The 72,089-nt window shown below is 32.2% G+C and overlaps 7 protein-coding genes across 15 annotated transcripts; 3 read left to right on the top strand and 4 right to left on the bottom strand.

The window, feature by feature from the left end:
- The first annotated feature begins 9,626 nt into the window (after window positions 1-9,626).
- Window positions 9,627-12,385, top strand: LOC140804713 (gibberellin 20 oxidase 2-like). Its single transcript, XM_073160806.1, has 3 exons — window positions 9,627-10,227; window positions 10,370-10,691; window positions 11,593-12,385. The coding sequence occupies exons 1-3, from the start codon at window positions 9,677-9,679 to the stop codon at window positions 11,872-11,874; spliced, it is 1,155 nt and encodes a 384-aa protein (XP_073016907.1). The 5' UTR covers window positions 9,627-9,676; the 3' UTR covers window positions 11,875-12,385.
- A 10,254-nt stretch (window positions 12,386-22,639) lies between these two features.
- On the bottom strand, window positions 22,640-24,802 carry LOC140804619 (pentatricopeptide repeat-containing protein At2g21090-like). The gene has a single exon (XM_073160688.1). It carries the CDS (start codon window positions 24,732-24,734, stop codon window positions 22,989-22,991), a length of 1,746 nt encoding a protein of 581 aa, XP_073016789.1. The 5' UTR covers window positions 24,735-24,802; the 3' UTR covers window positions 22,640-22,988.
- Window positions 24,803-26,231: 1,429 nt separating this feature from the next.
- On the top strand, window positions 26,232-31,565 carry LOC140805994 (histone deacetylase 14, chloroplastic). Of its 2 annotated transcripts, none has more exons than XM_073162398.1 (9): window positions 26,232-26,332; window positions 26,737-26,981; window positions 27,260-27,334; window positions 28,002-28,103; window positions 28,986-29,057; window positions 29,282-29,338; window positions 29,517-29,768; window positions 30,426-30,607; window positions 31,134-31,565. In XM_073162398.1, exons 1-9 carry the CDS (start codon window positions 26,293-26,295, stop codon window positions 31,432-31,434), a joined length of 1,326 nt encoding a protein of 441 aa, XP_073018499.1. In that variant the 5' UTR covers window positions 26,232-26,292; the 3' UTR covers window positions 31,435-31,565. The 2 variants fall into 2 exon arrangements, with proteins under 2 accessions (XP_073018499.1, XP_073018500.1); XM_073162399.1 differs by lacking the exon at window positions 26,232-26,332 and adding an exon at window positions 26,394-26,538.
- Window positions 31,566-33,747: 2,182 nt separating this feature from the next.
- LOC140805992 (2-oxoisovalerate dehydrogenase subunit alpha 2, mitochondrial-like) lies at window positions 33,748-37,248 on the top strand. Of its 2 annotated transcripts, none has more exons than XM_073162395.1 (9): window positions 33,748-34,115; window positions 35,243-35,401; window positions 35,504-35,686; window positions 35,756-35,913; window positions 35,995-36,094; window positions 36,254-36,365; window positions 36,452-36,591; window positions 36,678-36,863; window positions 36,976-37,248. In XM_073162395.1, exons 1-9 carry the CDS (start codon window positions 33,867-33,869, stop codon window positions 37,141-37,143), a joined length of 1,455 nt encoding a protein of 484 aa, XP_073018496.1. In that variant the 5' UTR covers window positions 33,748-33,866; the 3' UTR covers window positions 37,144-37,248. The 2 variants fall into 2 exon arrangements, with proteins under 2 accessions (XP_073018496.1, XP_073018497.1); XM_073162396.1 differs by having other exon boundaries at window positions 33,750-34,115; window positions 35,270-35,401.
- Window positions 37,249-37,298: 50 nt separating this feature from the next.
- LOC140805993 (sugar transport protein 8-like) lies at window positions 37,299-39,433 on the bottom strand. Its single transcript, XM_073162397.1, has 3 exons — window positions 39,021-39,433; window positions 38,219-38,845; window positions 37,299-38,133 (listed from the first exon to the last, which is right to left on the bottom strand). The coding sequence occupies exons 1-3, from the start codon at window positions 39,324-39,326 to the stop codon at window positions 37,657-37,659; spliced, it is 1,410 nt and encodes a 469-aa protein (XP_073018498.1). The 5' UTR covers window positions 39,327-39,433; the 3' UTR covers window positions 37,299-37,656.
- Window positions 39,434-46,560: 7,127 nt separating this feature from the next.
- Window positions 46,561-51,727, bottom strand: LOC140805996 (uncharacterized). Of its 7 annotated transcripts, XM_073162410.1 has the most exons (4): window positions 51,408-51,727; window positions 49,905-49,986; window positions 47,500-49,015; window positions 46,561-47,395 (listed from the first exon to the last, which is right to left on the bottom strand). In XM_073162410.1, exons 3-4 carry the CDS (start codon window positions 47,672-47,674, stop codon window positions 46,734-46,736), a joined length of 837 nt encoding a protein of 278 aa, XP_073018511.1. In that variant the 5' UTR covers window positions 47,675-49,015; window positions 49,905-49,986; window positions 51,408-51,727; the 3' UTR covers window positions 46,561-46,733. The 7 variants fall into 7 exon arrangements, with proteins under 7 accessions (XP_073018511.1, XP_073018512.1, XP_073018513.1 ...); XM_073162411.1 differs by having other exon boundaries at window positions 47,500-48,221; window positions 48,306-51,727; XM_073162412.1 differs by having other exon boundaries at window positions 47,500-48,221; window positions 48,350-51,727.
- Window positions 51,728-53,246: 1,519 nt separating this feature from the next.
- LOC140805991 (mitogen-activated protein kinase kinase kinase 3-like) lies at window positions 53,247-57,296 on the bottom strand. Its single transcript, XM_073162394.1, is given in 12 exon segments — window positions 53,247-53,758; window positions 53,912-54,006; window positions 54,105-54,341; window positions 54,437-54,544; window positions 54,658-54,717; window positions 55,033-55,108; window positions 55,243-55,298; window positions 55,300-55,404; window positions 55,493-55,555; window positions 55,646-55,733; window positions 55,869-56,195; window positions 56,636-57,296. Coding segments are annotated over 12 exon segments (1,896 nt in total). The 5' UTR covers window positions 57,055-57,296; the 3' UTR covers window positions 53,247-53,496.
- Window positions 57,297-72,089: the final 14,793 nt, after the last annotated feature.

Raw genomic sequence — 72,089 nt, 5'->3', positions numbered from 1 at the left:
CATTAATAGCCCCTAAAAAACAACCCACATCTGAGGAAGTACAATAAGAGAAACACAGAAATGAATCTCCAAAAACTTTGATTAAGGTTTATTGCGTGTGACAGAAGGTTCAATGATAGAATCTTATGTAAAAACCAGTTCCATTTCTAGACAAATTATTGTTGATATCACATTTTTGACAGGTTTGGCAACTTTTAGTATTGAGACGCAATGATTAACTCATTCCTTTTGCTTCACTTACTTCACCTCCTGTTTTTAATTCCTTCAAACTGAGAGTTGCCTTTGCATGTTCTTGTCCATTATGGGCTACTTCAGCACATGCATGTTTTGAAGCCCAATCCTGCTCGAGAGAAAGATCTTTGCAGGTTTCATGCTGATGATTTTGTCTCATTCTTGAAACGGGTCACCCCAGATGCACAACAAGACCTAGCTAGGCAGCTGAAGAGATTTAATGTTGGGGAAGATTGCCCTGTTTTTGATGGTCTTTATATCTTTTGTCAAACTTATGCTGGAGGATCCATCGGAGGAGCAAGAAATTAAATCTCGGACATTGTGACATTGCTGTGAATTGGGCTGGTGGCTTGCACCATGCAAAAAATGTGAGGCTTCTGGGTTCTGCTATGTGAATGATATTGTTCTAACAATTTTATAACTCCTCAAAGCTCATGAGGGGGACTGTTCACACGTAAAATTGCTAATATATTTGTATCACTTGCTGTTTTGTGGAATGTGAAGGCATGACCAAGCTGCTCATGTTTCCGTAACATAATTAAATTGACATTTTAAAATTCGTATTGTACCTACATTTGATGATAAAATTGAAAAAAAAAATGGAAATATTTAAGAAATTTGTGAATCAGGACATGATCTTGATCATAAATTATGCAACACATTTTAAGTTGCTACTTTCATTACGGTTCGATCTGTTAATGTAATTTAATTTCCCTTCATGATGGTTGACTAAAACATTTGACAAGAGATGTCGGCTTTGTTTTATTTCCATATTCTATTTAATTAATACCAATTGAACTTGACAGAATTCTTGACATATGTGAATTAGTTGTCATGAAATAAACCATTACTAAACTGAAATTTTTATCTAGGACAGTGATTTTCCTGTCTGAAAACTTTTGCAGCGTGGATCTCAGCGTGTCTTTCAATTATCTTATCCACTGTTTTGGTGATTTTTCAGCTTTTTTAATGTTTTCCTCACATAATTGTTTAATATATTCCATATTCATTAGTCATTTAATATCTTTGATTACTGCAGTGTGTTTTATACTTGGACATCGATATTCACCATGGTGATGGGGTTGAGGAGGATTTTTAACTCACTGACAGTGTCATCACTGTCTCATTTCATAAGTTCGGAGATTATCTCCCTGGTACCGGTGACATACGAGATATTGGATACTCATAGGGGAAATATTATGCTCTCAACATTCCTTTAGATGACGGAATTGATGATTATATATAGCTATCAATCCTTGTTTAAGCCGATAATGAGCAAGGTGATGGAAGTTTTTCGGCCAGGGGAAGTTGTCTACAATGTGGAGCTGACTCCCTATCTGGGGATAGGTTAGGCTGCTTCAATCTCACAGTTAAAGGTCATGCAGAGTGTGTCAGGTTTATGCGATCATTTAACCTGCCCCTTCTTTTGCTTGGGGGAGGTGGCTACACAATTCGTAACATTGCTCGTTGCTGGTGCTATGAGGTTCATTGTGTATTAAGCTTCGATGGTCTATAATTTCTATTAATGGATAAATTTTTTCAGGTTTTACCCCATGTGGACTTTGTAATTCTAAAACCATATTTCATCTTAGAGGATATACATTTCCACGCTTATGATAAGACCATTCTTTGTAAAAAATTGCCACAAATTTAGAAAAAAGATTGTTCATGTTTGTATTGTTTCTAGATTTATTCAACAAGTATTATTATTCTGAATTATACTTGTTTTCAATGTATGATGTTTTCTTTGGCTGAAAAGAAGAATATTAGAGTTAAAGAAGCTCCATTTGTGATTTTTGATGTGCTTCTTATACGTTTTTATTTCTTGGGCAGACAGGAGTGGCACTTGGAATTGAGATTGATGATAAGATGCCTCAGCATGAATATATTGAGTACTTTGGCCCCGACCATACTTTCACAGTTGCTCCTAGTAACATGGAAAACAGACATTCTCAGGATTTGTTGGAAGCAATAAGAGCGAAGCTTCTTGCAAATCTCTCAAAACTTCAACATGCACCAAGCACACAGTTCGAAGAAAGGCCACCTGAAACCGAACTTCCAGAGGTTGGTTTTTGTAACCGTGTACTTGTCCAGTTATAAGCTTCCTTGCCAAACACCTGACTTCTTGTAGAACTTATTTCCATATCTGCATTCGATTATATTATATTCTTTAGTTGGTATTTTACTTTCTGTTATTTCATTACCAAAGTAAGGTTCACATTACAACACCTGTCTTATGTTTTGTGCATCCACAATGAAAGATGATGTGATGGAAGTTCTTATAAATGCATTGTATACAGGAGGGCGATGATGGAGATGATAAAGATGAAAGGAAAGATCCCCAATCTGATATTAATGCTGTTTATGAACGTTATACTTCTATCTTCTCTGCTTCTTTTCTAATCAACTTCTATCTGTTAGTATACTTCATGTAACAATCATCATTATATCCATGCAGTAAGTTTTCACCTGACAGAGATTTGTTGAATATGAGCCAAAGATAAGGTATCTTTCCTTTTGAATATTCAACAAACCGAAATTTGTTGAATATTTTATTTGCTACCACCATCAAATTTATTCTTTTTTCTTGTCTCTTTTCGGGCTTTCTCTTTATTCATTGTTGTATGCACAAGATTATTGGATTATATCATGTCAATTCATTTTACTTACAGAACGTTACATCTATTTCTCTCAAAATTTTCACAATGATGTGGCTGTTGGTGAGCCTGCTAATGTAGTGGACTCAACCATCATTGAGGCTCCAAGCTTGAAGGTATACCATGCTCGTTCTAGAGATATCGTTTCTGCATTCACCAAAAACGACAACCTTGAAGGTATACCGTACTCCAACGTCCCTAATTCGATAATCGCTTCCTTGTTTAACAATTCAAATCATGTTCTAATCTCTACCAGGCTTGCACATTGGGTGAAGAAACAACCACCATTGCAATAGATGCAACACATGTGGAGCCGGAACAAGAGAACTCGAAAAAGCCGAATGATCAACCTGAGGAGATGGGTCAGAAATGTTCATCATTTCAATTGTTCATGAAAACTACATGATTTTCATTAACTTATGGAGTTGTGTAAATGCTTATTTTGGATGCAAATGGTACTTTTATGTGAGAAATTTCGGGATTTGTATGATATATTATGTACTCGTGGTTGATATAATAACTTTAGGTGCAAATACTGATTTTCAGTATGAAATTTTGGGCTCTTTGTGCGGTTGTACTTGTGCGCACTGTGCTTTTTATTAAGATTCTTTGTTCATTGGCAAACTTGTGTGAGCAAATAGATTATTTTTTTATTAAAATGAAAAATCTCTTTCTCGTGAGTGTGTGTTTTTTTTTTAAAAAAAAAAAACAAAAAACAAAAACCCGTCATGTCTGAAAATGAGAGTTTTCATTTGATAAATTATTAAAATAATTTTTTCCTTTTATATATATCGGTTTATCTCCATTCGATTTTTTTCTATAAATATTCTTATTAAAAAAATTTAAAATTTAAAATAAAATTTAAATTTTCGGATTTTTAATATTTTTTCATAGATTTAATTTTTCATACAAAAACGAAATAAGGTCTTAAAAAAAAGAAAAAGGAACATATATTTTAGAGATTATAAACGCTACCCAAAAACATTATTTTGTTTATATTATGGCTCAAATATTATGTATAATATAAAACAAAACCAAGTTTATTACAAAAATTAATTATTAAAAAGTATCTTTGTTTTCTTTCCTATTTTCATCATAGTACTAGTATTATAAATATATATAATATATATAATATATATATATATATATATATATATATATATATATATATATATATATATATATCCCGTCACTTCAGTGTTGTCTATTATATTGTTTTTACTTTCGAAAAAATATATTATAATTTATACTGTTTATTTAAATTTAAATTCTCTTTTATCCCATACATTTATTCTCAATTAATTATATTGCTATTCATTTGAATTTGTTAACATCAAGTACTTTCCGCTTAATAAAAACTATAACTAATGGTAACAGAACAATTATAATATTTTAAATCGTACAACAAACACATGCATCACATTTTGTTCATTCTTCTAATAGAAACAATTATTAGACATAACGGAACTTATTGTAAAATATATTGTCGTAAAAAAAACTCAATGTTAACATAATATGATGTTTACTATTAAGCGCGGAATTGAAATTAATTAAACTTGTAAGCTCATCAAAACAACTTATAAAACAACTCTCATTTCTACAGTAGATATTGATTATTATTGCAATTTGGCAACAATCGCGAAGCCGTAATTACCTACACTTATTACATATTATACTATGTGCTACGGGTTGGACGGTGTACGTATTTTTGGCACCGTTTGGTACGACTACGAGGTATTAGTTGATTGTATATCTTTGTTTCATCTAAATTTTGTCTTAATTTATTTTATATACACATTTGAATCAAATTTAAAGGATTAGAGTTATACTAATCATGTGTTTATATATATTAATTTATATATATATTTATATATATTAATTTATCATTCATATATCGTACATAATCACATCTCATGAGTTTAAGACCGAAGTTAAAATTCTAACCAACCCGATTGGATGCCACCATCAATAAAACGATTTCTGAAAAAATATGACTTTTTATACTAAGAGTATTACTTTTTATTGTGAATATCGGTAGAGTTGAACCGTCTCACAGATAAATATTCATAAGACCGTCTCACAAGACCTATTCTATAATTAATTGTATCATATATGATTTTATCACAATATCATTAGAATGAAATTGATTTTAAAACGGTTGGTGAATAAGATATGTATATATATTTAAATTATTATGTTAAAATTCGAATATTATTCGGCCTCGGATCGAATATTAAAATATCTAAAATCATGTTTTGAAAAAAGAAAAAAGAAAAAAAAAGATCTTACTTCTTAATGCATATTTGGTCCTTGGATCGTGATATCTTTGTGTTAGATTCATTGTACTTGTGGCTTCGTATGATGTACGTTCTCCCCACCCCCATTTTTTTTCCTCAATTGCCGACGACGAAAAGTCATATACTTTTGAATGTAAAAGAATTTTTTCTCTAAAATATTTTTAAATATTTAACTTCCTAAAAAAAGTTGTCCTTTTATGAAAATTAATATATATTTTAAATCGTAAATCAGTTCAAGCACCACGTATCTATAGTCTGCTCTCCTCATAGTGGCGATTATTACGACTCAACATCCACCACCTAATAATTACACTCTTTTCAATCAATTATAATCGAACAAGTGACTGATACTGATGGTTGAATCAAGCTATTTTCGTTTTTCCAAAAACTATAGCCAATGTCAACGGTATAACTCAAATATCTTAAATCATATATTAGTTTTAATTGTTTATCTAACAGGATAATTATTACACTTCAATAAAAAAAAAAAAGATTATTAATAACAAAGAAACAATTTATAAACTAAAAAATATATTTCACAAGGGACATATCAAATTAACCCCTCGAATTTGTGTGTATTGTATAATTGACAAACTTATTTGAAATTGTGAATAAATGGGGTAAGCAATGATGGAGACTTGTGCAAAAATATATTTGTTTTGCATGAAGAAAGTGACCAAAGGGGGATAATGAGGCCTCATTCGTCACGATTGTTCCCATTTTTAAAATTAATAGCACATAAAAAAAAAAAACCAAATTTTTAATGAAGTTACAATTTAGTCCTTGCAATTCCTTTACGATTAGTAGGAAATGTCCACAGTTGTTGAATAACGAAGTCTTTTTCTCTTGATTTCAGATATATTCAAACGTGTTTTTCTAGTTTTAGAAAAGCAAGATCATAAATTTCAAAATTACTATTACTTGTTTATATAGTGTTTCATGTTATTTAATATGAATTTCAAGTTCGTTCAATAATGTAAGTATTTGAAATCCATACTACTTTGTGTACATAAGTAAGATGTGAATTTAAGATTTCATCTACTGTTTCATCGTTAATAATAAAACTATAATCGAAATTCTCTCAATGCACCTTGAAAGAAAAAAAAAAGTATTTAATTAAAGTTCTTGTGGTGATTTGTAATTATGATTGGGAGATGGATTTGAAATTCATAGATTCGATATTTTTATTTTTTTATAGTGAAACAATAAAATAAATCTTGAATCAACTTCTTACTTATCTATACATTAGTAATACAAAAGTGAAATTAATTTCAAATGACATTCTTTCATCCTTATTAACATGAAATATTATGTAAACATGTAAGGGATGCATTTAAAATTTTAATCTCACTTCTCTAAAAATACAACTACATTTGAATAAATTTGAAATCTATATATTTGAAATTCATCAATCCAATCACAATATAAGTGACGGAGTTTTGGAAATTTTATGATTTTGTTCATTATTGGCTACGTAGTGAATTGAAGAAAGTGATTTAATATAATGTGGGGGTACAAATATTTTTATTTTTTAAAATTTCGAATATTTCATATAAATAAATATTGTTGCTGATGCTCATCATTCTATATCATCTTTTTATCTACTGTTTTAAGATTATAAGATTTAGTCTTCTTGCTGCACATGGCCAATTTTATTTTTTTAAATTTCGAATATTTTGTATGTTTATCAACACTGATGTTATTTAACAATCACATAATTGCTAAACAATATGTCTCATAGTACAGTATAAACCAAAATCAGTTTATATCATAAATACGATAAAAATGGAATCGTCTTTACAATAATAATTCTAAAAACGATAAAAATCTGCGAAAGCGTTTATAACTTTAATTAAAAGTCACAAGACCATATTCTTAATTAAAATTCTTCGTCCGTCCACTATCAGCCCCAAAACTGGTGTCCGACTCTTCTTTCTTTATTTCTTTTTCAGATTTGTCTAGGTAGGGTAGAGTAAGGAGTGAGTGATATGGTCGTCACTCAGCAAGTGGGGGCCGTTCGAGCACAACATAACAAAATGCATAATTTCAAAAATCACATGACTTGCACAACATCATTCATAACACATACATAACATTGACCAGACACTGGTATTTCCTCTACTTTATATGGTTTACTGATAGTAGTCCCTAATTTTTACTACTCTAAGGGGGCGAAGCCATATAGCGGTTATATCCTCACCGCGTAAGAGTCATGTCATGGTTGGGATTCCCTCTCATATCAAGTTGAATTATCACAGTGCCTAAAATCATATGACAACCAACACAAAAATGAAGTATATAAAGAATATGTACTCGACTGGATTTATGAAAAACGAAATAAATATGCATATGCGAAATTTTAACTTTAAAACAAGCCCACTTACCTTAGACTGGAAGAAAACGTGAAGAACTGAAAAATCATAGAAGAATCATGCAACCGACACCTCGAAAACGCAGCAGCACATCTAACGAGCCGCATTGTAAAATTTGTTGCGCCTTATTGCGCTGTTGGATCAGGCTCAAACTTAGATATTACGTTCACAAGTAAGTCAAATGAATTATGAAAGGTGGAGATCGGGTTTGAAAGTCGTTTTGTCCTGTTTATGGATGAAAAACTGTAGGTATGTTGTTACCACCTAAAATCTGAACACTTTCTTGCGAATGATATAAACAAAACACTACCGTTGGATTTTGCTTAAATTTGGATATGTTGTTCAACAAATATGAAAACATATTCTGAAGGTGGAGATCGAATTCTAAATACTCGAGCGAGAGAAACAAATTTCTGAATATGGACAGAATTTTGATGACTCGTGCAGAATTTTGGGAGAAAATTTTGAAAATTCTTGGGAGAGATTAGAGAGAATATTCGAAAATCTTGCATATTTCCATAATTTGATTGATATTGTTTTCAAAATTTGGAGATGCTCCTTCCATAAATTTCGAGATACTCTTTCCATAAATATTGATATGCTTCCTTGTTGAGAAAAGATTTCCTTCCAATTAGTTGGATATCCAGCCTTAATTTACTGTGTATCTTGCACTGGATTTCGATTTCTATGTATTTATTGGCTTGAAAGATTTACTGCACACCGTGTATTATTTATATTTTCGAATTTATTATAACTCGAAATAAATTCTTATATATGTGTATATTTAATTAATTATATGTCCACAAATTTGAGTTCTCACATACGTAACATAGGAAAATTGTTGTCCTATCTAGCGCCATGTCACTACTTCAACTAAATTGAACTAAAAACTACAAAAAATGATAATGGCTAAGATCCAACTTTAACTTTAGAAGACGAAAAGAGAAAAAATATATATATATAACTAAATTGACTATAAATTATTGCCTGCAAGTTAATTATGTTATGATTAAAATTTACTTAATCATGTTTTATATAAAGTATTTGTATATAATTTGTTAGTAAATATATAAAGCAGGCAAATATAGTATAGTTTGGTTGAATAACATATGAAATCTAGACAATTGAGGGAAATTCTTTGGATTAATTCAACTAATCAAGAAATGGAACAAGTTTAAATGGGAAATTATTGTATTAAATCCTTGCTATCTTTGGTGTGCCCAATATATTAACTATATTTTCTTCAATAATTAACTATATTTTCCTTCGAAATTAAACAACAATTAACTATTTTCCCATTTTCAATAATATCCTTTTCCTAAATAGAAATTTCTAGACTTGTCCCCACTCAACCTGATATGTATGCTTCAGTTTTGATATGCTCGATGTAGGGGTGTTCATCGATCGGTTCGTTTCGGTTCAATTCGATTTTTTATTTTGGTTTTTTATTTTTTCAATTTTACAAATATATAATCCGATATCCGAACCATTTTTCTTCGGTTCGGTTTTCTACCAAAATGATTTGGTTATTTCGGTCGATTATTTTGATTTTGATACAATTATTTAAATTAATAAGATAAATATATTGTAAAATATAATATGTTATCTTTCTTAAATGATTTCTTAATAAAATATTTAAATATAAAGTTTAAATGAATTACATAAACAACAATCAACTAAATATTGTTCAAAATTCATAATTCACAAAATATAATCTCAAAAAATATATAATAAAAATAAAATTATTAATTTAATGAAATTTCGGTTTTTTCGGTCGATTCGGTTTCGAAATGTATAATCCAAAACCGAATCAAATAAATTTCGGTTTAACATTTATATCCGAATTATAAAATTCGGTTTTCGTTCAATTTAATGTTCGGTTTTTTCGGTTTTATCCGAAATTTGAACATCTCTAGCTGGACGCCTCCAAAATGTTCGTGCGAACATCTCTGGGCGTCCACAGGTGTATAATGTAACTAATAGTTTTTCATGTAATGGTGAGTAAAAATTGGAAATATTACTACCTCTCAACCCACATATTATTATCTTTATTCCTCTATAAAAATTGTCTTTCTCACATTGTCAAATCCCTCATAATGCACACCAAATCCAAATCCAAATGGAATCAAGTGCTTCAACTCTCAATCTTCATCCCTCATCAAGCCACAAAGCCAACAGAGAGAAAAAAGGGGTTCTGATTTTTGACACATCCATTATAGAAAAACAAGAAAACTTCCCTGCACAATTCCTTTGGCCACACGAGGACTTAGCCTATGTTTCACAAGATGAGCTTAATGAGCACCCTATAGATTTGAAGGGCTTCTTCAATGGTGATTTGGAAGCAATTAGTCTTGCTGCAAAACAAGTAAGCGTTGCTTGTTTAAACCATGGCTTCTTTCAAGTTATCAATCACGGTGTAGGTGCAAGTGCAATCCGCTCTGCTTACGAGCATATGGATGCCTTCTTCAAGCTCCCTTTGAGCAAGAAGCTTGCTCAGAAAAAAAAACCAGGCGATCTTTGCGGGTATTCTGGTGCTCACGCCGATCGTTTTTCGTCCAAATTGCCCTGGAAGGAGACATTCTCCTTCACTTATGAACATGAACATGATCAAGGACTTGATGTGGTTGACTACATCAAATCTGTCATGGGGGAAGAATTCGAAGATGCCGGGTGAGATTCAATTTTCATCACACACATAAACATAAATATGTATGTATAACTTAAATCCAGTTACATATGCAATTTCTTCTGCATGGTCATTTCCAATATTGCTTAAATTCTTATAGTAGTTCTATTTTTTCCTCTTATTTAGGATTGTTTATCAAGAGTACTGTGAAGCGATGAAAAACTTGTCCCTCGTCATTTTCGAACTCTTGGCAATTAGCTTGGGAGTTGATCGGTTCCATTTTCGCCGGTTTTTCGAAGACGGTGTCTCGATCATGAGAGGAAATAACTATCCACCTTGCAAGAAAGCTGGCCTCACTTTTGGCACCGGACCGCATTTTGATCCCAATTCCTTAACCATACTTCACCAAGATCAAGTTGGAGGGCTCGAAATCTATTCGGACAACAAATGGCGAGCCATTCGCCCTCGTCCCGATGCCTTTGTTGTCAACATCGGTGACACATTTGTGGTAAGAATGTATACATTAATTACCTTAAGTCAGATGTCATGTTGCTGTATTTGGTGTTGTGTATGCTTGCATGTGCGCATGAGTACTCAAGAAATGATAGGCTCTCTTTCAACTCTTTTGGAGAAACATAATACTTTTGCATGCATTGAATGTGGTAACTTATATTAGTGTAATGAGTTCGATAGGAAAAACAAAGATACGACAAGTGGTTCGTCACATTTGTGAGTACAATGAGAAATGTTTAATCAATCAAGGACAACAGAAATTACATACAGATGAATATATTACATGTGTACTTTTTCATATTATAAATTTTATTACACAAAAATATATATATAAAGCTTTTAGTGACATCACTTATGATCAGTTCTTTCAATCTCCATTCCCAAGTGCTAAAACGGTGGCCAGTTTATCATAAATCAGTCAGTTTTTTTGTCTTTTTGCCTGTTTGAAAAGTCTTATGCAAATATATATATATATATATATATATATATATATATATATATATATCCCATTTAGCAGGAGAATTTATGTAAAAAAAAATTGAAGTCGTAGAAAAAATTTAAAAGATATAAAGGGTTCTTGAAAATTCTGTTAAATAATTGGTTTTATGATCAAAGATATAGAGTTGTCGAAAATTCAGCTAAACAATAGGTCAAGAAACAAAATGAAAAGATATAAAGTTATTCTTGAAATCCTGTGGAATAATTGGCTAATTTAGAATATAAACTGTGCAGCACATATACTGCAAATTTGGTCAGTACAATATCAATATACCACCCACAGGAGTATACCTATATCTGTAAGACAAAATACAAAGAATTTGCTAATATATAAAGTCAACAAAAATACAAATATCGACCAATTAAAATTAACATCCCATTTTTGTACATATATGCAGGCTTTATCGAATGGGAGATACAAGAGTTGCCTTCACAGGGCAGTGGTGAACAAGGATAAAACAAGAAGATCGCTTGTATTCTTTGTGAACCCTAAAGAGGACAAAAAGGTGAGGCCCCCTAAGGATCTTATGCGCAGAGAAGAGACAAGCAAGTACCCAGATTTCACATGGTCGGATTTGAGAGACTTCACTCAGAACCACTACCGGGCAGATACTGCTACGCTACAAAACTTTGTCCAATGGCTTCATATTCACAAACCTTCAAAAAAAACACAACCTTAAATATTATTGGTGCCGATATTTGGGTTTTCTTTATGGAAAAATAAGGGTTTTTTGGTTTTGTTTCTTGTATGTTTTTCGTTTTTGGTCATATTGTCGGTCATTTTACAGTCTTATTCCACTAAATTGTTTTTTTCGATTTTAAACCATTTTCATCTGAATACTGACGTGACATCAGAAGAAAATGTACAAGTAAGTGGATTAAAACTTTTGAATTGACGGATAATTTGATCATAAATTAAAAAACGTACACATCACATAGCCAAAAATATATACAATTTCCCATTTTTCTTTTTTCTTGTTTTTTTTTCCGGTTACCTTTGGATGCTTTGATTTTCATCATGGGGTTGGCTTGTCTTCTAGTTCGATAGAATATGGGCAAGTGTGGGGGAGTTCTTGAGGTGGTTTATCTTCTTTTTGTCTTTCTTTTGGATGGAATGGTGCATCGTTGTTTTCAAGCACGCAAGTATGTAAGTGTGTGACACCTTAATGTATTTGTATTTATTGTGAGGTTTGGCAATTGGATTTCGATGTTTGGTATTTTAGAGAGTTTTCATTATGATAATTAATGTTATTTGGCTATATTATTGAAAGGGTCTTAAATATTAGTGAGACCTCCCATTGAAAGTGCAATGGGAATAAAAAAATTAGGGTGATCAAGTCTAAATTATTATTTATATATATAATTTCTTATATTTGGTTATAGATAGGGAATTTGCCCTCAATAAAATTGACTTGTCTTTGTCTTCTCATGTGGCCATCTGTACATTTCTAACCAATGTTTTTATAACTGGATCGGTGATCAAACTGGTTTAGTTTGAAAAACGGTTCAACTGGTCGGATCGGAAAATTGTTATATTATATATAATAATAATATGATATCATAAATAATATATTTTAAATTATAAAGATTTTAAATTTGCATGTAAATAATAAAAAAGATATAATACAAAAAATATATATTTACTAAAGTTTAAGAGCAGGAGGTCTCTTGTGAGACGGTCTCACGAATCTTTATCTATGAGACGGACCAACCATACCGATATTCATAATAAAAAGTAATATTTTTTTATGGATTACCCCAATAAGATATATGTTTCACAAAATACGACCCGTGACATCGTCTCACACAAGTTTTTGCCAAAGTTTAAACATAAATAGTTATATGTTTTTTAAAAACAAAAACAATAAATTAAATAAATTATATTATTGATAGAATAATATTTTTAACGAAACCCAAATTCCAAATGATCATGTATATATATAACAAAATATTAAATTTAAAAAAAAATAAAAAATTCTAAAAACCAGTTGAACTTTTTTCCGTTTCATAGCCGGTTCGATCGGATTTTGACCAGTTTTGATCGCTAAAACAATTTTTTAGGGTTGTTGCGTACCAGAACCGTAACCAATTTTTAGTCGAACCGATCGGCCCGATCTGGTTTTGAAAGCACTTTTCGGACAAATTAAACTCTAATATTCCATATAAGCTCAATCAATTATTCTCACCACTTTTATTATTTGCTTGGTCTTTGAAGATAACTTTTGTAACATAAATGGAAAATTGTGATTTTAGTAATCTTTGTAATTTGACATGTTTTAGTCTTATAATTTATCAATATTTATTTTCCATCTCGTATTTTTTTTGTCATTATTTTTGCAAAAACCTACTAACTCTTTCGAAATTTGTTTATTTTATTTGACATCGATGTTCTTATATGTAGCTCATGTAACGAGTATAAACTCATATTACACACATCAAATAAATCTAAACAAAAAAGTGAAAAATAAATCAAAATGACATTCAATATTTCAAAATGATAGGAAAAAAGCTTGTCGTTCCCTATAATTTTACTTAGATAGATTTTAATATGAATGATCTTGTTATATGAGTTATGTAGGAGAGTATCAGTTCCAAATAAGCAATATTTGATAGATTCAGTTGTTTCGGGTGAAATGACCAAAATAGAAAATTCTAAGTTAGTAGATGAAAACCAAACATTAACAAATTGCATGACTAAAAGCAAACACAAATCAAATTACATTATTAAAATTGTAATTTTATTTAAGGAAAATTGTGTAAAACAAAATATAGAATAAATGAATTGTTTTCAAGGTAAGGCTATAATTTTAAAATATGATTATAAATGTATGAGAATTGAATTGACATTCCTAACACCATTCATTTCCTTATGCTTGTTACATCAATAGGAATGACTAATGAGAGAATCATTGTTTTTATAGAATCATATTCCATTACTGCGTGATTATTGTCAGTGCTCATATATTACAATTTTAACATAAAATACTCAAAAAAAAAAGTCGAACGAGCTATGTGAGTCGATTAAAAAAGTAATTTGGACCCCTCGCTAGCTCATGCGCGCCATGGGTTGGGTCCATAACAGTCTCGGGTACCAGTCGGGTAATCTAATATTCATCTTTTTAGGTAAATAAAATTTATTTAATTTCCATATATCTAACCAGGATGTACCAAGGTCTTGATTGTGTAATTAAGTCAGCCGCGTTATGTTGGCCTTAGGCGAGTTGTGTCCCTTCATTCGAAACGGTTCATAACTTTTCATTTTACATAAACAGGAATTTCCTGGGAAATCAAATTCATTGCTTCTCTTTTCATTCTGAATTATGATTCGAGGTTCGAAACAATTCCACATAGAGTTTCTACATGTAAAATAGGATACTTCTTTTAAGAATTTTATTGCTCGTCGAGTTTTGAAGTTCGTTGTATTTCTAATCCAAAGTCGTTATATCTTGGGATGTATCGACAAAAATCTGTAAACCACCATAGATAAATGTTTGAACTCTTGCATCGACTAAAATCTGTCGATGGACAAGCTGTAAGCTTTCGGTACAAAAAAACTTTATTCTCAACAATACAAAATAGATGATAACAAAAAGACTTTATCATTTATTTTGTCAAATTTCAATGTCCGTCTATTATTTTGCTGATTTTGCAATGTTACTCATTGTTTCAATGTGGTGCAGACATGGCACTAATGTGGCAGTCACACATTAGAGTTCTCAATGAAAAAAAGACTAAATTTTCAAGTAATGAAAAATAAAAGGTTAAGAGTGAAATATGACAACATGGAAGATCCAAACTGCAAATAGGTAAATATATACAACTAAAATGCAATTTGTTGGTCCATGATGATAATGATAACAATAAATAATAATAATTTCGCTACAACACTCTAGTGGAAAGACTCAAATTGAAAGGAAAAATAATAATAGGCTAAAATCGTGAATTTCCCGACAACATGATTAAAAATTAAAAATGTGCACATCATATTGATCATATTTTTTTTTATAGAAGCCCTGGCCCCTCAACCAGTCAATTATAGCATGTGCACGTCTCTTCCTCTCACGCGATCCCCCCTAGCCCTTGAACCGACCCTTGTGCAGCCACCCTAAGACCATCATGCAGCCGTCCTAAGTCTCCCGGTCAAGCCATAAATGGCAGCTAACCATCGTGGCCCTCAAAGTGTCCTAGCCGAAGAGTCCTTGTCCCACAAGAGTTCTATTTTCGAGCAACCCCTTCATGCTTCATGTCCAGCCCTTGTATCAGCTTGTCTAGGCCCTTAAACTCTCTTAAACTTGTCCTTTCCCATATCCCTATGATGGCATCCTTTTCATGCACCATTAACACAGGTTTTGGATCATGAAATCATGAGTTTTTGACAAAGCATGGCATAAAAACAAAAATAAATGCAAGGCAACATATTTTTATGTAAATATACATCAAATCCATAATATGGTGTGATAGATAAGAAAAATAAGACTAAGGCGTGTCTTTGTGTATATTACGCTCAAAAACAATTTTGCGATGCGAGGACTCGACGAGGAGAAGACCCTATGCTGATTTTCCTTCCAAAACTCACGAGTTTTTCCTTCAAATTTTCATGTTGTGTGTGTTTGGTGTGTTGCCGAAGAGTCCTTGTATTGTTGTGTGATATGTGTGTGTGTTTTGTGTGGATTGTGGGAGGGTTTTTTGACCTTTTATTTTAGTTAAAACATGTTGCAAGTTTGAGCCAATTAGTCAAGTATAATAGGCTCATTAAACCCATTAGTTATTGTTTAATATATTTTGTTTAGGAAAGTTTGTGAAAATAATAGTCGAGTTCTCAAAAAGTTCATATTTTCGTCGAAAATCGAATATCGTTTAAAAATACTTCTCGGCATATAAAATCACCTAATTTTTGAAAATACCACACAACATATACCATATATTAAACAATTAAAAATAATTAATAAAATTGTTTTGCCTCATATAGCCCCCAGTCTCCATTCTTCGATCGCGTCTCGAATAAGCTTTAAAACACACTTTTATACATTCATGTAGAAAAGTGCATTTTAAACATGTAAGCATGTACACTATATTTAATTTATGCAATTAAAACTATTTAATTAGTCATTTTCATTTTTTCTAAATTCGCATGCAGTTAGTATAGTTTATCACATTTTGGATCTTATGCATTTAGTTAGTTGTGTTAGTTGTGAGGTGTTGTTTTCTTTAATTAACAACTTAAAATAATATCGTACTTCATCAAATATTAGAAAATGTATATCTATTTGATAGTTTTTTTTAGTAATATAATAGTAAGATTTTAAATAATATATATACACACACATACATACATATTAATTGTTTTGTAGCCTAACTAAAAATTGTAAATATTATTATTATTTTGATGTGATGTCAATCGAGTAATACAATATTAGGTATAATGAAGTTCAGTTTTTTGCTACTCTAATGGTAGTGTGGTGACATAAACCTCATCAGTCATCCAACATAGAAGATGTATGAGTTCGATTCAAATTCTCAGGTAATAGTGAAAAACCCACCATCCATGTAATAATAATAAATAATAAAATTTGGAGCAATAATAAATAATAAAAAAATTAGTCAGAGCATCTAATAATTAGAAAATATTTTTTGCATAAATAATCCTTATTAATTTGATTTTTTTTTATCATATTGATTATCTAAATATTATTTACTCCAATAATTATATGAAAAATATAATTTTTACTTTTGACAAATTATTTTAATTTTAAATAATTATCTATCTTTAAAAAACTTGAAAAACAGAGAAGGGTAATTTTTGCATTTAGTTAGATAAAAAAAAAATAGGTTGAGTGTTGTTAACAAGTATTAGAGTTTAAATTACACGATTTTCGATCTCATGATCAAGAAATATAATCAAATATGATATATGAAATAGATTAAAACATGATGTCAATAACGATCACCGTTACGTCAGCGATATATATCCAATGCTATATTAGGACTTCAATTAGTTTTACTGAAAATGTTGCATAAAGTCTTATTATAATTAATAAACTATAACTTTAACTAATTAGATAACCAAAATTCAATTTAAACCAATTTTAAAAAAAAAAAAAACCGAATTTTCTTCTTCCTTTCTAATTAGATTTCTTTTCGATGCACTTCGAATGTGACAACAAAAATTGTAGCAAATCATGTCTAGTTCATTACAAAGATAACATAGAATACCATGTAACTTTTATATATATATATATATATATATATATATATATATATATATATCCAAGTTGATACAATCCATGAAGGATTCGTGGACGACATGGCTATAATGTAATCAGTTTAAAGTAGTATTCCGATCGGACTGTTCTTGGTTAAATAGATCAAAATGACTTTAGGTCCGTGTCGAGAATTCAACCAAAGTCTCACGTTGAAAATACACGAGAAAAGATCAATATGTCAATAAGATGAATGATATTTGTATTGGTATGCGGTCTTTTGGTAAAATCCAAAACAAATACACGAAGATTTATCTCCACAGTAGACAATATCCTATCATTGTGAAGATACGTGACTTTCACCGTTGAACGGTTCGAAAAACAAGACAATTAAGAAAATAATTTCAAATGGAAAATGTTAATCGCGCGACCTGGTTCGACACAATTTGAACTCATAAGAGTCCCATGTCTCACTCACTTATAAACCAACCAACCATACTTGGTATTACAGAGCATGCTACATGAAGTCTAGTACTAGACACAATGCAAGCTATAAATCCCTAAAGTGGTGGATCCATCCACAGGACTGAGGCCATAAATATCTTCCCATGTACAAAAAGACTATTAAATAACGAGCAGAGGAGACAAACAAATTTAGACTACAAAATCCTGACCCTGGTCTGCAGACAAAATATGACAATATCTCTTTTAAAAAAAACTAAAACCCAGTTTATATTTGATGCCAACAAGAGGAATACAAACATCTAGGAAACAAAGAAACCATATGCTTAGGTTGACAAATTTGCAGACATAATTTTAGGGACACTTATCATTCTTCATTTATCTTGCGACATTTCTATGGCCTTTGGTTCTGTAAAAGCCATACAAGATTTGTGTTCAAACCATATCTGAATCCATCTGTGATTTGATTGTTTCTCTCCAAGGCTCATGAATTCCTCACTTGCCTATGGTCCCATTGTTTTTTAGCTTCGAATTTTGACCATCTTTTCATATGCATAGTAGTATCTCTCTCTCTCTCTCTTGAAAATATCAGTGCTACCTATAGATATATAAATGATTGGAGGTCCACTCATTTATAGAAAATTAAACACACCATACATACATACATACATACATACATATATATATATATATATATATATACATATATATATATATATATGAGAGTTGTTACCCTGCACCCCAGGGGTGCAGGGTAACATGGGCGCCTGCACAGCTGGCACTGTGCTGACGCCCGCGCATAACGTAACAACGTTTAGCGACGGTTTCTGAGATTCCGTCGCTACTCGCGACGGTTTACCATAATCCGTCGTCACTAGCGACGGCTAATGTAAACCGTCGCTAAACACCAATTTTTTTTTAAAAAAAAAACTGACACAGAGGCGGCCTCACAATGGAAAGGGTGTTAAATAGGTGTTACACCCCATTCTGGATGCTCTTATGGACGTGATTTTGTATCCATACTGTAGATAAATTGAGATCAATCAACAGAATGCAAAATTTCCAAGATGTGCAGGGTATTTGAAGGTAAATTTTGTGTTTGAAAAATCAAACACTGAAGCTGTTGGATATAAAATCCGGTTTCGGTTGGTGTCCTATAAATCTTTAACAGCCGATAGAAAAAGTAGATTTACAAATTTTACCGAACAATGAAACACCTTGCACATCTTGGAAATTTTGAATTCTGTTGTTTGATCTCAATTTATCTACAGTATGGATACAAAATCACTTTCATAAGAGCACCCACAATGGGGTGTTAACACCCCTCTCTATTGTGAGTGAGCGTTTGTGCCAGTTTTTTTTTAAAAAAATTGGACAATTAGCGACGGTTTATTACAAACCGTTGCTAGTAGCGACGGATTTAAAAAACCGTCGCTCGTGGCGACGGAATCATAAAACCATCGCTAAACGTGGCGCCCAGCTGGCTCAGGCGCCCATGTTACCCTGCACCCCTGGGGTGCAGGGTAACAACCCTCTATATATATATATACATATATATATATATATATATAATTGTGATTTTTATACTTATGATTATTAGTAAACTTTGGAAAAAAATAGTTAGTACAGGAGTGTCAAATGTTGTAATATAGTGTATAATAACATAGATAGTAATGATTTTAACTGGAGATGATTTGCTGTATTATCATTGTTTTATTATAATTTATTAAGCTCTTCTATATAAAAATTATTTTTTATTTTGACTCTGAAGACATATTTATTTATTGTTGTCACAGATTTATTTGTTGGAAAATGGGTTAGTTCCAACGATTCTCGTCCGATAAAATTGAAAATTGGCTTGAAATTGAAATGTTCAATTTGAGCATATATTTTTAGGTATAGATTTTCTCAAAACCAATATCGGGTAAATGAATAGTGACGATCTGTGCGATCTTGATCATTATATCAAGATCTGACGGACTGGATTCAATAGTCGCCAAGAAATATGCCATGGCTCAACTAGTTGTTCTAACGAGTCCCATGACTTCGCCATGGATGGTCCATATGGGCTCAACACGGGCGTCATATCGACTACGTGTGGGAGCAAGCTCAATGTGTTGGCTATGCAAGGATTATTTCTTGTTTGCGAAAAGGTTTACCAAAGGATACATGAATAGGACTTCCCTATAACTTTCTTTTTCATAATAAAAATTAAATTTTTTTGTTCTCTCTATCTCTTTTATTTAATCCTAGTTTTGAATTTCAAAAAATTAGGTCCAAATTTCTAGGACTTCGAATCTTAAATTCGGTTTCTCAACAAAACATTAATGCTTAAATTTAAGTTTCTAAAATACTTTAAGAATTCGAAAACAGTTAAAATGGAGAAATTTTAAACATATCGCTACACCAACTTTGTAGTCATCTTCTGTTGGAAACCGATTTAATCATCTCCTGGTAACAGTAGTGCGGAACAATATCATTTTGAGTAGATCTCTTGTGAGACGGTCTCACGACTCTTTATCTATGAGATGGGTCAACTTTACCGATATTCACAATAAAAAGTAGTACTCTTAGCATAAAAAACAATATTTTTTCATGGATGACTCAAATAAGAAATTTGTCTCACAAAATACGACACGTGAAACCGTCTTACACAAGTTTTTGTCTATCATTTTTAAGAATATAGAATATAAGACTTCGTTTAGACAAGTATTTATAAAATGTTTTTCTTGATTTACGGTCATCGAAAGGATACTAAACAACCAAATCGCGCATCATATAGACAAGTTGAGCCAAGCACTGAAATATTCTTTTATAAGCATATTGACAAGAGTCAGTGTCAGTAATTAGACCAAAATAGTCGAAAATTAAAAATTTATTTTACCAAACTCAAACTTTAAAAAACTAATTATTGACCAAAACCCGAAATTAGACGAATTAATGTAAAAAAAAAATATCATTTTCCCAAATTTGACTGTAATTTAAAAGCCAGTGATGATGACTTGGACAATCAAAAAAAAAAATCAACAATTAGAAGGCAAACACATGAACTTTTTATATCTATAACAAAGGAGTACGTATATTGTTACACTCATATTTCATTGCGTAGCACGATGGCCTACCTTTCCCTAGAAGAGTCAAGTTTCTAATATATATATCTTTCACTATCTCAATATTAAAGACACGTAACATTTGACTTCCCATTTTCACTCGAATTCATGAAATATCCATTAAAGAGATTGATTTAGCACAAGGGTTGTCTTACATTGTAGATACAAATGTATGAATCAATATAAATGCGAGAGAGGGCCCAATTGCTAGAAAACAAAAACATTTTATCGGAACTTAACACAGATTTCGATGGGGTAATTAAAGATCTTGCTAAGATTAAGACCCTAAAAAACAAAACCCTATTGGCTATTGCCTCCTAATTGCTTTCCTCTTGGATTTATACAATTTGTTGGAGAAATTTGGAACAAAACCCTATTGTTAGCCGTGCGTGTGCACGTTTGGGGGAGATGGTTCTTGAATCTCGTCCATGCTAGGCACCATCAAGCTTCAATTCTAGCATAATATGGTGTCACTACTTTTATTCAAAAGAAATGAATTTAGTTTGTATGATGTATATAGGAAGGGTCCATGTCATTAAATGTTCATGCATGTCTATTCTTTTCTATATCGAAAATGAAAATATCTAGCTAGCTAGTTGATGAGGACTTCCAGTTTAAATAATTTTATTTCAATTAACCACGAAAAAATTATAATTTTGATCATGTAATTTGATTTTTTTAGTTATTCCCGACAGTAAGCTTAGTCTTAGTCCAATACATTGGTTCTTGTTTTCACTTTTAGTTATTTTTTGTCAGAATGTTGATATTGTTACATAGGACGAGGTCGACATTGGCCCTGTGAGCCAATCCCTCAGCTACCGCCACTAAACCCCAAAAAATTCTCATAATTAAAGTTGTACTACAATTAGCATCACGACTTTTTCGGGCAGACCTATTAGAATTCAAGTCACGGACTCTTAACATTTGGTTATGTCATAACGTTTATGGTCTAGGAATACAAAATAGATATAAAACATGATAGAGGTTAGACCAATAAAGGTGAGACAAAAAAATTCAAGAGGTTATGGGTAAATTTTTTGAATGTTCAATTATTGTTATTCCCCTATTTTTTTGATAATGCATTGAATTTTTATAACATTGCTATAGACCATCATTGTCATCCTTATCATAAGAACTCGGCATTGAAGATACTCTAAAATGGTTTATATATGTATCATTATCATCCATATCATTTGAACTCGGCATCGAACATACTCCAAAATGGTCATATGTGTGTGTATGTGTGTGTGTGTATTATCATTAGCATCCATATCGTTTGAACTCGACATTGAACATACTCTAAAATGAATTAGTCTATGCTACATCTGTAGTATTTCTCCATCTATGATACGGTCATAGCCCTTGAATTATCAATATATATGTCAATTTTCATAAAAAAGTGAGGAACCCATGTGATTTAATAGTATTAAAATAAGAGAGAAACACTCCCTGTGTAACATAGATTAATCCCTCTAAAATGTTTGTATATATGGATTTCATAAATTCAAGTGAGGTTTTATGAGGATGCAAGAGAAACACTCTAATGGAAGGCCCATCAATCCCATATAATGTCGGACCATATGATCATAGAATTTGGACTTACGTCATGGACTTAGAAACCAGGCTTTAATTATAAGTCCCAATATTGTATAGTTTTCTTGGGATTGGATCTATATGGCAACAACTTTTGGACTCAAATTTCATGAATTTTCAGCATACACTGAAGTTATAACTTTTAATTTCCAGATAATAAAGAGGTCCATATGAATGGTTACCCATAATAATCTAAAAACAAAATAAAATTATCAGTAATTCGCCAATATTGAGTGATCTCTTGTTCTAGGAGATCTTGCCATTTTTGGAACGAACTTCTTTTTGCTGTATTGTATTGTTATCGAGGGGCAGAGGGTCACCACACGGTTTGGGGTGATTATATTATATTTTGGGCCGTGAGGACTATTGCATATAACCTGATGTGAGTTCCCTCTTCAATGTATAACTGGATTTTGAAAAAAAGTCCTCCTAAGTTAAATAAGATCGAGGCACCCCATTAAGTTCGAGAGAAACCGGAATCTCAATATGCATATATCCAGAATTCTTCATCTGGTCTACAAGACTAAGAAGTAATTCTTGTATTTCTACCATGTCAGAGTTGAACCTGTCTTCAGCCACAAAGTTTTGTCTTGCATTCTTTATCTCTATCCAGCTAAACCCGGCTTCTTTCTTGAGATCCTTTTCGCCCATGAATTTTCTAATTCGACCAGAATCATTCCACTTCCCAGCTGTAGCATAAATATTGGAAAGCATCACATATCTTCCGGTATTCTCAGGCTCTAGATTGAATAAAGATTCTGCTGCCTTTGTGGCAAGTTCCATGTTTCCATGGACACGACAAGAACTTAGTAGAGAACCCCACATTCCAATATGATCAGCACCATTCGGAGCTTTCTCAATCACCTCTACTGCTTCTTTGAGCCTATTCTTTCTTCCGAGCAAATCAACCAAAATTGAATAATGTTCTAAGTGTGGAGTAAGGTTAAAATCTCTTTCCATCATTTCAAGAACTTGAACACCCATAGATTCTAGACCTGAGTGGCTACAAGCTGATAAAACTGCCATGAATGTCAGATGATTTGGTCTAACATTTGCTTTTATCATCATCTCAAAGATGGAAATAGACGCCTCCCCATGACCGTTTTGAGCGAGACCAGTTATTATCGTATTCCACGTAACAATGTCCTTATTAAATGGTCTGTCAAACAACCTCAGTGAAGATATCATATCACCACACTTACAATACATGTCAATTAGTGCATTGATCAAAAAAACGTTATCAAAGATCGTACTACTTCTGATTCTAACGATACGGCAATGTATTTGCTTCCCTCTTTCAATAAGAGCTAAATCAGCACAAGCACCTAAAACACTGACATATGTAACATCATTAGGAACTACGCCTTCATCCTTCATTTTCTTGAAAAATGACACAGATTTTTCTCCCTCCCCGTTTCGTACCAATTCCATGATCAAAGTGGTCCAAGAAACCACATTCTTAACCGGAATTTGATCGAAAATTTGACAAGCATCTACCATTCTAGATGCACTGGCACAAGCAACCACCATCGAATTCCAAGAAACAACATCTTTCTCTTCCATTCGACTAAAAATCGAATAAGAACTCTCAACTTCACCACATTTCCCATAAGCATCAATCAAAGCATTTGAAACGACCACATTGAAATCCAAATCCATCACAAAAGCAATACCGTGTACCTGGCGCAGAAGCCCCAACTCAGCCAAGTTAGCACATGCGTTTGCCAAACCAACAACCGTAAACTCATCCATCAAAATTACATTCCTTCCACATCTTTGCATTCCCTTAAACAAATCAATTGCTTCCTTATAACACCTACTTCTAGATAAACCCGAAATCATAGAATTATAACTCACAAGATTTGGTTCAGGCATTTCATGAAGCAGCTGGCGGGCATTTCGAAAACAGCCCATCTGACTGTAGGCAAAGATCATAGTATTCCACGAGTGCGCATTCTTATAAGCAAGATTATCGAACAATTTATGGGCCAAATCTATCGAGCTGCATTTGGCATACAAGTCTATAAGGCGGTTGGCGAAAAATGTATCAAGAATTAAACCAGTTTTGATTAGGTACGAGTGTAGAGCTCTCCCCAGCTTGAAATTCTTGGCTTTGATGCAGTTTGAGAGAAGGGTTGCACAAAAAAATTGAGATTCATCAGCCAAGATTTTCATTAATTCTGTATTAGATTCCTGTAGGGGAGTATTCTGTTAGTTCATGACTTCATGCCACTCTATTTTTTTGTGGGAAAATTGATTTGATAATAAAACTTTTTTTTTGGTTTATGACATTTATTTCAAAATTATTATTTATTCTGAAAATATATTTAATAAGAATTATAAAATATCTATTAATTGTAGAGAAACCCAAAAGTAAATCATATTCCTAGCTAAATATATCAATGAATCTCGAAATGTATGTGTCTGTCACATAATATAAGTAAAACTGTCGTATTTGTAGTTTCAGCAGACTGTAATAAATATATCAATTAAATATCCATATTTTAATCATTTAGTCTTTTTAAATACTAGTACAACATACACAAGTGTTGCATGCGTAATTATTATTTTTAATTTGATCAAATAATACTAAACAATTAACACGAAATTATTTTCAGTTTAGAAGAGTTGTTCGATTTAAAATTGAAGTTTTGTTTAAAAAAATTTCTATGTAAAATATGGTGTGTCTTGAAGAGTTTTTTAGTAAGGTAATAATGATAATTATAAAACCCGAAAATTAAATATTTTAGTGTCTTTTAAGATAATTACTCTATGAATCTCACACTTAATAATATAATATTGATATTATCTATGATTTTAAGTATCTTGTATATTCCTTCAAAAAAAAAAGTATCTTCTTGTATATTCCTTCAAAAAAAAAAGTATCTTGTATATAAAATTCTTATATACTAAAATCATAGTGATAATAATATATTATGGATTTAATATAGATACTCATTTACACAATATAGCATAAAACTATCAAACGATAAAATAAATACTTTTTTCGCAAAAACTTGTATGAGACGGTTTTATTGGTCGTATTTTTTGAGACAAATCTCTTATTTGGGTGATCCATGAAAAAATATTATTTTTTATGCTAAGAGTATTATTTTTTATTATGAATATTAGTAGGTTTGATCCGTCTCACAGATAAAGATTCGTGAAACCGTCTCACAAGACTCAAGAGATCTAGTCTATTTCTTTTATTTAAATAAAAAATTAATAACAAACATATGTTTTATGAGAACAATCCCAAAACATATAGTCGCCACTATTTTTGAATGAAGTGTTTTTTTTTTCACTCGGGACAATTTTTTACCAAACAAAAGATATTACAGCATGATGAATTCGTTTTATAAGCTCATGAACGGATTAATTCATACGGGCCACATTATCATGGGCCTGGATTTAGCCCAAAACAAGCTTTAATATCAAGTCTGAAGGCCCAACCCGCTAGTTCATAAAGATATCTTTAATACGTGATTATGACTATGAATTAGTTTAAGCCTATGATTATGTTTTTTTAATTGATCAACTAATACGGGCCACATAAACTATTGGTCCTAGATTCAGCCCAAAACAGGATAAAGCCCTCAATAGAAATGGCCCAAATATGCTTCAAGCTCTCAAGTCTGACGGCCCAAATATGCTTCAGGCTCTCAAGTCTGACGGTCCAACAACTGGAGAAACTATCTTCGGTTGATTCAGTATGTGGCGTTCAAAAATCTGAATGGAGCTTCGCTTATTCTCCACGCCTTCATCTTGTGCTGGTAATTTATAAGTTTCATCCTTCTCTAATAATTTTGAGCTTGGATTACCTGTTAATGGGTTGAATTCGTTCATATCAAATCGTTGTGAGTTTAGTGATACTATGTAAAGCGCAATTTTTTTGGTGTGGTGTATCTCAGCATGATAGATTTTGTGATTTTCAATGGTTGAATTTTGAGGATTTTTGAAGAATAAGCTGCAATACGAGGTCCCTTTGTTCGGGTTATCCTATTTGTTTGTCTCATGTTTGTGATGATGTATAGATTTGATCCTGTTGGCCTTTTGTGTGACATTTTATGCAATGCATTTTTTTTCTAGTTCTTAGCTACTGAACATGCATGCATTGGGATCTTGTTTATGGGATATTGTTTTTATGTCTTCTTCACCGTCCCATTTGGTCCTGTAGGCTATGTATTCTCGGGGTTCAGGAGTCGCATAATTTGGTGGAATAAGCATCACTTCTATGCTTTTAATAGCAAGAATGTATACATGGAGAACTATGTGACATATGAAAGGAAACATTGTTCGAGAAAACATGGGAGTTTCACTTTTTGTTTGAGCTCGGAGAATGTTCCTTCTGTACCTTCAAAAGCGGAGTGGCTCAGTGGCAAAGTGATATATTCAGTTGCTCCTGCCATGGGCCATAACAAGGTATAAATATTCGTGACGTCGGATTTTTAGTCAGTGCTGATTATAATTTTCAAAACAGATTTGTGGAGAGCGTGGTTTCTTTTACACATGAAATGGAATTATATTTGTGTTTGTATTCCGACTGAAATTAAAGGCCGATGTATAAGAATTCTTCATCTAATGGACGAGTAATATTTAGTTGTTCTTAGTTCATCAAATGCCACAATTTCTAGAGGTCAGTTGACATTTTCAGTTCGTTTAATCTGTATTTTTTTCACCTTATGAATTCCTTCCTTCAGGATGCTCACCCTGAATGTAATTCTAGAGTTCCTGCGATAACCACCACGCTTGCAACCATGGGGTTGACTCCAGAGGTGCGAAACATTAGCTTTTGCCATTTTCATAGAAAAGTATGACAGATCATTCTTATAATTCATGACACTTGTTTTTATGCATGGCGATTTTGATGCACGCATTCATGTGACTAATTATTTGATCTCAATGAGTCAAAATATTTCGTGATATTCTGAAAACAGAAAAAATTACTGTTAAATTCTATTGATATTGACACAATTGTTCCGAGTCTCTAAACTGTAATATTTAAAAGAGAAGGATGAAAAGCTTTGCAAATATACCCTGCAAAATGTAAATTTTTTTGAGGAAAATTATAATCATATGGTGTAACTTAATTTTCTTCAACCAGGTCTTCACGAATCCCTTTGAGAATCTTATATGATTGAACAAAAATTATGGTAGTTGTCTGGGTTTGATAATTGCATCGCTTGTCTGGTTTAACGAAGTGTTAAAGAATCTGATTTGCTTCTAGGAGGGAAAAATTATCTCTCTTTCAAGTGAATTCTTCTACTGTATCTTTCTGGTTTTCTTCTTTAACTTTTAATTGTTTAAATGGGCATGGAAGCAGTTGAAGCTTTAATGATTATTGTGATTACTGCAAAAGCATTATTGTCACTTTGTCCCATTAAATTTTGTTTTGAAACTAGATATTGTACTTTCTTGTTCATCATCCTCTTTGTGTTTCAGTTCAGGAGCTCAGAGATCATAGAACTTCGAAAATTCAGCCCTGCTAGTTCCGATGATATAGCTAGTGTTCATGAAAGGGCTTATGTATCTGGACTTGAGAAGGTACGAATAGTATAACTCTTTTTTAATTAGGTCCCTTCATGCTAGTCTTTTCTTGTTGATTGAATCCATCCACATGTAACTATTACATATGGGCTATGGCTGAAAAAAAATGATATTTTACATTGTTTTTAATATTTCCATTCTGAGCTTTTAACCTTGCCTACAAGAAATGTCTGTGATTGTTTTCCATTTTGTAGTTATATTATTTGCTCTCTGATTGCTTATTTTCATGCTTCTGTCAATGAAGTTCTGAATTCTAATGTCAATTCTTTTATTGTCCCTCCACACAAGTTCTAGTCAACTAACCAGTAAATGAGAAAAAATATCACTTAGTTAAGGCTTCATATTGGCCTTCAGTTGCCTTTGGCATTCTGAGGTAGAAAATGTAAACTATAATTCCACTCTAATCTCTAGATTCTATTGTGTTATGTGTGTAGACCAAATTTAGAAATTAAATTTGTGGTTGTTTCCAGAGATAGATGCCTGGACAGTTGGATTGGAAGAACAAAAAATGGGGAGCTGAAGCCAAATTATGTGGCTATAACTTTTGGTTATTCAAAAACTAATAACTGTGTTTTCTTGTTCTTATAATTGTTCTCAGACTACAGTTTCAATTATGCCAAAAAAAGAAATAGAAAGAAAAATACAGCCATTCAAGAAAAAAGTAAATTTTTAAAAACAAAATATATAGTGGGAATGCGAGGCTTTGGAAACTGCCAGTTATTGAGCTGCCTCAATAATTTATACCCATTTTCACTTTTTTTAAAACAAAATTGGCAGAATCTGAGGTCTGAGACGATTTTGTGTCTTTGGCAGAATCTAATTTTGTGTCTTTGGTGCTTGAAAAATTTACCATCTGAAATATTTTCTCATGGTCTATAGGCCATGGCGCAAGCCTCTGAGCAAGGGCTCATTTTGATTGAAGGCTCTGGACCAACTTATGCTACCTCCACGGTGAGGACACACTTCTGAAATAATAAGCAGTTTTTATCTTTAGCCGACAAGTATCAGCAATGTTTGAGTGAAGTAGTGAATTAGATTGCCTACTGAAGAATGTGTATTTTGATGCAAGAAAGGATTTGGCCTATTAAATCATTTGGAATCGTTCATGACTTAGAAGTGCATCTGTACCATGCGCTAATGAACTTCTTTAGCTTTAACATTCTCTATGTCTACAGACCTTCCAGGAGTCCTTATTGGCAGCTGGAGCTGGACTTTCAATAGTGGATGCAGTGGTGATGTCTCAATCTAGGCGTCAGTCACTTTGTGATGGTCTTTCACTCACATTTTTATTTTAACAACTACTGTGTGTATAATCATCTGAGGTTTGATTCATGTCCAACATGCATATGAATCTGATATTATTTGCTACCGTTTGGAAAAATTCTCTGATAATATGGTCTAATGATGAAGGTAGCCGCATCAAAGATCAGTGAAGATCCTCCAGTTGGTTTTGCTTTGGTCCGGCCACCGGGTCATCATGCTGTTCCAACAGGACCCATGGGATTTTGTGTTTTCGGAAATGTGGCAATTGCTGCTCGATATGCGCAGCGTGCTCATGGATTGAAGCGTGTGTTTATCATTGATTTTGATGTGCACCACGGGAATGGAACCAATGACGCCTTCTACGACGACCCTGACATATTTTTTCTTTCAACCCACCAAGTAAGCACTTTAATTTGTCAAAGTTCAAAATGCTCCGAGTATCTTTGTTATTTTCAGTTTTCGATCAATAATGTCGAAGAAATGTAGCTAGATGTCTAATAAATTTTTTTAAATTTGAGTTCTTTTTCCCCCTGGACCACGATTCCTAGAGTTTGAGCAAGCAGTTGGTCATTTTCAAGTTCTATGATTATGAAGATGACAGACAATGATATTTGCTATATTGTAAAATCTGAGGATGGTTCATGCATAGAAGTATGGAATCATAAAAAAATCCATCAATTCGTGAATGCCTAACCCAAATATAGAAACTTTGGTTATGGTTTCATGCTGAGGATACAAGAAATGCCCTCAGTTTGAAAATTGGTACACTATTATTATTTCGGGCTTGACTATTTATTTGAATGCATGGCTTGCTTTGAAAATGCGAGCAATGTTCAACACTCCAAATCGACACTTGCTGAGACTTCTCAAAATGTATCCAACACTCGAGGACCCAAAAGTCAATATATCTGAAAAAATAAGGAGCATGTATAAAGCAGTAAAGCACATGTTACTCATTGAAATCACTCTCAGCTTTTGATGCCAGGTCTAAAGCGATTGACACATCTAACGTTGAGTGATTAATCTTATTCCATTTATATTTTGTAACTTGTGTAGGATGGGAGCTATCCAGGTACCGGCAGAATAAACCAGATAGGCCGTGGAGATGGCGAAGGATCGACACTAAATCTTCCTTTACCCGGAGGATCAGGTGATATAGCCATGCGAACTGTCTTTGATGAAGTTGTGGTCCTTTGTGCTCAGAGGTTCAAGCCAGATATAATTCTCGTTTCAGCTGGGTGAGTAGCCCCTAAATTAATTTCCTCTTAAAAAGTATTACATCTTGTTCTCATGTTTATAATTCACGCCTAGTTTAAATTCTTGTGATATATAGTTGTTATTGCTGTAGAGTTTATCCTTCCCTGGGAGATATCATAGCAATTGGCTAAATTTAGATGGGCGCAAGTTTATCGAACACGTCTTGTTTTCTTTATATAAAAACACCAGTTCCTGCTTAGATTTTCTCCTGTGATGTTCTTGCTATCAAACTCCATGTCAAAGTCATCATGAAAATGAACACGAAATTAGACTGCTACCGCGTATCAGCGACAGGTTTGAATGAGTATATAATTAAAATTAGTTACATATATCCTATCAAAGCAATGAACCACGGCATATATGTTCGGCTTGGTTACCTCTCAGATTCAATAACGCAGGACAAGTACTCCTATGAATTCTGGAACTCGTTTGTGCTATTAAGTGACCCCTGCTACGTGTCGTTTTCCTTAACCACCCTTTTCATTTACATGCAATATTTGTGTCCAGATACGACGCTCATGTGTTGGATCCACTAGCCAGTCTGCAGTTCACAACAGGGACATATTACATGCTAGCCTCAAGCATCAAGCAACTCGCGAAAGATTTGTGCAGAGGCCGGTGTGTGTTTTTCTTAGAGGGAGGCTACAACCTGAGTTCTCTTTCTCATTCTGTTGCTGACTCGTTTCGCGCGTTTCTTGGGGAACCGAGCCGGGCTTCAGAGTTTGACAACCCTGCAGTCCTGTATGAAGAACCTTTGAAAAAGGTGAAGGAAGCAATTCAGAAAGTCAAGAGCATTCACTCTCTGTGAAAATATTGATCCAGTTCCTTGAAATTTAGAAAATCTATAAATATTACACACGAAATTATTTCAATTACATGTTGTCTTTTATTAATGTATTTCATATTGTTGTTCACTTTCATGTATAATATCGTGTTGCATCCGTGTAAAATAATTTTTATAATTAATTCTATTTATATTAAATAATGGTAATATAATAATATGAAAAAGTAGTAAAAAGAATGAATTGTAATTTGAAATAATGTAATTAAAAAATAAAAAAGATAGAGGAAGTAAATTGCCATTTGTAATAAGAATTTTAAAAAAAGAAAAAAGAAAAAAAGAAAAAGGCAATTACACCAATTTTGTTATTATTATAGAGATTATGCGAATTTTGATGTCATGGTTTATCTTTTTATTCTATTAATTTTATTTTTATTTTATTTAAAATTTATTATTAAAAAAATAGCCTCGTAATTTTTTATCAGCTCACAAATCTATTTAAATCATATAAATATTTATTTAAATTTAAATAATCATGTTATAAAATACCATAATCATATAATTTTTACTTAATTTCTAAAATTTTTGGATGAGTATTTTTTTCTTTTTTTTAAAACGTATGAGCGTTTCCATCTCACCCTCCTCAAATTTAAAACTATTATTTGTTAAAACGTGGCGGCCAAATCCAAAGAAGGAAATTTTACATCACTTGTGCGTGGCTATCAAATCTTTCTTTATTGTTCGGAGGAAATTATAAAATTGGTTCGTCTATTTCGATTATTCCTCGTGTAAATCTTAACCATTTAGTTTGATTTTAGTATAATAAATTGAGAACATATCTCTTGTAAGACGATCTTACGATTTTTATTTGTGAGACGGGTCAATTCTACCGATATTTACAATAAAAAGTAAAAATTTTAGCATAAAAAGTAATAATTTTCCATGGATGACCCAAATAAGAGATTCAGGACCGGTCTTAGACTTTGAAGGACCTGGTGCAAAAAAAAAAAAAAAAGTCCTTTGTATTTATATAAAACTAATACTAAAATCAATAATATAAAGAAAATTTCATTATTTGATTACATAAACTAATATCTATAATAAAAAAAACATTATATTCCACATAATATCTAAAAAATTTGAAGATAAAATCCAAAGTCCAAATATTCAACCCAATATACTCATAACCCCAATTTAATTGGGCCCTATTCAGTCCATTCCAGCTGGGGGCCCTGTGCGGTGGCCCCATGTTGACCACCCCAGGGCCGCTCCTGAAGAGATTTGTATCACAAAATACGATTCGTGAGACTGTCTCACATAAATTTTGGTCATAAATTGATGATTTTCCAAAACGTTTTTTCTCTTCTTGCTTATTGGATATTATGTTTGTCGTGATAAGTGTTAGTAATATTTAATATCATGTTAGTTTCGTATAAGGACGACAAAAAACTTAAAATATGATTATTTGTTGGAACATTTTGGAATATTTCTATTGTTCGATGTTATTATTTTGTGAGGAGTTCGTATAATCAATTGACTAATTTGTTATTTTAATTTTATTATTTAATATCTAATCAAATTATTTTATTTAAAATATATTATTATCTATTCTTACACCTTTTTTTTCCCTTTAGTTTTTAACCAACGATTTTACACAATGAACCCATCAACAATTAATTTAATTTATTATTTTTACACTGATTAATATATTACATTTTTTATACATAAAATTTACGAAAAAATATTAGGATTCACACGCTTATTTATAAACATTTTTTAGCATTATTTTCTTGTTGTGTTTTGTACAGCTACTTTTTTTAACATATAATTTATAATCAGTTTTATACGTTGTTTATCCATTATATTTAGAGTAAATTTTATGTAAGACGATCTCACGAATTTTTATCTATGAGACGGGTCAACCCAATCGATATTCACAATAAAAAATAATATTACATAAAAAAATAATATTTTTTCATAAATGACTCAAATAAAATATTAATATCACAAAATACGATCATAGATTGTCTACACAAATTTTTTTCTTGCACTCATATATCTATCATTAAAGAGTAGGTCTCATAGGAGACCGTCTCACGGATCTCAATCTGTGAGACGGGTCAACCCTGCCCATATTCACAATAAAAAGTAATACTCTTAGCATAAAAAGTAGTACTTTTTCATGGATTATCCAAATAAAGATCCGTCTCACAAAATACGACCCGTGAGACCGTCTCACACAAGTTTTTGCCATCATTAAAATGATATTGACTTATCAAATATATAATTTTAATATTTTCATGACATATCACATACGTCACCTTATCAAATATATTATTTATTTAGCGCTCGCATTTGCTCTATCCAAGCTCGGGATACTTCAAATCTTGAAACTCGAAAAGTTAGTTCATTCTTCCGTTTGAATTTCGTATTCACTTTCATCTTCTTGATATTTAGTAATGGCGTTTTATGTATCAAAATCTGGGAAATATTTGCGCCATTTCAATCAAAAAATTGGTTTTCAGGCCATGATCAACCTCACTTCTCGGGCTGCTTGTTCTTCCCACGAACATTATTCTGTATCTGAAAACAGCAGAATCACACGTCTATTACCCTGTAATAGGCCAACCCTTTTCATCTCTCGCCGTTTTGAGTCGATTAAACCCGATAAGCAATGGGATTACTTGGATGATAGAGGTGGTTCTCAGGTATTCTATTGGTTTTGTTCTGTTGCTTTTGATATTGTGGACTTTGACTATTGAAAGAATATTAATGTTGTTAATTCTTGAATGAACACATTTTCTTGTGTTTTACGAATTTGGATGTGGTATTGAGTTTGTATTTTTTGTTTTCTTTCGAACGAGCTAATAAAATATCCTGAACTATTAATATTTTTGAACTTTTCATTGCTCCAATGGAAAAAAATTATATTCATCCCGAATTAATTGAGTAGATTCTGATCCTGCTATTATGTTAATAACATAGCTGTTAGATGTTGTTTCAAGAATTTGGAATTTATAGTGGTGATATATTGGCAGAGCATATATTAATTATGTGAGGGATGAGTTAGATTCTGGCATGTTGTTTAGCTCGAAATATTGATGGATTATTGGTTGAAGACTTCGGAAATATAATTACCATTATCAAATATACATGTTTTCTGCAATTGTACCTTGACTTTCAGGTCAGATCTCTGCGTAGTGATACACTAAAGCTTTGGCATGATAAGAAGTTGCTAAAGTTTGACCGCTTACAAAGTCGGTTACTGTGAGACACCATCTTGAATGTTTATGATACTGTTTGCAGTTAGAACTAAACAGCATATCACACTTATGTGCACTGATCAGTGTGAAATCTTTCCTTAAGTAGAAGAATTGTGGAAAATTCTGAGTGTAAATAGATAGACAACCAATAATTAGGTCATTTCTGGATCGTATTATTTGGATTGCTCCCTTTTAGGTTTCTTGTTCAACTGTTGATTTGATGCATGGTCTTCAGATTCTTGGAAGGATTACCATTTTGGCAATTCTTTTTCACTTAGTCTTCTGCATTTGGGTTGCTATGCATGTGTAGATTTCTTTTTGAAAGCATTACAATCAAATGTTAATTGTTTTTGTCAAATCCTATATTAAGTTCTAGTGAAGAGTAATTTTTCTAATATGGAGTGGATTCTATTTTGTTATTCTTCTGTCGTTTTCAGCAACATAGCTGAACACCGAGAAAGATAGAAGTGATTTGGTTCTATAGTTGATAGACAAGTTTTGTGCGTCTGTTTTATGTAAAATATCGGTTGAAACAAGAATATCATCTGAATTTTATTGCTGTTTTTCAATAGTTGCAGTATATTTTTCGTTCTAATCAGGTTCTGAATTTCCCTGGAGGAATAGTTAAATTCACCCAAGAATTGAAATTTCTATCCGAATCAACAGAGAGGGTTCCCTGCTACCGTGTTCTTGATGACAGAGGGCAGCTATTAAGCAACGATTGTGTACAGGTCTTCTGCCTATTATACATACTTTGCATTATATTTTTACACTAGTGCAAAAAAGAAAGATCTAAAAGAAAAGGCCAGTTAAATATGAATTTGTTTACTCAGATTGATAAGAACATTGCTGTGAAGATGTACAAAAACATGGTTATGCTTCAAACAATGGACTCTACCTTCTATGAAGCTCAAAGACAGGGAAGAATATCATTTTATGTCACTTCCATTGGAGAAGAGGCCATAAACATTTCATCTGCAGCTGCACTTACAATGGATGATTTTGTCTTTCCTCAGGTTAGCATATTAAATTCATGTTTATCTTTTATATTCTCGAGAAAGGTGAAAACATGATCGGCTGTGCAGTATAGGGAGGCCGGGGTTCTGCTCTGGAGGGGATTTACACTACAAGAGTTCGCTAACCAATGTTTTGGAAACAAAGTCGACAGCGGAAAAGGCAGGCAGATGCCAGCACATTATGGATCCAAGAAGCACAATTATATCACTGTTGCTTCAACAGTTGGGTGAGAGTATGCATAAGTATTGTGTTTCAGTACATGATTTTCAATTTTACCTTACGAGTAGTGATGGTAATTACCCATCAGTACTCAAGTTCTCCATGCTGTTGGTGCTGCTTATGCTCTAAAGATGGACGGAAAAGACGCATGCACTATAACTTATTTTGGAGACGGAGGCTCTAGTACGGTAAATTTACAATTTAAAACCATTATTGGCACGTGGGAATATGGACTAAAAATTTCTGTTTTATATATTCTGAGACCAGATTTGAAGTTAGATCTCCATTCTTTAAATTTTGATGCCTTTGATATGTGATCTAATTCTTGTTATCCTGATAAACGTTAGGGAGATTTCCATGCTGCGTTAAATTTTGCTGCTGTCGTGGAGGCTCCAGTCATATTTTTCTGCCGAAACAATGGATGGGCTATCAGCACCCCAGTTAGCGATCAGTTTCGAAGTATATATTTTCCTACAAATCTACAAGGCATAATTACAAAAATTTCCTTGTTGGTTCTCTTACTGGACTCTTTATTTTGTCTGTAGGTGATGGGATCGTGGTCAGAGGTCAAGCATATGGAGTACGTAGCATTCGAGTTGATGGTAATGATGCCCTTGCTGTGTTCAATGCTGTTCATATTGCTCGCAAAATGGCAATTAATGAATCCAGGCCAGTTTTAATCGAGGTGAAACATAGTTCTCTGTCGTTTTATGTATTACGTGAAAAAGGATTTTCATATTATGTTTTCAGAGCTGATCCTTTCATTAACAGGCCCTCACGTACCGAGCAGGACACCACTCCACGTCTGACGATTCTTCCAAATATCGCCCTATTAAAGAGATAGAATGGTGGAGATTAGCTCAAGATCCAGTGGCAAGGTTTCGAAAATGGCTTGAAGGATATGGTTGGTGGGATTCTCAAGCTGAGTCCAAATTACGGGAGGCTACTCGTAAGGAGGTAAAAACAAGCGGACCTAGTAGGCTCATAATGCTCGTTTCTTTTAGATGCCAAAGCATCTTTGTGCATCAGTTTTGACATTTGAATGTTTGATATCACCATCGTGCCACAGGTGTTGCATGCAATTCAAGTTGCAGAGAAGATTGAGAAACCAGGTTTAGAAGAAATGTTCTCAGATGTGTATGATGTTCCACCTTCAAACCTCTGTTACCAAGAAAAATCGCTTCGAGAGACGGTCGAAAAGCATCAGAAGGACTATCCTCCTGATTTTCCATATTAGATAGATATCCAAATGTATATAATAGGTAATAATATTGAATACAACTTAACTTCTTTTTTGCTGCATTCATTGACGCGGCCTTGAAAAATCTATGGATTCCTATTTGATCTGTTGCAAGTAAAAGTTACGGGGTAGTTTACTTTGTGTCACGTCGCACACTTACCGTGTTTCGATTAGCCTTCTCTGGTCGCTTAATGCAAACTCAATAGGATAATAGAAGATATAACACCAAATATGAAAAAGATTGAAATGAATGGATCAGATATTTAAGCTGCTGTATAGAAATAGAAAATGAAATTATATAGTATTTAACTGGAATAATCAAGTTCAGGGACAAATCCAGCTTAAAAAAATCTAAACATTAATCCTAAGAAAGAAATCTAAATATTAATCCCAAGAACTAAAACAACCAAGCCAAATCAAACAAAAAATCCAAACATTAATCCTAAGAAAAAAGCTAAATATTAATCCTGAGAATTAAAACAGCCAAAACGAAGCAAAAAATGAAGTAATTCAAACTTCTTCTTTGGTAACTTGTAACTTGAGCTCCTTCTCCACACAAGATTGGTCACCTCGTTCATCCGTGAAGAACCTACGCCAGAACCAGTGTTTCTTCCACACTCTCTCATTCATCTCATCTATGGGAATTCCTTTAGTTTCAGGTAACAAGAATTTGGCAAAACATCCCATAACAACGATCCAGGCAGCGAAGAAGAAGAAGATACTCCACCTCATATGGCAAAGCATCGTCAAAAAAGCTTGAGCAATTATGAATGTGCAGATCATGTTCGTGCTGACTGCAAAGAAAAAGCCTGCAGTCCGTGTCTCCAATGGGAATATCTCACTCGGGATCAACCAGCCGAGGGGACCCCACGACCAGGCGAAACCCGAGACAAAGAAACAGATCAAGGCCATTACTATGTACGCGTAGGATTTGGATATGGCATTTGTTGAGCCCAACTGCGTGGCAAGAATCACTCCTGTGATACACTGCATAAAAAAAGGTACGTAAGAATCCCCTTCTTAGTATCATTAATTATTATAGATTTATGATGTCACAATCTTGAGTATATACCTGAGAAATAAGCATTTGGATTGCAGCCTCGATGAGTAGAGCCCTTCTTCCAAACCTATCAACACCGAATATTGCAACCAAAGTGGACACAGAATTGATCGAACCGGTAACCACAGCTGATAACAACGAAGCATCTGACCCGAGCCCCATTGTTTGAAACAACACAGGGGCATAAAACATGATCACATTGATGCCCGTAAACTGCTGGAAGACTTGCAGTATTGTTCCACAGAAAAGTTGAGGGATACTGGATCTTTTAAACAAGTTTTTAAAAGGGTTCTTGATCTTTTTTGCAGTCTCTGTGGCACGAAAGATTTCAGCATACTCTTCTTGGACGTCTTCTACGCCTCGGATTTTCTTGAGTACCCTTAAACCCTCCTCCGTTTTGCCACGCTCGATCAGGCTAGTGGGCGTTTCGACGATGAGAAGGGATCCTAAGCCGAGGAAAATGGCCGGGAATGCAGCACCACCGAGTGATATCCTCCAGCCATAAGTATGCATTTTGGATGTCAAAAAGTTGACAACATTTGCTATCAAAATGCCTACTGTGATTAGCATTTGGAAGCATATGTTTAGGCCTCCTCTGTACTTTGCTGGTGCAATTTCTGATATAAACAGTGGCACTGCCTATATATATGGAAATAAAGATTAGAGCTTTGTAAACATTATTTTACAAAAAAAGTAGAAAATAAAATTTATCACATTCAATAGATACAACAAATATTAATGTATATTCTATACCGGCCACCATATTTTAAATAAATTGGACGTTGTTTCTATTTATAATATAAGAATATTATACCTGATTTCCAAACCCAATTCCAGCACCCAGACAAAGGCGACCAGCGATGAGCATAGGGATATTGACGGCTACGGCGTTGAGGACGACTCCGACAAAAAAGAAGAACGCAGCCATCTGCATGGTGCGCTTCCGCCCGAACTTTTTGCAGCAAAACGACGCGAAGAAGCTGCACACCACCGCTGCTAAGTACAGTGACGATGTGAAGAGTTGGAGCATCTGATTGTCATATTTGCAGTAGTTATCTTCTTTTGCTCTGTGCTTCTTTTCGTACACGACGGGGAAGAATTTCAGCAAGAAGCTATCCATGGATGTTACTCCTCCTGCATGACATTGATTCGTGTAATATTATTATCAAGATTTAAAGAAAATATAAAGATTACAGGATTTATATATAGTTAATTTCAGGATCTTGAAGAAAATCATGCAAGAAAAGGAATATAGTAAACGTCATATATTTGAATTCCCTTCTTGAAAGTTGGATTCATGAACGAAAAATCTAGGTGGGATTTGTGATTTTAATTTGATTTCTTTGAAACAAATAAGAAATTTGCATAAAGAGTTACGTAAATTCATGGTTCCAGACCTGATATGCCAATATCATAGCCAAACATGAGACCTCCGAAGGCTGCTATGATGGAACAAAGGACGACTTGCTTAGTCAACTTTGCCGGAAAAGAATCGCCGCCCGTCTCGGATGCGAAAACTGGAGGGGCCATCGAGAATATAATTGTATTGCTTTCTTAAGGAAGTTTAATGATTAAGTAGGGGAAGACAGAAGATGAAGGCTGCGGTGTGTAGAACAAAGCACGTATATGTGTATATATAACATTGTATAGAAGAATCCTATTAGGATTTTATCTCTTCGAAGTAATTTTTGTAATGGTAGAATTCTATATGTTGCATCCATTATCCTCTTTTTTTTATATATATATTAATATTAATGTGGGTTTAATATTACACAAAAAAATCTTATCTCAAGATAATTTTGTGATAATGATCTCGATCTGATTTGATCCTCCAACCCATGAAATAGTATTAATTTTTATATCAAAAATATTATTTTTTACTTCAAATATAGACCAGATCGACCTCGTCTCACGGATATAAATTCATGAAAATGTATCACAAAATACATACCCTTAATATTAATATTAACTAGTTTTTCGGGTGTGCGTTGCTTGTTATATTTAAAGAAATTTTCTTGTGAAATTCAAACAATATTAATGTAGTAATTAGATAAAAATAGATGGATTAAAAAGTACGTAAGATAGATCTTACATAATCATATGTTTAATATTTCAACGAGATATAAAGAGATAATTCATAAATTATTGCATAAGATTTTTTTTTGATACAATGGATTACTCTGAATAATTACTTTTATAGTTCTTTGCTTTGTTTGTTGTTAAATAATTATGTTTTTGCGCACAAATTTAGCACAACTGATTATTATATGGATCTCGTTTTTAGTATTAGAATATACGGGACTAATACGTACATTCATAATTGATCGGAAACTGCCAACAATCGATTGTCTCTGATACCATATTAAGATTCACAGAACGCAAACATACGCCTGAGAATTGAGAATAGAACTCCATTCATTTTCTGAAAAATAATATGTCATCCAAATATTTTATCGTCATGACATGCCCATGAGGGCTTGGGGTGTTTTCTCTTGCTTATGTTCTGTATTTCTTGAATCTTGATTTTATAGCGCTAAAGTTTTTGTTTTTTACTTTTATATTATTACTTAATTTATTGGTCATTTTGTTGTTGAAAGAGAGATCCAACCCTTTTTGACAGTGTCTTGGATCTCTCGTAGCTATGAATATGGCATGAATTCTACCACCAAATAATGAAGTGGGAAAACAGATTTATTCAATTTCGAGTTTTGCTTCATTAAATTTTCAGAGTTTTATTTTGATACATTAATTTTTTATTTTTGACTATTTTGATTCAATTGTTGATGTGACATAGGACAACTAAGCAATTTATGATATCACATTAGTATTTTTCGGTGCAACGCAAGCACTCTTAAAAAATTGGATTGAAAACTAAAAAAGGCCAAAGTTAGTATACTAAAACCAAAATTTGAAAATTAGGTTGACCGAAACCGAATAGCCAAGGTTAGTAAAACAAAAAAATTATTTTCCTATCTTTATTATTATTATTTAACTAGTATAAGTATAACAATCGTGCGATACTTGTAATATTAAATTAGTAAATATGCGTTTAGATAATTACTTATAATTATTGATATTGAATATTCATTATATATATATATATATATAACCATTTTTTAGATGAAAATTTGATTAAAATTTTTATTTATTTTTTGAACATTTTAAAAAATATTTACAGTAAATTTTTAATTAAATAATTATTATTAATATATCGATGCATTGACGATCAATATACCAAAAAATCATGATGACATTATTTATTAAACGTTGAAAAACATAATATTATATAAAAATTTTATAGTTTATTTAATATTTTATAGAGTGTGGAGAATTAAATATATAAAAGTAACACAAAACTGTACGTGACTGAAATTAAACTAATTTAAATGATATGATCAATCTAAATATTTAAGGGACTGTAATTTACGTTCTAGTGTTCATAAAATAAACTTCATATTTATTTTTTTACTCTAAAATGCCTAATGTGTCATCAAATGATTTTTAAAAATATTGATATATACATACATTGTCTTTTATATACTTTTTTTATTATTAATTATAAAAAGATATTAAAATTATTCACAAAAACTATTATGAGAACATCTAATTAGTCAATATATGATACAAGTCTTCTACCCGATCCCACTCCACTGAAATTATTGTTTTATAGAACCAATTTCAGTGATTGCATTTTACTGATCTCATCTTTTGTGGATGTTCTTCCCAACCCAACCGCCTGCTCAATCTTAGACAAAAACATATTCTGAAGTTCTTTTTCTATCATCTCGATCTCCTACATAATCACTATTACAAAAAGGCATCAAATCCGATTTTTTTCCTATTTTATAGTAGAGACCAAGTTCTGGCGTTCGTTGTAAGTATCATAGAATCATCTTGTCAGCTAAAAGATGCATTTATGTAGATTCTTCATGTATCTGCTTATGAGACTAAAATAATAGATAATATATGGCCTTCTTGTTATCTAATATATTAAGCTTCCAACAATTTACTTGTAAAGTGTGATGACAATCTTCTTTCCTTCATAATATTTGGTTAGCTTCAAACCACACTCTATATGAGTACTTGCTAAATTGCATTTCTCCGTCTTAAATATGTACACAATTTTGTGAACATATTTTTTTTGGGAAATAAAAATCCCATAAGTAGATTGAACTACTTCAATATCAAGAAAATAATCTATCTTGCCAAGATCCGACATATCAAACTCAACTGTCATTGACTCTTTAAAATTTTCAAACATGACACTATTGTTGGGTGCAATAATTATCCCTGCTTGGTATAGCGATAGACCATAGTCTTTGAGCTGATGTGCGGTTTAAAATATTTGAGTTGCACCATTACTATTAGCTATAACTTATGGTAAAGCGTCAAATGCTCGTCCTACAATTGTTATCAAAGCCAAGGTCGTAGGTTCGATTCCCATTGATTGCAAGGAGTGCAATTATTGGGAGGGAGATTGTTGGGTACAATAATTGTCTCTGTTTGGTAGAGCGATCGAATCATAGTGCTCGAGCTGTTGTGCGGTGTAAAAGATTTGAGTTGAACCATTACTACTAGCTATAACTTTTAGTAAAGCGACAAGCGTTCGGTCCTACAACTATCATTATCCATGAATATAAGATCATCAACATATAACCAAACAATGATCATTTTTCCTTTATCTTCAAATTTGTACAAAGTGTATACTCACATGGACATTTTTTAAAACTCACCTTAAAAAAATAAGCCTTAATTTGACTACATCATGTTCGTAGGACTTGATTTAGTTCATACAAAACTTTTTTCAATTTATATATATATATATATATATATATATATATATATAAATTTGTCGATTTTTCCAGTTTCTTTCAATTTACTCTTGTAAATACACTTCACAACTATTGTTTTTTGACATTTTGGAAGCTCGGTCAGTTCCCAAGTGATTTTAGCATCCATTGTCTTTCATTATTTTGATTCTTTGACAACACCTTCAAAAGCTACTGGGTCACAATATGAAAATAGAGCAAATTATACAAATGGATCATCAATTTGGTTAATATCAATTATCTTATAATTTGTCATCCATGTCAGTCTTCTTTAACTCGTTGATATTTTTGTTCATTTTTCGTCTCATTGACTGTAATGTGTTGATCGATTGTTGCTCGTTGCTCGTTCTGTACATATTGTGCATTCTTCAAATAATGTTGCATTTCTTCTCCATTTTCTCCATCAAATCAGCTTAAATTTGTTGTCTAATAATATTTATCATCGAAAAACTAGAGAGCATCGTGAATATTTTTTGCATTGGAATAGCTAACTTTGCATATTCTCGTGTTAGTATCAACTTTGAACACGAGTCTTTTTCGCACATAATTTTATCTTGCTGAGATAAAGTTATTATGTTTTGTTAGCCCAAATCAATCATGCAAAAAATTTACTAGGTGTTTATTCACTCTCTCTAAACACCTAGCCGATCCTAACAACATATGAGATTGAGTACATATTGATAATCATAGATTGAAAAACAAAAGCAAGAGTGTTCCACCGTTCATTGTTGTGATTGCAATTATAAATAACAAATGACACTTAGTTATTGCATGTTGTTAAATTAGTTCAATATAACTTGTCATAGTAAATTAATAAAATATGAACTTCTTCAAAAACATCGTTTAAGAATTGAAATTCAATCATTATATAACATTAAAGATAATGTGTATTAACTGAGATTATAACAATTGTTTATTTTTTTCAATTATTTATATAATGTTTGTTTCATTTTATTTTAATTTCAATTTATTTTATTAATTTATTCAAGTTTTTGTTAAAGTTACTAAAGAATGTTATTGAGGTAGAATTGTAATATATCAATTTTTGTCACGTGATATGCGTACTTGTTATTAAAACTTGACATGTATACTTGTAATAATATTGTGTTTAAATATATTCAATTGTTATAAATTAATGTGCTAACAAAACTCAATCGGCTAAATTACACAAAAAATCGATTTTTTCACATATATTGTATTAAAAGTTCAAGATATGCATAAAATATATCATCAATATTTCATTTACGACCAAGAAAGTACACCATTGATATTAAATATAATGAGAAAATATTTGTATTCACTAAGAATTTAAGAAAAGAAGATAAATAAAATGATATAACGAGAAGTAAATTATATAAAATAAACACGTGAAAACATGCAAATTTCGTATATGTGATTAATATGAATTTATAAAAAATAAATTTTCATTTTTATTTATTATATTAACTAATTTTATCTCAAATAAAATCAATTCCACGTGCAATATTAGTTTATAATTTTACATTCTCTAACGCTTGCATTTTATATTTATATTTGAAATGACTGATTGGGTATATGAATTCAAAGACATGGAATGCATTTCTTCTTGCGATAAGTAAAATACGATTATCTATTTTGTTGATTATGGAACTGATGTTGGGGCCTAACTAATTAATCATTAGATTATAAATTGAATCACTCACTAGTAAATTGATGGTAAATGATTATAAAAAATAAATGGAGAGGTAAAAGAAAAATATTCTAGCTTCAATTACAAAGTATCTATGGAGAATTAATTCATATATAATTGATTATATCAAGGCACTATTTTTTTCATAGAATAAGATATTCTAAAATGAAGAATAACGCAATTTTATAATGAAGTAATTATGAACTTAACAAATTCGATGAATTAATTAAAGAATTTAGTTATTTATCGATTTTATTATAGTTTCTCATAAACAAATGGTCCCCATTACGTCTTCCAAAATAATGAAGAGATAAAATGTAATTTAAAAATTATATGTGAAGATGGAAAATTATTTTCGTAACTTTAAGTTTGGATAAAAATATAATTGATTTTGAAATAATTAAATTTAAATTATGATTTGGATTATTATGATGATATCCAAAAAATATTAATAATATATTTAATATATAGAGAATATATATTATATATTATTTGTTATCTAAAAGATATTAATAGAATAAGATTTTAGAAATATAAATTTTTAGAGTTTATATTTTGTAGGAACTGAGAAATCCTAAACAAAAGAAAATTGATAAATACAAAATTTTGGCGTAATTTTCGGTTTTTGGATCTTCAAAATCTGAAATTGTTATTTTATTATTTACTATCTTTTATTTAATAAAAAGGTAAAAAATAAAATCTGCCGAGATATTGAAAATCTCTTTTTCAATCAACAAGAAAGATATGTTCTATTTAACTTTTTAAACATAAATGTATTTAGAAGTTTTTTTTATATAGAAAATTAATATTATTTAAAATCATCATTAATTTATGTTCATAAATTGGAGTTTAATTAATGAAATTATATAATCGTTTCCACGATGATTGATAAGAAAAATGTACCCGAAACTCGGAATACTAAACTTCATATTCTGCGTCCACCACAGTACCAGATTATGACTAATACCTTGTTACTCGATCTCATTGTCTTTGGATTTGTATATTTCACAACATTTATCTTTAACAAAAACATAATCGTCTGATACACATGACAAGAGTGTAGAAATATAAGGAAAAAAGAGAGACGACCACCGAAAAGAGGCTAAAGGATGTTGTGGTTCAATCTAAATAGAAGATATATAGATACAAAAATATAGTCACTTGGTTGTATGAAATGGTTACAAACAAGCGAAAAAATATTCTTGAATTCTATCGAGTAAAATCTCTTCTTTCTCGTCTAGCGGGGTTATTCACCTCTTTCCCCTTCTTTCTTGGGACTTTGACCAACTCAAACTAGCCTTGCATCATGTGGTTTATGAGTTATGACACATTCCTCCTAATTTGTTTGGCAATATTTCCAGCATAATGGGAACTTTGGTGTTTACATCATAGATACGTTTAAATTTCTTAGATTTGATGAAAGTAAATTGACTTTTATGCATGAGAATCCATTTGTGGTATTTTTGTATTATCCAATTAAAACTACGGGTTGAGTTAACGAATGTCGCATCATAATTTTTCCTGGCGGCTGCATTTGAAGACAATCTTGTCTTTCTGAAAGAAACTTCCAATGCTAAATTATGTCTTCCTATGAATTATAGTGCCATCATTGGGGCAAGAAATGCCTCAACAGATGGACTTGCCAGTGTGGTCCGAACGAATGCTCCGGTTAAAGTACAGCGGACAAGGTGCCTCCAATCTGGTTCAATCCCAAGTCACTACACAGTATAGGGACTTGCGATTTACGACCTTGCCTACTAGTCTTTAATCGGCCTCCGCAGGCAGACGAGAATCTAGCATCTTGCAATTGGGAATCCAGCAAAATTTACTTATGTGCAAGTTTAAAAACCCAGATAGAAGCCAAGACAGAAATAGGGAAAAGGAAACAGTTTATTAACTCAACAGACCCAAATCAACAACAGACTGACTCAAAGCACAAACTTAAACAGGATGACATTTCCTGATGTACTCACTTCAATGTAAAAACAACACACACAATCATAAAAAAAAAAGTACGAAAGCGACTTTATCAAGGCTTTTCAAGCCCAAAAAAGTCGATGAAGTTGTGATCTTTGACACATCCTTGCTGGGGAGGACTCACTAAAGGAAGATTCAAGAGTTCAGTATAGCTAACATCAGAATTCATCGCGTCGTCCCAGATTGTGTTCTGATCAGTACCGATGTATCCTAGATTAGCGTTATCAAAAGAATGAGGACCAATCATGCCCGGATTCGAGCCACTTGCAGCATACCATATTTCATTCTTGCAATAAACAGAAGGTCCGCTGGCAATAAACGGCAACTCAACCCTATAAGGTATGACATCAGAACATGGATCAAAGCCACTGTTGTTATCTCTGTTATAAGAAATATTTGAAACTTGAGATCCAAATGCCACTGTTGATACATTCTCAAACTGAGACAAATTCACAGATTCTTCTTTAGGAGTGTCTTCAGGGTTGTCACCAGAAGGTGGGCTAGTGGCTCTGAACGTGCGACTGCCGACAAGTACATGGTACTGATTCTTCACTTGATTATCTGTTCGACCATAAAAATGCTTAGAAATAATTGACCATTTGCTTCCATAGCATTGATAAAGTTCAAGAACCTTTCGCTTCTCCTCTACACTAAACGGCTTCTTATTAATTTGGGGATCCAATTGATTCACCCACCTTAAGCGACAACTCTTCCCTGCAATTAAAATAAAATAGAGAAGCCGCGTTTTTAGTTAAGAAATTGGAACGGATGGGAAAAATGCAATCATATGTGGTGAAATAAAGAAAGGATATGGATACCTGTTCTTCCTGGGAAGTGTTTTGCTATAAGCTCCCAATTATTTGGACCAAACGTTTGGACAAGTGTTGTAAGCAGTGCATCTTCCTCAGGCTTCCAATGAAATTTGCTGCATGTAAACTTCTTTTTGTTTCCCCCATTCCCTGTTTTAGAGTCCTCCATTGCCAGGAAATTCATAGATTATCGAGTTCTTATCCCATGGGTTCTCCCAATAAGCAGCCCGCACAGAGATATAAATAGGTACAGAAACAACTATCATGGATGTATGGTAGGTGAAATTTTATTAATTTGAATCAGATTATTAAAGTGAAACTGATTTTGTCGATTTGATTACATTGACCGAATCTGTCACCTAATTCACCAAACTCAAGGCGTAACGTAAACACATTTACTGGAACAATAAATTAGTCCAACGCCCTCGATATCTCTTTTCCACGTGTCAATACAAGGTTAAGTACATAATAAGAAAGACATGCAAAGATAATATTTGCTAAAGCAACGCTAAAACGTAATGTGAAATTAATTAAAACAACGTGCTTGTCCATCGTAATCATAATTGTAAGTTGATTCATGTGAATAGTCGAAATGATGCGATTTTCATCTTTCTAACAAGAGTGGAGAGAGTTTGAGGAACTTCTCTGATAGTAATTGGCACATTATTTCAATTTCAGAAGACCAGTAGACCACCCAGATATGCAAGCCACTAGATCGAGGGCTGTGCCAACTGTGCCAGACATATATACCAACAAAAGTGGGTGAGGATGAAAACATATAGTTTTCTAAGATAGCTGAGTACAAAAATACACACCACTGTAAGCTCTTAATCATATTGAGAGTCTTTAATCGTGTTACCTCTTTTGGCATTTCCAGTTATCCAGGGACATCTTAAGGACGCCCTCGTAGAAAATAGAAAGAACATAGATTTATCAAAATTAAAAAATATGCCAGTTTAGTGAATAAATGCAACTCCAAAAAGAAAATGACCAGCTGAAAACTGAACAATTAACCAGATTTTTTTAGAACAACAATTAACCATATTTATTTTAGAGAAATAACAGATTTATCTAAACCAGATACAATGTCGTTACAGTAATTTTTGTTTAAAATTCATTTTTCGTTCCATTAAATAGCAACCCCCAAACATCAATGAATTTTCTTCTCTATTTCTCTGAATTTGTCTCATCACGAATTTGGTAGGACATTACTTTCTTACATCGAATGGAAAATATTATTAGTAAGTTGCCAAGGCCAGTTCAACACTGCAAGTTGTGTCTCAACAGGTGAAACCTTGTGGAAAACAAAAGCATACAATGTCATTTCGTAGAACAAATAGAAAACAACTATTTATGATGCCTTACACAGCAATATTTGGAAATTAAGATGTCTTGCATACCACCTCATGTTTACACTGATGTTCACTGCCAAAGATTAATTGACGACTAGAACACATACGGGTGGTGGACCCTAAGAATAAGTATTTGCTTGTGGGTCACTGGCATATATTGACAATCTGCAAACCTGATCAATTAGTGATGCCAAGTAAATGTTCATATAAATTGAAAGGATTTATACGTTTCTGAAATTAAAACAAGAAATATTTTCATCTTGTATAGGTGAAAAATAGATTGTCAATAATTCAACAGTCGTTGAACAATTTTCTACAATATTATCAAGTGAAAAAGAGATCGGGATGTTAACAAGAAGTTATTGCCAAACATTGAGCAATTTGGTAATGTCAAATTGACTGTGAGTGAAGGATTCTATGACTTATTTAAGAAGCTTTTGTGTAAACATTGTTGTTCAATTGTTTCATCCCGATTAATTTGAAAATCACTTCACTAGTTCTTTGGAGTAAGTTAATTGCCATAATCAGAACTTAGAAGATATGATTTTTTACATTTTTTTATGTAGCTGTTATTCTATCTCTATATTTGTTACTCAGCTGAATCTACATTCGTAATATAAGTCATAGACATAACTTGTACCTTTTTAAAGCTTTCAGTTCATATATATTTGGGGTTAATCTCTAAAATCATGAAGATAATAAGCTTCTAAATCGCTTTACAAACATCAATATCACTCCAAGATCCAAGTTCCTATCACAAAAAACTGAGCAATTTAACTGTCTTAATGATCCACCGCCTTCATAGGTTTTTGTACATTTCGAGGTTTTATACATGATTGGTTTTCAAATAAATATTTACTTTGGGATAAGAACTCAAAGTCGGCATCATTTTCACGATCCCATACACTCTCACAATACAATATATGTTTGTCACAAAAAAAAAAAAGCACTACATAAAATATAAAACTTCACCAACAGAAACTGTAATGAAAACTTTTTCCATAGAGTACAACGATTCAGTAGCCAAATATTAGAGGAAAATGTCACAAGCAAGAAGAGTACTGCCACGTCAGCTGATAATGAGTAATCCAGCCCACAACCAGCCCAGCACACATGTCGGATTTGCAAACAAGGAAGATAATATCTACAAGAGAGGCACACATGGGAAGTTTAAAGAGAAAAAGAAGCAACTTAATTTTAGAAGGAAAAAAAACTTCATTATTGTTAATAAAAATAAATGATTATCTCTTATTGAAGTAATCATAGGTAGATCAGAAACATTCTTGATCATTAGCACGATTAATTCATAGGTTCAATTTGTATCAATAATAATGGCAGCACTTGTATTCATTTGTTAGACGAGCTCTGGGGTTTTCTCAAACAAGCCCCGCCAATCATGAACATTGTAGGGAAGAAAGTCAAATAAAAACAAAAATATTTCGGATTTAAATGATTAAGCACTTATTCGCCTTATAACAGTCATTTGCACGAGCTCATAACAGAAAACTCTTGGGGTTCCTTTACCAGATCCATGACGATAATGGGGAGGATGATTTTACACTTTCCACATGAAAAATTCACTCCAGGCCAGGTAATCAATCACAAGGAAATTGCATTTTTACTAGTAATGTGAAAGCTCTGTGCCAGTGAAGCAAAAAATGAGGTGCCTCCCAGAAAATGAATATGATATGGATGATGTTCAAATGTATATCTTTAACATCAGACACAGACGACACAAAAAGGATAGGCAGCACTTTTTGTACAGCCTTGGGGTAATAATTGGTAGTCCACTTCATTCTTCTATGGACTTTGTCAACATTATACAAGAAGTATCTTTTCTCAGATGATGGATTGGTTAGTTTTCAAGTTATACAAATCCTCACAAGCAAAAGTAGGTTTATGAAGCCCGCACGAGACATTTTACATTCGAACAATTGGAAAGATAAGTCAAAGGTTGGAGATTTAAGGTATAGCTCTCAATGACAACCTGAAAGAGCTTCACAAATATCAGACCATTTTGTGTTCCAAAACCCCAAATATTAGTACTTCTAATTTTTTATTATCTTATCAAAAGGGTTGGAATGGCCAAAATGCAGTAAGCCCATCAAAAAACCAACTATTTCATATGCCACTAGCTATTCTCCAATTCCTAGGCAATAAAACTAAATCGTACTCCAAGCATTGAGGCTTAAAGTTAGGACTGCAACACTATTTTTCAGCAGCTTCAATTAGCATGGTCCATAAAGTTTAAGTTTGTGCAAAGTTCTATAAACAGAAGCCATCATTTTTTGAATAATTCTGTCACATACGAATCTGTGTGTTGTAAAAACGGGACCTAAGACCCAAAATAACACAACGGAAAGGAGGATTACAAAGCTCACGTTCTAGGGGGTGAATCACCTGTACCATACAAGAAAACTAGCTAAGCTCTAGGCAGGACGTCAATGAAGTAAAACCAGAGTGTTGGCAAGTAACTCAAGATTGTTTCGAACAAGGAATAACATTTCTAAATATATCTAAAACAAGTAAAATGCTGCCTCCGTATCGTTGAAAATAAAAACTTACAGTAACGGAGAAGGGGGTCCGAATGACGAGAAAGTGGCTGGCGAAGGACAGGCCAGAAGTAGAAGAATTAACGGCCCAGAGGAGCGGGAGGCAGAAAAACCCCCACTTGAAGAATCTTCGGGCGTAGGTCAAAGATTCATCATGGGACAGGCCGAGCGGACCATCGATGGTGGGATTTTCGACCCGTCCAGGTCTTCTCGAAGATGAGTTGCCGACATCCACCGCGACGGCAGCGGTGGGGGTATGCACCGGGAAGTGGATTCCTCGATTCGTTTTCCATGGTATCAACACTTCCACTAGCTGGGTACCTCATTAGACCTTTTGAATAAATTTTTATTTATTTGAGTTTTCTTTAAGAAAAAAATTTAAGATTATTTAGATATCAAATTAAATATTAGATTTTTTTCAAAAAAAATAAATAAAAATTAGTTAACTTCTAGAAGGCAAAAACTTGTGGAGACGGTCTCACGGGTCATATTTGTGATACGGATCTCTTATTTGGGTCATCCATGAAAAAAATATTACTTTTTATGCTGAGAATACTACTTTTTGTTGTGAATATGGGTAGGGTTGATCCGTCTCACAGATTAAGATCTGTGAGACGGTCTCACATGAGACTCACTCATAGTTGGCAAAAACTTGTGTGAGACGGTCTCACGGGTCGTATTTGTGAGACAGATATCTTATTTAGATGATCCATGAAGAAGTATTACTTTTTATGCTAAGAGTATTATTGTGAATATTGGTAGGGTTGACCCGTCTAACAGATAAATATCGTGAGACCGTCTCACAAGAGACCTACTCTTAATTATTTATGTTAAATAAGTAATTCACATCCGATATTTTCGATATCTTATGATTACTAATAGTTATAATTTTTTATAATATAATAAAAACTTGATCATAAAACTCTAATTATAAGCTATATTATGTGTTATTAAATATGTCATCCTTGAATTATCTTTGTAATTTTACCTTACTTACTGATTCATATGTATATCTACATCTCTCTAACTTCATTTTTCATCGTGAAAAAGACTTGAATAAGGGGAAAAGAACCAATTTCTCACCTTCCTTTCAAAAATTACTCTTCAAATAGATGTTATTGACGATCTTACTTCATGTTAACGAACTTCTTAATGAAAAATTTCATTTCGACGTCAACTTTTCTTAAAAACGACGAATGTTAGTACGAGGTTATTTTTTTAAAGCATTTAATCGTGGTTTAATAGCAAGCCTATGAACATTTTGTAAAGAAGTAAATGTTGTAAACCAAATTTCTTTATTATTTCTTGGTTCGAGTTTGAGCTATACTTTCGAATCCCATGCATTTCTAGGCAAAAGAGATCGGAGCATATCAATCGGAGAATGTCCGATCAAGCTTGATATCAAATATCATAATTTCTATCAAAAAAATTATTCGATTCATAGGTTCGGCTTGATTTGAGTACTTCATGTCTTGCATCAATCCTCACGATCCTGAGTTTTTATTTTGACAAGATATTGTTGGAAATTGGCTTTTGCTTAATCTCGAGAAACAAAACTCTAAATTATTATAAGAATATGTCTCTTGTGAAACGATCTCATGAATTTTTATCTGTGAAACGGATCAACCCTACTGATATTCACAATAAAAAATAATATTCTTAGCACAGAAAGTAATATTTTTTCATATATGATCCAAATAATAGCTCTGTCTCGCAAAATAAGACTCCGTCTCCAACAAGTTTTTACCTTATTAAAAAACTGAAACCTACTAAAATATTAATTTGGTTTCGGATGAATGAAACATTTATTTTCAAAATAAACAAATATTAAAGCAAGATGGGGTTTGGACTATGAGGGAAAGTGAAGTCCCGATTCGGAAATAATTTTTAAGATTAATTAGCATATGATCTACATTCAAACAGCAGACAACAGTAAATCTATATTTTATTTACAGAGGAGCATCAAGAAATCCGGTGATCACAAAATAAGACGAAACCGTAACCTGTCCTGCCAAGGCTCCACAAAGCAACTCTCACGTGCATCGACCACATGTGGAAATGAGTTTTCCAGGTAAAAAGATTCTTCGTAACATTTTAAAATTCTACGGCATGGTTCTTGCAGGGGATATAGATGAGGTTATAGCTCTAAATTGAGGGACTTCGAGAAATGGATCGAGGGTGCTTCTCGAGTTGGGTTGTCTGAACGGAAAGACAGAGTGTTCACTGTAATTATGATTGTTTTGACCAACCGTATAAGATGGGTGTGGCGGAGAAAGGAAAGCGTTCCTATACGCGGGTGCATCTCGTCGTAACGGGCTCGAGGTGGGAGAGACGGGCAATGATGTTATGGTTCGTGCATTATCCCTGAAGATATAACAAATAGAAATAATTCAAGACTAGGGTAATTCAGTAACATGCACAGGGAAGAACAAATCCAGTAACACGTCGCCCTTCTTTTCCGATCCTGGATATGTATTATATATAAATAGCAAATAGTTCAAGATTTAAATTGAGTACCTTGGACTTATCAAGGTTCTCGGCACTGCGAATCTCAATGTGTCGTCTCTGTCCAAAGAATTGTTGTTTCTGCCCGACTGAAGTTCTTGGGCCGTCTGTAAGAAAAAGAGTTAATAAAAAAAACCATGAAATTTGTACCGGCTTCTAACTACCTTTACTTAGAAGCAATGAAGTCGACAAAATGGAAATTTACCGGAGTGCGGCTTCCATCAAAGGCACGAGGAAATGCTTCTCGGGTTATATTGGCATTGGTTGCTCTTTGTGTAGTTTGGTTTTTAACAAAAGGGTGACAGAGTAGTTGAGATGCAGTAGGCCTCGCAGATGGTTCACGCTGCAAACATAGCCTTATAAAACCTTTCAGATCAGGAGATAAGTGATCGGGAATCTCTGGAGCATCTCTACTATTTCCAATCTTGAATATAGCAGCTACCTGTCAGATAATAAATTAATAACTCTATCAACTCCAGTACTTTCAATGCTTCAAGTCAATCTTTGGAATCAATGGCGTGAATCTGAAATACGAACCCCTTCATATTGGCTCCAGGGTGGTTTTGATGTGGCCATTTCAAGAACCGTGCATCCTAAGCTCCAAATGTCCACTGGAAGGCTGTAACCATTTGTATTCATCACAACCTGAGAGGCAATAGCATATGCTTCCTTAGAAAAATAGCACACAGAATAAAATCTTCATCTATCTGTCTATCAACACACACACATATATAATAGAGAGAGAGAGAGAGAGACACCTCAGGAGCCATCCAGTAAGGACTGCCTTTGAAGGATAACATCGATGAACAGGCAGTTATCTGCATTAGAGTGTAAGACGAAAGTAAATACCAAGATTTTATCCAGATTATCCATTGTTAAAAAAAAGAGAGGCCAAAATATTACTCAAATCACCAATGTAACATTTTTACTAGTGCAATAATGATCACGTCTACTTGAAGTATTCCGTCAATCATAAATCAGTTTTCAGCCCAAAAAATTCAAGAAGTCAGTTCGATTTCATGTAATGTTCTATGTTTAGATAACTATTTTTTTCGAAAAAAGTTATTATCATAATGTGTCTAATTTCATCTGACAGACAAGTAAATAATGACAACTTGAAAGAAGATACGTACATGTTTTGCCATGCCAAAATCGGCGAGCTTAATTTCACCATTGGGATCCACTAAAATATTTGCGCCTTTTATGTCCCTGCAGAGGAGAGACCAAATTGGAAAAAGAAAAAAAGAAAAACGAAACACCAAATTGGAGAAAAAAGAAACACCCAAACAATATTTCATGCAAAACAAATAATCTTAGCACCAGGGGAGGGCATCGGGCATCACCTGTGAACTGTGTTTTTTCCATGTAAGTAAGAAAGGCCAGAGAGAATCTGCCTAGCAGTAATTTTGAATAACAGGTTCCCCAAAAGCTCCATATTCTTGCAATAATTTGTGGATCGAACCACCCGAAACATACTCCAAATAAACAGATAACCTTTCTTCGTTCTGGAAGAACAAAGGGACATTGTTACAAGGTGCACGAGGACTGAGTGTAAGTATTAGATTGAATAATAAAATAACATTTGACTCTCACCAGATCACTTCCATAGTACTGAACAACGTTTGGATGTGAAAGCTGACTAAGCAAGGTTATCTCCTGTTGTAATAATCAAATATGTCAGAAAGAGAACAATCAGTTAAAAGCCTCTGAATTATATGCACAAAAGTAAAAAATATTCAAGAGTACCTGATTCAGTTGCCTGAGGCTCTCTTTTGATGATTGATCATCTGAAACGACCCTGACTTCTTTTATCGCGCACATTTGCCCATTCTCGCTGCAAAATTAGGCATTACAAGATATTACAAATAGGCCAAAACGTTTACATAATGAAAACTATAAAATATAGTAATAAATGACCTTTTTTTTCCCAAATACGTGCATATGCTAAGTATATTAGAATCTCTGTTACCTGTTAAACCCGAGGTAAACATGACCAAAAGTGCCTCTTCCAAGAAGCCTCCCTTTCCTCCATTTTGACGAACTACTACCCGAGCTTTCGGGTATCCCGGGACTTCTTGGGGGAGTAGGTAACGCAGAGGGGCTAACAGGAGTACTACCAGGTGGAAGGGGTAACCTGTGGCACTCGCCTTTTACATCTTCCAGTTTACCATTTGTCGTGTCCAAGTTAATACCATTAATTCGAGCATGAAGAGGCGATGTGACAGCGTTGGTACACCGGGATCCTCGACCTGGGCTCCGTGACAATGGGCTTAGCACTTTGTTCTCCCCACTCCCTCTGAATGATAAACAGGAATTAATTGAGGCACAACCGAACTGTAAACAGATAATGGTGTAATTTATTGGCATAAATTTATCACACTGATAGGATAATACTGCTGTGATATCTGATTCTTGGAGTTTCTAGTTTTGCTCTTCACAATAAGTCAACGGCTCAAGTATAGCATGGATGGACACAAAATCAGAGAGCACACCAACCACAAGACTGATTGAATTAAACTTTTTACAAACTTCCTCAATTAAAAAGAAATTCAATAAACTATGAAACGAATCAAGAAAAGATTGACCCATGAGCAAAACGAACCAAAATTTTCAATCTCGATGCCAAAAATCCAAGAATCAATTTAGATCCAACCATTAAACATATCCAAGAGTAAGATTTCATTCATCAAAAAACAAGAATAAAATCTAAAATCTTCAGCTGAAAATCCAACAAACCTTAAACCAGCCATATCAGCAAGATGAGCCGGATCATCAGACGACCCAGATGAACTAACACTGGAAGCAGAGCCCGACCCGTGCCCCAATCCGACACCATGGCCCGGATGCTCCGTCGGTGATTCCAAAGGCCTAGGCAAAGGGTGCCCCCTCTCCAAAGATGAAGCCGAATCAAAACCCGAAAACCCCGAACCCCCTCCTCCTACAAGGGAGAATTCCCGACTACTTCTCGGAGAATTTCTCGATTGTTTCAACACAAGAACCTCGTCAAAGCTCCGGGCTTTACTGTCTCTGTTGTTTCCATTTTCTTTCCCCTTTTTCTTCAAACTTTTCAGTGATGAACCCTCTGAAGACGAAATCTCAGGCCTGGTTTCTGAATCCTTGCTCCTCCCGGATATTTTATCCCACCAAGCTGGCATTTTTTTCACAGAAAAAAAAAGTAGATAAAACACCAGAATCAAGCTCACCTATGCGTGTATCTTTACATTAACACACCTAGCTGTGTGTGTTGGGTATCTGTGTACCTATCTTCTATGCGTAAAACAGAGAGAGGCAGAACAAGTCTCGAATCGGGATATTTGGGTTGAATTTATATGAAGAAAGAAGAGGTGAAGAAGACAAGTTGAGGAAGAAAGGACCCATTTCTTGTATTCTCTATCTTATATTTAATTGCGGTGGTGTTATCCTTTATTTGTATTTATATATATAATTAAATATATATATATATATATTAATTATATATAATTAATATAAGTGGAGAGTGGTGAAAGGTGGTGGGGTCCCCATAAAAAAGCCAATGGGAAATGCCACAGTTGGGGGTCGGCAGCCGGTTGTTGGATCGAACCAGCTGTATGATGTGGTTTATTACCATCTGTGACACGGATTTTTTTTTTATTTTAGATATATATGAAAAATTATTTTTTATTATTTTAAATATAAACATATCTTTCTTATATAGATATTATCACACAAAATATCTATTAATTATCATTTTAATATAATGAGAAATGTTTCACATAAAACCAAATAATTTGATTCGGTAAAAGGGATATAGATTTTTTTGTCTCGTAATTTACATGGTTATCAATTAATTTACAGTTTCGTTTTAGTATTTTTCCACTTGAGTTGCTGACGTGACATTAGACACGTCAGGAATTTCTACCCCACATTAGCAATTTTTATGACGCGATTGTTTTTTATGTCATGTCATTATTTTATGATATCGCGTCAGTCTTCAATTAAAATGACTGAAATTGTAAAGTAAATACAAATTATGGAACCAAAACCATAAATTAACTTATAACATCACCAAATATTAAAAAATGTATGTGAACCTTACAAAATCCAAAATAAAATTTTTTTTCCCCATCGTTGAGATTTCCACCCAAGTTATTGAGATATGATTCCTTCCGATAATCATTTTGCATTATCGAAAGGATGACAGATATCCATATAGAGAAGCATGTAGTTTTGGCAAAAACTTGTATGAGACGGTCTCATGGATCATATTTGTGAGACGAATCTCTTATTTGAGTCATCCATGAAAAAGTATTATTTTTTATGCTAAGAGTATTACTTCTTATTGTGAATATGAGTAGAGTTGACCCGTCTTACAGATTAAGATCCATAAGACGATCTCACATGAGACTCACTATGTAGTTTTTCTAACTTTTGGAGAACTCGTATAATTTCTTACAAGTGGCTAGGGAAATTTTGGTTTATAGTCACTCACTCTTGTTATGTTTTGTTTTAAACTAATAATTATCTATGTTAGATAACAGTCCCATACGATTCAAAAGATTAAAATTTTCGATAACATCGACTATAATTTTTAACATAACGATTCATATGTTATATTCCATGTAAGTATTGTCACGGCCGCCACCAATCATCATGTGAATATTGGACCACGGAGGCAATTAGGTTATTTTTTTTTTATCTGGCGATATATATATATATATGTATATTGGATTTATTTAAATATTATATGATGGAAAACTATTTTTTTAAAAGCGTGTGAGTGAATGCATGTATCTGGTCAAGGGAAAAGGATGTGCTACTGGCCTACTTGTACTGCTGCCTAACTCAATCCCTAATTTTACATTAAATCACTAACTATTGAAGGCTTTTATCCTAGATGACTTTTGATTAATAGACAAAGTACCATTAAGCCAACCTAGACAAAGGGTTACATACTTGTGCCCGCTCTCGCGATTAAACTAGTATAAAATTTATTCATACGAGTATCAACGTGCACGCATCGAGTTTATATATATACTCGACTCACTCAAATTACTCTTATTACGATAGCTGCACTGTTGGAAGGAAGGGGCTTGGAGTACTTGAGAAGGGCTTGTGCGGCAGAGGATTTGACCTTGACGAAGGCTTGCGGTGGCGCAGAGAACCACATCTTTGTCCTGTCTGTTATTCTGGGGTTCTTGATAAATTACAAACCTCACGTTTCTTTTCGTCTTGTCCCATCTGGACGGATCATGGAGTGGGTCTCGGGTCCAGTTTTTCAGACCTGTATGAGTATGGCGCAGGTCATGAGTCCTATAATACCCGTCACATATATGTAGATATAAATATTCTAAGATTTAGTTTTATTCATTTTTATTTTTTTAGTATCCCACCTCAAAGTCAACCATAAACATGTTTGATTCTGTTTTTGGTTAGGCTTTAGTTTATTATCCAAATAGGTAGACCAATTATAAATAAAAGACTACTGTCCCTGCACCACCATAATTATACGCTAATGTTAGTGGTTCAAGCCTCAAGGTATCTCTCAAACAAGATTAATGTTTTCATTTTAAAACAATTCGGGTCTCACGGCTCATGGGTCTAACCCACCCCGTTTCGTATTCGGGGTGGGACGGGTCCAAAGAATATTTAACCCGGTTGGGATGGGTAATGGGTCGAAATTTTCTTCATGGGACTGATCTTGGGTTTAACCATACCCGCCCCACATCCGCCACATTGATATCCCTAGTTATTATGTAGTGATGCTATCAAATAAAGAGACAAATGAGTAGGTTGTCAATTCATTTAATAGTTATATAGATGTCAAAAAGATTTTCAGAAAGATTAAACTTTTATGCCACTTGGATCATTAAAATGTTGGTTGAACCCATTATTCTGCTAACTTTTGCGGTCTTAATAAACGAGAATCACACTTCACTACATAACAATATCGTGAAATATATGGAGTTTCGATGGAAGTAAGTGGCATATAGATGTGATGAATACACGGATATTATAATAAGTGAAAAAGAACTGATTTAGGCTTACAACCAAAATTGAAGACGCGCATCGGAAGGATGCTATGAATCTTCGATTCTTCATATTTCAAAAGTCAAGGTAATGTTATAGAGATGATAAAACTTATGAGAAAAATGAATGTTAACATTAACAACATTGTTTTATCAAAAAACACCAAAAAATGCAAATATACATCACCAAACATTCAAAATTATATTTTTCATATTCTTATCGAGAGAGTGAGAAAGAAAATACGTGAGGAGGTTGAAACTGCAAAACTCTGTCTTTTGGTTGATGAGGCTAAAGATATATTAGACAAAGAGCTGATGATTATTGTGTCGAGATATGTTGATCGTGAAGGGTTCTTAATTGATTGATTGATTCGTCTTATTTTAATGTTTTTTATTTCTACTATAGCAACATAACGATCATTGTCAACCATGAAACTTCTTAAAAAACCTCTTCGTAATAAAATGGACGAAGAGTTTTTGACAGATTCTATTATTTTCTATATTAAAACAGAGTTTACTGCAAGGTCTTATTCAATATCGACTAGTTATAAACGAAAAACCGCATGACACATCTTCAGTAGTCTATATCTCGTTCGTGTCGCCACCGTTTATCGAATCACCCACCATCAAAAAAATTCTGCCTATACCCCTGTTTACATGTATCGATATTTTATCATTATATAATGTATAAACGAATTACATATATTTACGAGATGGAAAAATTATAACATTTGTTCAGTATATCTGTCTTTTTGCAATTTTGATATTTTTTATAGTCATAATTGAGTCTTAATTTTTTTCCAAAAGAAAAATTGAGGCTTAAATATAATATAATTAAAAAAATTGAGATGATATTTTTCTTGAAAAAAGGGAGGATTTTTTTTTTTTAGGGTATAAAATAGAAGAGAGGTAATATTATTTATTTTATTTGTCTGGTTACTACATTTGTATCACTGCGTATGCAACTTAAAAGAAAGAATAAAGTGAGAATCCATATCGACATTTGTGCTGCGACAAACGCGCCTACATGTGCCTTTTATTTGCTTGAGTTCTTTCATTATTATTATTATTAAAAAAGACAAAATTTAAATGAATTTAATACATATATTATTTGTTGTAAAAGAAAATATTATGCAGTTAGTTTTAATTTTTTTTAAATGAACTTTAAAAAATAATATCAAATAAAATAGATAATAATATCTGTCATGGATCTTAATCTGTGAGACGAGTCAACCCTATCGATATTCACAGTAAAAAGTAATACTATTAACATAAAAAGTAACACTTTTTCATGAATGACCCAAATAAGATATTCGTCTCATAAAATATGACCCATGAGACCGCCTCACACAAATTTTTGCAAAATATAAGATGAAAATTCGTTTTTGTTCGTGTTTGTAATAAAAAAAGATTTATTGTCCCTAATTTTTAAAATAAAAATACAGTATAAAAGAAAATAAAGATTAAAAATAATAAATATTCAAAGTAATCATGAGAAAAATCTCATTAAAATCAGCAAGAAAACTAATTTTTATTATAATTCTAATTTTTGTTAGATAAAACGATTTAATCTTTGAAAAATATTAAACAAAAAAAAACATGGACACAATCTATATGCTAGGCATGTTACTTGATCGATTAACTCGGTTTTTTATTCTGGTAAATTGAGATCAAACCAGTCGAAATACAAGATCGAATTCGATCGAAAGTGTTACTTAATTCGAAACCAAAACCAAGTTGAATCAGATTGAACTTGATTGGATCCAAATAGGAATTAAGGTAAATTATTTATCTAAAAAAGTATTCAAAAGATTAAGTATATTGTTTTTCAAGTTTAGAAGTACAATTAACAATTATAAAATTATAAATAACTCAAAATTGTTTTAAAATTTTTAAAATATCATAGTCATAAATTAAATACATTATTTAATTATTCTAAAATTGGACTTCGACGAATCAAATTAAATTAATTTTAGATCTATTTTCAATCAATCCAACTCCAGTTCGATATCGATGTCGAAATTGGTAAATTAAATTAAATCAAACCAATTTTAATTTGTTTTTCAATTGATCCGATTCGATGAATGTGTGTAAAAGGTACCCACTTGTTAGTACTTTTTATTTTTTCTTTTTTTTAAAGGAGATTGGTGTATTTAATTTAGGCAAAAACTTGTGTGAGGCGGTTTCACGGATCGTATTTTGCGAGACAAATATCTTATTTGGGGTCATCCATGAAAAAATATTACTTTTCACGCTAAAAATATTATTTTTTATTGTGGATTTCGGCAGGATTGACCCGTCTTACATATAAAGATTCGTGAGATCGTCTCATAAGAGACATACTCAATTATTTATGTGGAGCGAAAGTAACATTTAAAACTTAAAAATATTAAAAACGGAAAAAACGTGTGGATAGTCAGGAGTTGGGAACCATTGGCGCGGCGCGTGTTGCGATCCTTAATTATATTTTTTTATTTACTATTTTTTAAATTTCTTGTCGGTAAAATGCATCAATTCAATTCGTTAAAATAAAACAATGAGGTTCAGTCTCTCAAAATAAATAAATAAATAAATCGAATAGTAAATATAGATTTCCAAAAACTACATATAAATCTGTGGTAAAAACTTGTGTGAGACGGTCTTACGGATCGTATTTGTGAGATAGATCTCTTATTTGGGTTATCCATGAAAAAATATTATTTTTTATGCTAAGAGTATTATTTTTTATTGTGAATATGGGTACGGTTCACTCGTCTCACAGATTAAGATCCGTGAGACCGTCTCACATAAGACTCACTCTAAATCTGAAGGGAAAAAAAAGAAGCAAAATACATTAAAAAAAAGGTTCAGTTGATATCATTTTTGATACTTTGATTGGTAAAAATTAGATCATACAATAACTTGTTTTTTTAATATTTATTTAATCGACTTTTCTGGATTTTTGATACTTTAAATAAATATAATTTGAATCTTTCAAGTATTTATTTTCATACAATAGTTCCAAAAACTTAAAAATATGTTCAAATCTTTCGAATCTAACCTCAACCTCAAACAAAATTTTGAAACCATTCAAATTTCGAATGGACTTGCAAAATGAGACTTGTCAAGAGGTCAATCAAATCATTGCCTGAGAGCCGACTAAATAAGGGGCTAACTTGTTTTTATTTGCCAATTTTTTAAAAATGAAAAAAAATTTTATGGCCAATTTTTTTTATATGGTTAGTTTTTTTTTATTGGTCGATTTTTTTTTTAAATGAACCGAATCGAGCAAAGTTTTAGTATAAATTTAAGGTTTGAATTCGAATCGAAATTTGAATTAAGGTTTGAATTAAGTATATTTGAGTTCGAAACTCGAAATTTTAATATTTTCGAATATATCTAATTCAAGCCGAATTCAAACTTTTATATTTTTTTTATATTTAATTCGATTCGATTTGTTTACACAATGTCGTAGACCAATGGATTTTATTACCCGAAAGATAACCCTTTTTTAAAATAATAATAATAAAATTATTTAAAAAATTTAATTGGGTGCGAATGGGATTGTTTGACACTGCCCCCACTTGGACGTTAGGAGGAGTTTGTGTCAGTCGTTAATTTTAAGTTTAATGTTTCTAAAACAAAGATATATATTCGGTAAATTGGAGAAAAATGCAACTGTCAATGATTTAGTTAAGAATCAGTACCCACAAGTTTTTTTTGTATTTTAGTACCTGACACAAAATCAACTTAGTTTTTACTACTTGTTTCAAGTATTTTTACCTTTTTACCCTTTTAACTAATAAAAAACTATTTAAATTCTTATTTTTGTTAGTATTTCTCTTTCCACTCATAATTCACAAATACATTTGGATGACATATACATTGAATTAAAATATTTTTTATTTAAAAAAAATCACAACTAAGCATTGAACTTTTTGAAATACTTTGTTTTACTTGGAAATACTAAAATTTCAATTTTAAAATACTTGATTTAGTAAATGACATACTCAGAATTGGTATTAAAAAACTGAATATTCGAAAATGTAACGCAAGTTCACCAAGTGCTCGTACTTCCATCCAAGATCTATTTGGATTACATGTTCATTTCATTTAATTATTTTTTTTTATTTTTAAAAACATAAATTCGCAACTAAGCATTGAAGATTTTCAAGTACTTAGTTTTACTTGCGAAATACCTAATTTCAGTTTTAAAATACTTGATTTGGTAAATGAGATACTCCGAATAGGTATTAAAATACTGGATATTCGAATATGCAATTCAAGTTCATCAAATGCTCGTATTTCCATCCAAGATCCATTTGGATGACATGTTCATTTCATTTAATTATTTTTTATTTTTAAAAAAACAATTTCGCAATTACGCATTGAACTTTTTCAAGTACTTAGTTTTATTTGCGAAATATCTAATTTCAGTTTTAAAATACTTGATTTGGTAATTGAGATACTCATAAAAGTTAATAAAATACTAGATATTCTAGTAGGCAATGTAAGTTCACCAAATACTCTCATTTTCATCCAAGATACATTTGGATGACATGTACATTTCATTTAAATATTTTTTATTTTTAAAAGAAAAACAAAACCACAACTAAGCATTGAACTTTTTGAAGTACTTATTTTTACTTACGAAATACCTAATTTATATTTTAAAATACTTGATTTAGTAAATGAAATACTCAGAATAGATATTAAAATATTGAATATTCGAATATGCAATGTTAGTTCACCAAATGCTCGCATTTCCATTCAAGATGTATTTGGATGACATGTTCATTTCATTTAATTATTTTTTATTGAAAAAAAAACAAATTCGTAACTAAGCATTGAATTTTTTCAAATACTTACTTTTACTTGCGAAATATCTAATTTCAATTTTAAAATACTTGATTTGATAAATGAGATACTCATAATGGGTATTAAAATAATGGATATTCGAATATGCAACGTAAATTCACCAAGTGTTGGTCTTTCCTCAAAAGATGCATTTGGACGACATATCCTTCTCATGTGATATCTATTTTGTAAAAAAACAAAAAACAAATTCGTAACTAAGCATTGAATTTTTTCAAATACTTACTTTTATTTGCGAAATACCTAATTTCAATTTTAAAATACTTAATTTAATAAATGAGATACTCATAACGGGTATTAAAATACTGGATATTCGAATATGCAACGTAAATTCACCAATTATTGGTCTTTCCTCGAAAGATGCATTTGGACGACATATCATTCTCATGTGATGTCTATTTTGTTAAAAAAAAATATCAAATTCCCAACTAAGCATGAAACTTTTAAAGTACTTAGTTTACTTGATTAGTACCTAATTTCAGTTTTAAAATACTTGATTTCATAAATGAGATACTCAGAATAGGTAATAAAATACTGGATATTTCTAATTTTCATCATGATGAAATTTCAATGCAATTGAAATTTTAACAAATACATTGTTCATCACTCCTCATAAAATAAAAATAACAATTTATTTCGGTATACAAAGAAAGAACTTACTTTTACTCCGGGACAAGTATGCTACTATATTTTTGTTAAAAGTAAGTGTTTATTTTGATCTACAAACAAGCTTATTTTGATCTACAAACAACTTACTCTTACTCCACGATTAGTAATGAACTGTGTTCATTTCTTTAAATGACATGAATAAGTATTTTAATAAATCTTAGTTGGAAAAACCAACCATGACTGAATTTAAGTTGCATATTCAAATATTCAGTATTATATCACAAATTATGAGTATCTCATTTACCAAATCAAGTATTTTAAAATTAAAATTAGGTATTTCGCAAGTAAATGTAAGTACTTCAAAATGTTCAATGCTTAGTGATCGAGCAAATCTTTCATTGTAAAATTCTTAGTAAAAATTAATAATATTCAAGCTCGAAATAATCGCAAGTGCACGATATCAAGTAATAATATAGTGTACAAGAGTATGATTATCGTTCCTTTAAAGACTGTATTTCTCAATTATTATTCTCATTTATTCAATTTTTAGCAGCGATACTTCAGATGATTGTTTACTACTACAATTATTAAATAAAAACTCAATGAAATGGTTCAAGGATTAAATGATGAAATAAATAAGCTAGAATGATTGATTAAAGTTCAATGAGAAATGAATTTGTTGAGAATCTCGGTTCACCTACCCCTCGCTAATCTACTTAATTCGTTCGACAATGATCTATTCTTTCGAAGAGATTTCCTATCCAATTGAACATGCCCTCTCAAGCTATGTCAAACTAATTCAACTCAATGAAGTAACTAAATCTCTTTAATTATTTATTAAGGGTGAATTGCATGTCGTTTTATTTCGACCAACTAGACTATGACTATCGAAGGGTATCCGACTTCATATTTCTATGTAAATTGTAAATCCACGGATCATGCTACTCGTTCCTATCAGAGGCTATTCTCTCGAAGAACATTGCCTGGAATCTTCAAATATTCGCTTCAAGCCTATTTTTCTCTTTCAAAGCTTTGTAGCTGCTGAAAAGTCCTTGAACATGTCATCCAAATGCATCTTAGAAGGAAATTCGAGCACTTGGTGAACTTACGTTGCATATTCGAATATCCAGTGTTTTAAAACTCATTATGAGTATCTCATTTACCAAATCAAGTATTTTAAAACTAAAATTAGGTATTTCACAAGTAAAACTAAGTACTTGAAAAAGTTCAATGCTTAGTTGTAAATTTGTTTTTTTACAATAAATTAAATGAATATGTCATCCAAATAAAGCTTGGATAGAAATGCAAGCACTTGATAAACTTGCATTGTATATTCGAATATTCAGTATTTTAATACGCGTTCTGAGTATCTCATTTACCAAATCAAGTATTTTAAAATTGAAAATATTTATTTCGCAAATAAAAGTAAGTACTTTAAAATGTTCTATACTTAGTTGCGATTTTTTTAAATAAAGAAAATAATTAAATGAAATGAACATGTCATCAAATGCATCTTAGATGGAAATGCGAGCACTTGGTGAACTTACGTTGCATATTCGAATATCCAGTATTTTAATACCTATTCTGAGTATCTCATTTGCCAAATCAAGTATTTTAAAATTGAAATTAGGTATTTCGCAAGTAAAACTAAGTACTTGAAAAAGTTCAATGCTAAGTTACAAATTTGTTTTTTAACAATAAAAAAATAATTAATGAAATGAACATATCATCCAAATGCATATTGGATGAAAATGCGAGCATTTGGTGAACTTACATTGCATATTTTAATATCCAGTATTTTAATACTCATTTTGAGTATTTCATTTACCAAATCAAGTATTTTTACATTGAAATTAAGTATTTCGCAAGTAAAACTAAGTACTTGAAAAAGTTCAATGCTTAGTTACAAATTTGTTTTTTAAATAAAAAAATATTTAAATGAAATGTACATGTCATCCAAATACATCTTGAATGGACATGCCAGCAATTTGTGAACTTACATTGCATACTAAAATATCCAGTATTTTATTAACTTTTATGGGTATCTCAATTATCAAATCAAATATTTTAAAATTGAAAATATGTATTTCGCGAATAAAAGTAAATACTTCTAAATGTTTAATGCTTAGTTGTGAATTTGTTTTTGTTTTTTAAATAAAAATAATAATTAAATGAAATGAACATGTCATCCAAATGCATATTGGACGAAAATGCGAGCATTTGGTGAACTTACGTTGCATATTTGAATATCTAGTATTTTAATATACATTCTGAGTATCTCATTTACCAAATCAAGTATTTTAAAACTGAAATTAGGTATTTCACAAGTAAAACTAAGTACTTGAAAAACTTCAATTCTTAGTTGCAATTTGTTTTTTAACAGTAAAAAAATAATTAAATGAAATGACGTGTCAACCAAATGCATCTTGGATGGAAATGAGAGCATTTGGTTAACTTGCGTTGTATATTCAAATATCCAGTATTTTAATACACATTCTGAGTATTTAATTTACTAAATTAAGTATTTTAAAATTTAAATTAAGTATTTCGTAATTAAAACTAAGTATTTCAAAAAGTTCAATTCTTAGTTGTGAATTTATTTTTTTTAAATAAAAAAATATTTAAATTAAATATACATATCATCCAAATGCATCGGTCATGAGTGGAAATAAAAGATAACAAATAAAAATATGTATTTATATAATTTTTTTATTAATTATAAGGGTAAAAAGGTAAAAATGCATGAAATATGTACTAAAAACTAACTTTGTCTTTTGTCAGGTATTAAATTAGAAAAAAAAACTGATAGGTACTGAATCTTAAGTAAATTATGTGCAGATGTATTTTTTTTAAATTGCCCATATATATTTGTTTTTGTATTGAATAACACTGGATATTGACGTGTCTAGCTCTTTCGAACCAAAAAGCAAGATTAAAATGTCAACAGTAATATATTACATGTTCAGTTCTGTTGGGATACAACCAAAGTCCCACATTGAAAGATCTAGAAAAAGATCATGGATTAATAAAAATGGAATGATATCTTCATTAGTATGAGGCCTTTTGGATGGTTTCAAAAGCAAAACCATGAAGGTTAAAACTCAAAGTGAACAATATCATACAAGTGTGGAGATATCCGGATTCCATTGGTCCTAACAAGTGGTATCAGAGCCATGGTCTAGATCGAGCCGTGTGGGTGGAATCCTCGATACCTACACGAAGGAGGTGAGGGCTCCCAGTAAAAATCCTTGATTAAACTCTCGGGGTGGTTAATGCTCCCAACGCAGTGAAGTGGATTAACATCGATTGGAGGACGAATAAGGCTTGAGGGGAGGCTCGGACCATGAGAATAATAGTGACCATTGGTATGAGGTCTTTTGAGTGGTTCCAAAAGCAAAACCATGAGGATTAAAACCCAAAATGGATAATATCATACTAGTGTGGAGATATCCGGATTTCATTGGTCCTAACAAGTTCATTAGCATTTGCTATCCAAATTAATAAATATCCCAAATTTAACCAAGTGCTATTTGACACAAAGTAAAAACTTGTGTGAGACGGTCTCATGAGTAGTATTTTATGCAAATCATTTATTTAGGTAATCAATGAAAAAAATATTATTTTTTATGCTAAGAGTATTACTTTTTATTGTGAATATCGGTAGGGTTGACCCGTCTAACAGATAAAGATTCGTGATAACGTCTCACCAGAGACCTACTCTTGACACAATTGTTCGATACTCATGGGATCAAGGCAGGTGACATATCGTACTATATCGTATTGAAAATTGCATATCATATATCGTATCGAAAATTGCGGTACATATAACTAGCATACTAATTATACTGAAATTTTAGTACATTATTTGTATATAACGTTTTATATAAAAAAAAATCTTATATATTTTTTTTAAATTTATTGTTTAAATATTGTATATTTTTATATATTATTTCGGTATTTCGATAAATACAGAAATTTGCAACTTTCATATCGTTATCATACCGAAAATTCGATATCATTACCGTAGTGTACAGAAACCTTCGATATGCCGATAATTTAATAAATTTGGTATTTTTTCGGTATGATAATCTTGATATATCGAAAATTCAGTATTTGTATCCCTCTTAATCAGGGTTTCAATTATCAACAAGGACAATCATTAAGTATCATTTTGTCGAGGAGTAGATCTCTTGTGAGAAGGTCTCACGAATCTTTATCTGTGAGACGAGTCAATCCTATCGATATTCACAATAAAAAGTAATACTCTTAGTATAAAAAGTAATATTTTTTCATTGATAACCCAAATAAAATATATGTATCACAAAATATGACCCGTGAGATCGTTTCATACAATTTTTTGCCTTTGTCGAGTTGCGTTTCGAACACGGACAGATGGTGGATGATATTGGAGCTCATTTATACATAAAATTTAAACTACAATAGATTTGAAATATAACTCAATTTTACTTTTTAGGGATATCCGATAAAATTGTAATGTTATAGAAAAATTTCATGATCATTGTGTAAGAATGACAAACATAAATCGAGAAATAAGTTAAATTTAATTGTAACAGAGAAATAAGAAAGTATCTTGTAAAATGTCGTTAGACGAGTCAAGCTAAACAATATCTACCATGAAAAATAATATTTTGATATAAAAATACTGTTTTTTTAATTAAATCAATCAGATTAAAAATCCATCTCATAAAATTGACATATAAAACGATTTTACTTAATTTTTTGTGTTTCTACATTAGTTGATAGTGTAAAATCCCGGATTTTTTTATTTTATCATGATAATATTTTGTATCAAGATTTTCGAGATTTTCAGGATTTGTGATTTTTGGAATTCAAGAATTTAAATATATCGTGTGTATTTGTTTCAGAATTTGAGATAGATAGAATTTTACCGGATAAAGATTTAAGCTAGAAGATAACTTAATCTTGGAACCAAAAATCTTGAGGATTTATCAAGGGATTTTCGAAAATAATAGGGGAGAATATTAAGTGATTTTCGAAAATAGTAGATAGAGGGAAAAGTCTACACGATAAAATGCAGTCTTGGAAAAAAATTTAAAAGTTCAGCTACCAGGATTTTAGGAAAAATAATCCAAATATTATTTGTGGAAAAATACCAATAATTTCGGATTTAAGTAAGCAAATTTGTGGGATTTTAGAAATATAATTTTTATTATTTTAGGAAGTCAAAAATCTACCGAATATTGGGAATTAGACACAAAAGTCGAAATTTCACAGACTGGGCAAGGCTTAATTTCGAAAATTAGCTTGGATATAATTATAAATTTCGAAATTTAGGATAAAGAATAAAGGTAGATTTGATCACGATTTTAGATGAAGATTTGATTCAGAATCAACGCGATTTGGTACACGATCAGGATAGCAGCCAACCCCTATAAATAGGAGGGCATGGATCTCGAAAATTCACACCATAACTCTCTCTCAATTTTCGAGAAACACACCTAGTTTCTTAGGATTTTTCGAGCACGGCGAAGCGCTGCCGCAGTCCAGCCACCGGAGTTTTACGTTTTTCTTCAAGAAGCTTAAGGTAAGTGGGCTTGTTTTAAATCGTTGCATTTTTGGTGCATGTATTTCGGTGCATGTATTTTCGGTTTTTATTAAATTTCGGTCGAGTACAATTCTGTTCTACCCCTTCTGGTTATGATTTCTGCATGAGTTTATGTTGACACTGTGAGGATCCGACTGGATATGGGAGGGAATCCCAACTATGACATGACCCTCATACGGTGGGGATATAACCGATTCGGCCTCGCCCCCTTAGAGGAATAAAAATTAGGGACTGACGTCAGTAAACCATTGAAAGTAGAGGAATCCCAGTGTCAGGTCAAGTATACGAATGTGATATGAGTCAGATTATGCATGGTGTGTGTGTGTAAATTTCGAATTGTTATATGCATGTTGTTGTGTACTCGAACGGCCCCCACTTGCTGAGTATTTCCCAAAAATACTCACCCCCCTTACACCTCCCCAGATAAAACTGAAGATAAATCAGAGGAACAAGTCGAGGAAGAAGAGTCGGACCAGTTTTGGGGCTGGTGAAATTATTATATTCGAATTATGCTGCAAGATTTAAGGATTTTAGTTGGTTTATTTTATTTGTAAACGCTTCCGCAAATTTATTCAAATTATTCAGTTGTAAAGACAGTGATTGTTTTTTTGCGATTTTTATGAAATAAACTGGTTTCGGTTTATACTGTGCTACGAGGCTTGTCGTTTTTCGATTTTGTGATTGATTAGCGACGCCGGTGTCAATCCCGAGTTTCGGGGCGTGACAGATAGAGTCCATCAAAGAAACAAAATTAATATTGCTGGGAAAACAAATAATAATAATAATAATAATAATAATAATAATAATAATAATAATAAAACATAAATGTTTAAAGAATGAAAGAGATGCATGATTGATTTTAGTCGGTGTAAAACCACTGAACTGACAACCTAATTCTCTCTCTCTTTTTTTTTGGAAAAAAAAATAAAATAAAAACAACCTAAGAAACACTTGTTATATATTTTGGAATAATTTGAGGCCCACACAAACACTGGGCCACTTTGAAAACTAACCTTAAATAAATTTTAAATTTAAAAATTAGCCTTTTACAACTCAAAATTTGATAAATAGCACTCACTTAAAAAATTAATTAATTAATTTAAAAAAAACGTAAAAAACAGGAAAAAAAGCGTAC

The sequence above is a fragment of the Primulina eburnea genome, chromosome 11 (genome assembly GCF_022965805.1).
Source record: "Primulina eburnea isolate SZY01 chromosome 11, ASM2296580v1, whole genome shotgun sequence".
NCBI lineage: Eukaryota > Viridiplantae > Streptophyta > Magnoliopsida > Lamiales > Gesneriaceae > Primulina > Primulina eburnea.
Note: the sequence above shows the minus strand (reverse complement) of the source record. Positions and strands in the feature narration are given on the sequence as shown.

Excerpts from the sequence above, each read along its gene's own strand:
- LOC140804713 (XM_073160806.1), top strand. The coding sequence starts at position 9,677 with ATGGAATCAAGTGCTTCAACTCTCAATCTTCATCCCTCATCAAGCCAC. Across the intron at positions 10,228-10,369 it reads GAAGAATTCGAAGATGCCGG|GATTGTTTATCAAGAGTACT; the intron begins GTGAGATTCAAT and ends CCTCTTATTTAG. Across the intron at positions 10,692-11,592 it reads ACATCGGTGACACATTTGTG|GCTTTATCGAATGGGAGATA; the intron begins GTAAGAATGTAT and ends ACATATATGCAG.
- LOC140805996 (XM_073162407.1), bottom strand. The coding sequence starts at position 47,674 with ATGAATTTCCTGGCAATGGAGGACTCTAAAACAGGGAATGGGGGAAAC. Across the intron at positions 47,396-47,499 it reads ACACTTCCCAGGAAGAACAG|GGAAGAGTTGTCGCTTAAGG; the intron begins GTATCCATATCC and ends TTTTAATTGCAG.
- LOC140805992 (XM_073162395.1), top strand. The coding sequence starts at position 33,867 with ATGGCGTTTTATGTATCAAAATCTGGGAAATATTTGCGCCATTTCAAT. Across the intron at positions 35,914-35,994 it reads ACTGTTGCTTCAACAGTTGG|TACTCAAGTTCTCCATGCTG; the intron begins GTGAGAGTATGC and ends ATTACCCATCAG. Across the intron at positions 36,592-36,677 it reads CCAGGCCAGTTTTAATCGAG|GCCCTCACGTACCGAGCAGG; the intron begins GTGAAACATAGT and ends TTTCATTAACAG.
- LOC140804619 (XM_073160688.1), bottom strand. The coding sequence starts at position 24,734 with ATGAAAATCTTGGCTGATGAATCTCAATTTTTTTGTGCAACCCTTCTC.
- LOC140805994 (XM_073162398.1), top strand. The coding sequence starts at position 26,293 with ATGGAGCTTCGCTTATTCTCCACGCCTTCATCTTGTGCTG. Across the intron at positions 26,982-27,259 it reads CTGCCATGGGCCATAACAAG|GATGCTCACCCTGAATGTAA; the intron begins GTATAAATATTC and ends TCCTTCCTTCAG. Across the intron at positions 27,335-28,001 it reads CCATGGGGTTGACTCCAGAG|TTCAGGAGCTCAGAGATCAT; the intron begins GTGCGAAACATT and ends TTTGTGTTTCAG.
- LOC140805993 (XM_073162397.1), bottom strand. The coding sequence starts at position 39,326 with ATGGATAGCTTCTTGCTGAAATTCTTCCCCGTCGTGTACGAAAAGAAG. Across the intron at positions 38,846-39,020 it reads GAATTGGGTTTGGAAATCAG|GCAGTGCCACTGTTTATATC; the intron begins GTATAATATTCT and ends CCATATATATAG. Across the intron at positions 38,134-38,218 it reads TCCAAATGCTTATTTCTCAG|TGTATCACAGGAGTGATTCT; the intron begins GTATATACTCAA and ends TTTTTTATGCAG.